Raw genomic sequence first — 72,089 nt, forward strand, 5'->3', positions numbered from 1 at the left:
AGGCTTGTACCCAAAATTGATATTATTTATAATAAATATGAATATTTAATGGATAGAACACAAACTCTCCAGAGTAAAGTTGTGGCTACTCAGACACTATATAAGGAAGAAAGATTATCATTAATTGCTAAGATAAGGTCCATGGAATTATGTGTTTCAGAAGAACATAAAAACTTCTATGATTTCAGGAGAATTCTGGAGTCCCTTGCAAGAGAGGAGGTTTACTCCCTAGAACAGACCCTAGGTGATCGTTTGCAAGCCCTGGAGGAAACTCTCAGTAAACATGACAAGGGACCTAGTAAGCAGAAGGGCAAGACCAAACAGGTTGTAACATCTTCAAATGTCTCTCATACAATTGATTATCCTGTTATTATCCATGAGAAGCCAGAATATGACACACACCCTGAGCCATATATGACATATACATTACAACCAATTTCAACAAGGGACTTTAAAAATATAAAGGAAGCAGTAGTTACATATTAAAAGACCATGTAAGATTTGAACAACAATTGGTTTTGTGAAACAAACCAACAAAATGGAACCATCTCAAGTTAGACTTACAAAAATTAGAACAGACTCAAATGAATGCAATTATAAAGAGATATAGGGCTTATGTGCTCCTATAGTGTGGATGTGGTACATCTTTTGATATGCAGCAGCTGAAAAGACTTGGCAGCTCACCATGAGCAACAAAATGCCCATAGTAGACAAGACTGAAAACAGCAATCATGTTAATTTGAAGTGGTGAATCAGAATGGTTCTGTGGTGCTTAAGTTGAAGAGACCTAAACCATTCATTAAACTAATGAACTTCAATAGTAAATAGTACAGTTTGTCAATGAGGCAAATCAGATTCCCATTTGACAAGCAGCATCTCTATGAATTGATAAGCCAGAACTGTTGGAAAAAGGAGATAAAGATACAGTTAATTTGTTCCACAAGCAGAGAGAATGTGAACTGAGATACAGATGAAAGTTATTCTTCATCAGACTCTGAAGGTTAATCTTTATCAGACATAACTCTTTATATTTTCCTCAAATTGAATGTAGGGAAAAAAGGTCTTTTAGCTTTTCACTGTCTAGTCACACAGTGAAGGCTTTTAAAGACATAATCTTTATTTAAAACATTTCTTATTAATTATTGGACAATTTCATACAATATAATTTGAACATATTCATTCCTCTTCTTCCAACTCCTCCTATAAGAAAAATCTTCATCCTACCTATTCAATTATGAGTATTGTCTTTTTTCCCCCATTGAGTTCAGTTTGTGCCCAACTACTCTCGGGAGCAACATCTGCTCTGGCCATCATTTGACCTACTATATTCACATTATTTTAAAAAACTGACTTCCCTCCTCTTGGACATCAAATGCCTATATTTCCTCAACTAGGGATGGGATTTCACGCCCCTCTATGCTGGGATTTTTTATGGATTGATCTTGTGCAGGACTTATATTACAATTACTGAGAGTTCATATGTTCAAATATCCTGTAGTGTTTTGCAAATGCTGCCCTCAGGATGTTATCCACCATCTATGACACTAAAGACCTTTCAGCCCACTCTTCTAAGAAGATCCCTGAGCCTTGTGGTGAGGGAAGTGATATGTATGTCCTGTTTATGGCTGAAAACTCCAGTCTTCTTTTCTCTGCATGGTGATGCATTGTGAGTCTCTGTGATAAGTGCCATCCACTAAAATAAGAAGCTTCTCTAATAATGATTGATAGATACTATGATATATGGGTAGAGCAGTAAGTCACTAGGAGCCATTTTAATGCTGTGTTCATTAGAACATACTATTTAATTTCTTCCCAATGTTCTATGATTTGTCTAGTCATAGGTTCTTTGCCTTTCTAACAATGCTGGTTATTGGTTTTGTCTCATAAAGAGGACTGAGCATACATTCAATCATAAATGCATTGATTACTCCTAAAACATTCATGCTACTACTATTGCACCAGTGTGTACATCGTGTTAGGCTAGACATTGTCGTAGATATAAAGTTTCACAGCAAGATGAGCTCTATGAGTATTTTTCTGATGCCAGCTTTGTCTCATCATAATCTCTGCTTCAAGTATGTGTTGTTTTCAACAATAGGGTCTGATAGTCAAACATTAAAGAGAAAGAAAGCATATTGCAAGATCTTATAATTCTTGGGTGCATATTGGGTCCTACTTGCTGATAATTCAGAAAGAGGTAACCCATTCCTGGAACTGGTATTTTTTTTTTGCTTGCATGAGGTATCTAGTTGGGTTATTGTCATCTTGCTCCCATTGTGGAGTGATGAGGAAGTCACTCCTTTAGAAAAAGACCACTCTCAGAGAAGATCCCATCTGTGAATCATCATTAGCCAATATTCCTGGAAATTGGAGAAATGAATGCTTTGGTCCTGAAAGGCTTATACACTTCAGGAATTACAGTGCAACATTCACTGTATTATTATAAACTAATAATTAAAAAGGAAAAGAAAAAAATCAAAAACAAAAATTGCTTGGCACTTAATGAATGTTGGATGTAGGCCAATCAATGTAAAATAAATTTGCCAGAGCTAAGTTTATAAATGATCAATTTAATAAGTTACTGAGTATTGTTCTATCAAAGAACAGGCAAGACTTTATATTCTAAAACTTGATGCCAGATGGTTGCAAAAATAGCTGTATGATTTTCATTTCCTTTGTAATGAGAGAAAATCCATTTATCTTTCTTTGTTGCCAATATTTCTGATAATTTTTATAAATATGTCAAGTAGTCAGGTATAATGAAATAGAAAAACAAATACTTGGCATCTGAAACATGCATGCCTAATCTAAATGTTTACCTTAAAATTCAGTTCTTAGAGTTGGAGACATAGATCAAAAGTGTACAGCATAACAAAGACTTCTGACTTCATCAATTCAGAAAGAGAGAAAGAAGGGGAAAGAGAGTAGGAAGAAAGAGAGATGGAAGAAGAAAACAACTTTAAAAGCCTATTAGGCAAATAGATCTCTAGAATGTGGTGTAAAGGCTATTGGGTAAGAATTCTATGGTTTACAGTGGGATACAGACATATTGTTAAATAAATCCTCTATAAGTAAGGCAATGGCAAATTGCCTTTTTTTTGTCTCAAAGGAATAGCAAGAATGATTGGTCACCAGAACGTTGAATCTAGTGATTGCTGTGAAAGATCAGCAGTTAGACAGTTTTGAGATCCTATGAACTACCAGTATTTTTATTTATAAACTGAGCAAGTTATAAATGAATGCAAATGCATAAATAACTTGTTATTTATAACTTGTTCAGCTTATAAATATTTTAATATATATGCCTGAAGTAAAGTAAATGGTATTGGTAAGATTTGGTTTTCAGTGGGAACTTCAGAGACAAAAAGTTTATGGATCAGCACAGAGATGTAGAAATACCACAAAACAATGGCACAGAAATTCATTATATCCTTAAAGAAATGTCATGACATAAATAGTAAAACTACTAGATAGCATGTGAAAAATTAAGATGTTGCATCCCCTAGGAAGTAGAGATGAGAAAATAACAAAACTAGGGAGAGGTGAGGGAGTGGCATGTTGATAACAACACAAGTTATGGATCCCACCCTGTCATTGACTGAGTTAATGACCTTGGATAAACATGTGACATCATCATGGCTTCATTGTTGTATTCATAAAGTGTTGCTGTTTGAATTTCTGATAAAGTTTGAGAATTAAATGAGACATCAAATGTAAAGGTGTTCAAATATTGCCTTACAAGTATTAAGCACCAAATGAAAAGTAGCTTTCATCACTATAATTTATGGAGTTAATACATTTTCATCATTATAATTTATGGAGTTAATATATTAGTTAACAAACATACCAAAGAATGATCAAATTATAAATTGAATACAAAATAAAACTACATTCAAAGCTACTACAAGTATTTATTATACATGGGCAGAGATTTCTACATCTCTGTCTAAAATTCAATTATTTATTATCCTTGGTGCTATAAAAATAAGAAGCCAGAACTGTTAGTTCATGCGTGAGCCTTTAATGTTCCTCTTGTCCTGCTTATCTCTAACCTTATAAATCACCTTTAGAAACTGATGTCAAGTGTCTCCACCCCTAGAAATCCATATCTGAATATCATTCAAATACATTGTAACATCTCCTTCAGAATAAGACTGACATATTACATGGTATGGAATTGCCTGTTATAAAATTTTTCTCATTTGTTTCCCATAAGAAGTTGTGGAGTATCTTAAGGAATGGCATTCAGTTTTATACACATCTCTCTATCACTTACTACACAGACTAATATATTTATGGTTTTTGAATAATGACATGCTGAATAAATGACTAGATAAATTATTATTTCTATTGCCATCTACAGTAATTCCATTTAATTTTCAATTTAGAAGGGGTATTTGGTTTCCAAACTATTGTCTATCAATAGGGAAAAAGTCAAGTCAGGAACTCAAGCAAGAACTTGTGGCAGGAACTGAAGTAGACAACAAGGAAGAATGCGAGAATTACAGTGGACTTTTAACCTTTGCTCAGATGAATGTATGCTGTGATAAAACAAGATAATGCATGCAATACAATTGGCTATGAGAAATAATAATGGCATTGCATACTGCATTTTATGCATATCATATTTAATCCATGCACACACTGTAGAAAGATTAAATCAAGATAATCTACATATCCATAAACTCAAAAGGTTCTGATTTTGTATGGTACCAATGAGTAAAAACAATATTTAACGGACTACTACCCACTGTGAAATGAGCAAAACCTCGGACATGAATAATACATTTTAACCATCTATTTCCAGAATGCCTGGGGGCCAACTCTCCTAATGAAGTGAAGTTTTGGACAAAAAAACAAACAACAACAACAAAGTAGTGCTGTCATTTTTTAATTTTTATTCATTTATTTTTATTCATTCTTCTGTCATACATTACATCCTAGCCAGGTGGTGATGGTGCAAGCCTCTAATCCCAGCACTTGGGAGGCAGAGCCAGGCAGAACTCTGTGAGCTTGAGGCCAGCCTGGACTACCAAGTGAGTTCCATGAAAGGCACAAAGCTATGAAGAGAAACCCTGTCTCAAAGAAAAAAAAACAAAGACAAAAACAAAAACAAAACAAAGCAAACATTACATCCTGACTGCAGTTTCTCCTTCCTCCTCTCCTACCAGGCCCACCCAACCATCCTTCTCCCCCAGACACACCCTTCCTCTTTTTCTCTTCACTAAAGGGCAGGCCCCCCAGGGATATCAACCAAACAAGACATAACAAGTTACAATAAGATTAAGTACAAACCCTCACATCAAGGATGTACAAACCAACCCAGTAGGGGAGAAAGGGTCCCAATTGCAGGAAAAAAGAATCAGCAACTGCCCCCTGCACCCACTCTTAGCAGTCCCACAAGAACAGCAAGCTACACAATGATAACATACATGTAGAAGACTTAGCCAAGACCCATACAGGGGACCATGATTGTCACCAAACCTCTGTGATCCCCTATGAACCTGGCTTAATTGATTCTGTACGCCATTTTCTGTGGTGTTCTCTACCCCTGACTCCTTCAATCCTTCCTGACCTGCTTCTGCAGGATTCCCAGAGTTTAGGATTAGGCTGTGTATCTCCATATCTACTCCCATAAAAAGATGGAAGAAGCCTCTCTGATGATGATAATGCTAGGCTCTGGTCCAAGAGTATAGCAGAATATTATTAGGAATCATTTCATTGACTTTTCCTTTTTTTTTTCTTTTCTAGTCATGTTTGGTTCTAGCCTAGGTCTCTGGGCTACCCACCCTCATTCTTGGTCCTCCAGGCAGTGTCAGGCATGGGCTTCCTTTCATGACTTGAGTCTCAAGTTAGACTTATTTAAATAATTTAAAGTCACATTTTGAATAGTCTCCAGGGAGGTATTGAAATTACTTATTAGCCACTGAAAAAGTCATAGTATGGTTACTGTTTGCTTTTTATATAATTAGTTATATTATTTGATATACTTTTAAATTTTAAAAAATCATATTATACGAGGTAGATAGAATCCTTATGGTTATATTTTATTTGTGCTGAAATGAGATTTTCTTTGCATGTTAATACATAAAGTTGCCTGGAGGTCAGAGCTAATAGCAAGCCATTTAGTAGAAGTCTGACAGTGGTGGCACACACCCTTAATCTGATCAAATGAAGGCAGAGTCTGTGTGTTCAAGGACATAGCCATCTTGGTGACACACACCTTTAATCCAAGTACCAACCATAGAGACCTGGAGGTCTGTATAGACAGGCAGTGATAAAGAAGTCATGTGGTTGGATTTAGAACCAATAAAAAGGCAGAAGAGAAAGTCAATAAAAATACAGATACACAGGAAGTAGGTCTCTTTTCTCAGGGGAAAACGGCAGTGGCTGGTAAGCTAAAGGCTATTTGCTAGTGCTCTGACCGCTTGGGCTTTTAACTCATTATTTGGCTCTGTGTTTCTTATTTAATAAGACTGTTTAAAATTATATCTACAAACGATTGCGGGAAGATTCACAAAAATTCACTTATGGAATTACAGGCCCCCCAGCTCAGGCTGGAGCTACATGCAGCCAGATGTCCACCCCACACGGGCTGTGGTCTCTTGGGCTTTTTCTCTCCTGGTGGGTAGCCAGCTCTCTCTGGATTCCCAACTTGGACTGCCACCACACTAGGTAACTACTGTGAAAGTCCCTCAGACTTCTACTCTTCTACACAGACAACAGACTTGGTAAGTCAATTAAGATATCCTAAAGGGAGAAAATAGTTAAAAGAGAATTTTTTGACATTAAAAAATGGGAAACATTTTTACAGTGGTAAGAATTCGGTCTCTGTTTAATGACACATTAGGCAGTCTGAAAATGGAACAATTAAATGAAAGGATAATTAATGTTGATGGGATGTACATAACATCAATTATGAATATTATTTGTTTGATCATTTTTATTTTAGCATTAAAAAGGTTGGTCAATTTGAGTGCCAAGATAAAAGCTTTAGTCAAACCTGCAAAAATGAATTATAGAGAAATTCAGATCAAGACAGAACAATTTAAAGGTAAACCTATCTCAGGATTGAATTCCATGGTTACACAGAAACTGCCTCAGTTTACCAGACAGCAAACATTAATCTACCCTATAACCTTACAGGAACTGGCTCAAGGGTCTGTGCAAGTTAACTGGATTCCAGTGGAAATGTTAGATTTGAGGAGATTTAGAGAAGTTATGGTATCATATGGCATGCATTCTCTAATTTAAAGCAGATGTTAAATTCTTGGTCAACTTAGAGTAGAATTATCCTTTAGGAATGGAAAGAATTGGTTAAAGTTGTCCCAGAGGACTTTCCACATGGTGGAAAGAGGAGGTGTAAATATTAGAACAATTATGTAGAACTAGAAGTGTGGAAATTTCCCAGGTTCAGCTTCTTAGAGAAGGTGATTAAGCTGATATACAAAGACAATATTTATATAATAACCAAACCCCAATTCTATGGTGCATGGTAGCCATTAATGTGTGGGACAGAACTGAGGAAACAAAAAAATGATGTATTTACAAAAGTTATACAGAGCCTGAAAGAAACCATCCCATATTTCTTACAAAGACTGTCTTCAGCAGTAAATAGAATGATACCAAATTCAGAAGCTAGACAATAATAATTGAATCTTTGACTTTTGAGAATGCTAATGCAGCATGCAAAAAGACAGTCTGTTAAAGGCCAGATCAGCATCCTTGAAGTATTGAATCAGGGACACAGTTAATATTGAGTCTCATGACCATGATGATATGTGGATAGGAGTGGTGATTTTCAAGAGCTTTGAAGAAAAATAATAATGTCAGAGCTTTAACTATAGTAAACAAAGTCACTTAGAAAGGAAATGCAAACAGGCCATTCCTAAAAACAATGTCTTCTCAAGGAACAATGGCAACAGAATGCCCCTCCCTTACGAATTATGCAGAAGGTGTTGTAAGGGTAAACATTGAACCAATGAATACAGATCAACAAGGGACAGACTAGGTAATCATTTGCCTCGGCAATTGGGAAACTCTCTGAGGGGCCTCTTGCAGGCCCCCACAGAAAATTCAGATCAGTCCTTTCCCACCATCATAGAAGAAACACCTTGTCAGAGCAATTAATTAACCCAATGCCCATTGTAGTAAACCATACTGCTCAGGGTGATAGAACAGCTGTAGCAAAGAGTACAGAAAATTCAGGAGGAACAATAAAGCAAATTTTTGGCAAACTTCTATAAATTAACAAAGACCAAAATTAAATATATGAATAAATGACTTTCTCTTAGAATGTCTTATAGATACAGGTGCAGATGTCAAAATGATTGCACTGGAATCTTGGCATCCAAATTGGCCTCTACAGGAGGTAAACGTTCAGCTGTTAGGGATTGGAACATTATCTCAAGTGAAACAGAGCACAATATGGCTCAAATGTATAGGACCAGAAGGACAGAGAGGAAAATTAAGGCCATATGTGGCTAATATAGCTATGAATTTATGGGGATGTGACCTATTAGAACAAAGGAATATCCAGATTAATATTCCTCCAACCTCAGCAACAAACTATAAACTAACACATGTTTCTGAGAGAAATATTAGGAAGTATTATAAAGAGCAGTCTCCCTGGAGCTGTGGGTTGCAGTCTGGTTACCTAGATGTTTTACCATGTCTACATGTTTCCAGTGTGGCTTTGAACTCACAGAGATCCAGACAGATCCCTGCCTCCTGAATGATAAGATTAAAGGTGTGTGCTACCATTGCCTGTCTTCTATTTTTACTCTAATGGCTGGCTTTTTCCTCTGATACTCAGATAAATTTTATGGGGGGACAGAGCATATTGGGGGACACAATACAACACTGCATCACCCCATAGGTTTTTCCTTCCTGGTTCCCTCTCCAGTCTCTACCTACCATATTCTGCTTCATCGGTTTCCATTTGTGTCTCTAATAACATGTTCAAACTTCTAATTAACTACTCAGCTAATTGTTACAGAACCACCATAGAGCCAGAGGCCAAGGAACGTCAAGTATACCAAGGTGGTAAGGAACAGTAACAGTCCAGAGGTATTTACACTGCCAGGCTCAAAAGTGTCTGATCGCTGCAAAAACAACAACAACAAAAAAAAAAAAAAAAAAAAAAAAACAGACATTAACATAAATGCCCTCAGCAATTGATCATTTGTGTCTCCTGGATGCTAAACTAATAAAGAAAACAGGTGTCTTGAAGTTTGTCTCAGATAAGGCTTATCTCAGGTGAAAATTAAAAGCATGTTCCAGGTCTCTCTGTCTCTGTCTCTCTCTCTGAGTCTCTCTCTATATATATCTCTCTAACACTAACCAATAAATTTCTGAGAAGAGAGTGCTAAACATTATAATATCATGGCTACCAGTTCAAGATTTTAAATTCCATGTAGCTGCTTCTTAATGTGTTTAAAAATTCTTCCGAGCTCTAGAGCCAGCCTGAATCCACCTGGACAGGTCAGAGCTTCTTCAGATAAGTATACTTTAAAGTTGCCAGTCCCAGCATCCCCCTCCCTCACCTTGGGACCCCTCGGGGACCCACCAAGGTAAATTTTTTTTTCTAAATTCCTATTGGTGAAATTATTAAGGCCACTCCACGTAGTTAAAAGGAAGATTTATTTAGTGGGTAACTTATAAATGAAGGGATAGGTATGTCTCAGGGTCTGAGGAAGGTGTATCACAGTCCAGCGGTGTTCTCTGGAACTCTGCTAGGTCAACCTCCACCGTCAAGGGTTCAGTAACAGAGAGTGCTGCCCATCCAGATCTCAGGTCTCCAGGTGCCTCCCTTGGCCCCGCCTTGTAGGCGTGACAGTTGCCAAAGCCTCAATGGGGGTTGGAACTTCCAGATCAAAGCTGGAATGGCTACCCATTACAAACTCCCTCTTCTATCTTGCCAGCACCTTGTCAGACCCAAACAGTCACAGACCCTGAAGCAGCAAAAGGCAATGGATGAGTCCCAAAGCAGCAGAGGACAATCCACTACCTCAGGACATTTGGCTACCCCAAAAGTTCTCTTCCCTACTCTCAAAATTTAACCACCGCCCACCGAGTCCACTAGAATCAGTTTTGGGAGACACGGTGCCCCCATTCCCATTCACTAGCCATTTTTTGGTGTTCTTTTTCGAGATGGGGTTTCTCTGTATGATTTTGGTGTCTGTCCTGGATCTCACTCTATAAACCAGGTTAGCCTTGAACTCACAGAGATCTGCCTGGCTCTTCATCCTGAATGCTAGGATAAAAAGTGTGTGTCACCACTGCCCAGTCACCTGCTTTTTTTATAAAATAAAAAACAAAGAGTCCTAAGTGTTTGAAATCTTAGTTACTCCCCCTTCTACATGACCACGAGTGTGCTGGCAAGTTACTTAGTCATTCCAGGTCCTTACATCCTATGTAATACATGCATTGATTATGTAATTTGCGCACAGCATGATCATGGAATCTATGTGCATGTGTGATGTAGCTACATAAGCCCATATGTGCATATGCTGGGGGAATTTATAAAAGTAGGTCACACTTATTCCTTCCCGCTCTTCATGCACAGTCAATTCTATAGGCCTATGCACACTTTTCCTATTCCCTTTCTTTAATAAACTCTCATAATGAGTTTTGTTGAATCTTCTTGCTTTTGGCACACAGTAAACAGTGCTAATAATGAATAACATTGCACTGCATAATAACAATTTTAGCTTGAGCAAGATATCAACCTGCCAAAGGTGGATCCAGCTTTCTCTTTTTCTTTTTTTTTGTTTATTTATTTATTTATTTGTTTGTTTGTTTTCTTCCATTTTCTTAATTAAGAAAATTTGCATTCACTTTACGTATCTTTTTCTTATCTTTCTTTTCTTTTTATTAAGAGATTTTCTGATCATTGTACATATCAACAATGGATTCCCCTGACTTCCCTCCTCCCACCCTAACACTTCCCCCAACTCCACCCCCCATTCCCACCTCCTCCGAGGCAAGATCTCCCCTGGGGAGTCAGCAGAGTCTGGTACACTCAGTTGAGGCAGGTCCAATCCCCTTTTCCCTGCACCAAGGCTGACCAAAGTGTCTCAACATAGGCACTGGGTTCCAAAAAGACAGCTCATGCAATAAGGACAGGTCCCTGTCTCACTGCCTGTGGACCTAAACAGTTCAAGCTAAATAACTGTCTCACTTATACAGAGGACATAGTTCAGTTCCATGGGATTCCTCAGCTATTGGTTCATAGTTCATGTGTTTCCACTAGTTTGGCTAGTTGTCTCTGTACTTTTTCCAATCATGATCTTGATATCTTTTGCTCATATAATCCCGATACAATCTCTCACCGATTCGACTCCTAGAGCTCTGCTGGGGCTTGGCCATGGATCTCTGCATCTTCTTCCATCAGTCACTGGAGAAGGGTTCTATCATGACAGTTAGGGTGTTGTGTTTGGCCATTAGATCACCAGAGTAGGTCAGCTCAGTTACCCTCTCAACCATTGTCATTAGTCTATAGTGGAGTCATCTTTGTGGATTCCTGGGGATCTCTCTAGCACTCTGCTTCTTCCTATTCCCATGGTATCTTCATTTATCATGGTATCTCTTTCCTTGTTCTCCCATTCTGTTCCTGATACAGTGAAGACCTTCCACTTCCATAAGCTCTCTTTCCCCCAACCCTTGCCCTCTAATACCTCCACTTACCCCCAGTTTGCTCATGTAGGTCTCATTCAGTTCTCCATTGCTGGGAGATCCCTACGTCTTTCCTAGGGTCCTCTTTACTAGCTAGCCTTCCTGGAGCTGTGAGTTGCAGTCTGGTTATCCTTTGTTTTACATCTAGTATTCACTTAACAGTGAGTACATACCATGTTTTTCTTTCTGAGTCTGGATTACCTCACTCAGGATATTTTCTAGTTCCATCCATTTGCCTGCAAACCTCATGATGTCATTGTTTTTCTCTGTTGAGTAGTACTCCATTGTGTATATGTACCACGTTTTATTTATCCATTCTTCAGTTGAAGGGCATCTAGGTTGTTTCCAGGTTCTGGCTATTACAAATAATGCTACTACAAATAGTTGAGCATGTGCTCTTGTGGTATGATTGAGCATTCCTTGGGTGGGTATATGCCCAAGAGTGGTATAGCTGGGTCTTGACGGAGATTGATTCCCAATTTTCTGAGAAACTGCCACACTGATTTCCAAAGTGGTTGTACCAGTTTGCATTCCCACCAACAGTGGTGGAATGGTCCCATTGCTCCACATCCTTTCCAACATAAGCTGTCTTCAGTGTTTTTGATCTTAGCCATTCTGACAGGTATAAGAGAGTATCTCAGAGTCATTTTGATTTTTCATTTCCCTGATGACTAAGGATATTGAGCAATTCCTTAAATGTCTTTCAGACCTTTGAGATTCTTCTGTTGAGAATTCTGTTTTTCTCTATAGCCCATTTTTTAATTGGACTGTTAGGTATTTTGATGTCTTGTTTCTTGTGTTCTTTATATATTCTGGATATCATCCCTCTGTCAGATGTGGGGTTGGTGAAGATCTTTTCCCATTTTGTAGGCTGTCGTTTTGTCTTATTGACCATGTCCTTTGCCCTACAAAAGCTTCTCAGTTTCAAGAGATACCATCAAATAATTGTTGCTTCCAGTGTATGTGCTACTGCTGTTATATTTAGGAAGTGATCCCCAATGCCAATGCATTCAAGTCTACTTCCTACTTTCACTTCTATCAGGACCCTTGGAAGGACACAGGGATTGGCCAGAGATGGAGAAATGGATGATGTCTGCAAGAGAAAACTAGGGATGGGGAGTAATGGAGGGCAAGGGATGGGGGAATGAGGGCTTAGGAGAGCAGGAGGTTCAAGCTGGATCAGGCACAAAGTGGGAGAACAAGGAGAGAGATACCAAGATAAATAAGGGCACCATGGGAATATGGAGAAGCAGAGTGCTAGAGAGGTCCCCAGGAATCCACAAAGATGAGTCTACCATAGAACCCTTATCCAGTGACTGATGGAGACAGATGCAGAGAATAACAGCCGGGTCTGAGGCAGCACTCTAGGAGTCCAATCGACAAGAGAGAGGAGGGATTCTATGAGCAAAAGATATTGAGACCATGATTGAAAAAACTACAGAGACATCTAGCCAAACTAGTGGAGATGCATAAACTGTGGACCAGTTAACTGAGGAGCCCCCATGGTACTGGACTAGGCCCTCTGGATAAGTGAGACAGTTGTTTAGATTGAACTGTTTGGGGGGCCCAAGTTATTGAAACTGGGACCTGTCCCTAGTACATGAGATGGCTTTTTGGAGCCTAGTGGCTATGGTGAGACACTTTGCTTGGCCTTTGTGCAGGGAGGAGGGTCTTAGACCTGCCTTGGTTGAGTGTGCCAGCTTTGCTTACTTCCCATGGAAGACCTTGCCTTCTAGGAGGTGGGATTGGGGGTGGGTTGTGTGGGAGGGCTGGGAAGTGGGAGAAGGGAGGACAGGGGAATCTGTGGTTGACAAGTAGAATGAATAGAAAAAAATTTAATAAAAAAGTAAATAAATAAAATTAAAGAAGTCCAAAAATAAAATATAAAAATAAAGAACAGTCACTGGCCATCCAGATTATTCAATAACAGGGTGCAACAACTGCTGATTTTTCAAAGAACCAACAGCTTTACCTTTAAAATGGTTAATAGACAAGCCTGTATCGGTAAAGCAATGTTCTTTAACAACAGAGAAACTGCAGGCTTTAGAAGTACTAGTACAAGGGCAGTAAAATGCTCAATATATTGAAGAATCGACCAACCCTTGGAATTCTCCTGTATTTGTTATTAAAAAGAAATCTGGTAAAGGGAAAATGGTGAAAGATCTAAGATCAATTAATAATTTAATTCAGCCAATGGGCTCCCTACAATCTGGAATTCCTGTGCCTAATCTGTTACCTACAGGATGGCCTCTTATAGCTGTCAATTTAAAAGTCGGTTTCTTTTCAATATCCTTACAAGAAAAAGACAGAGAATGATTTGCCTTCATGGTGCCTACTTATAACAATTCTCAGATGGTTAAGAGATATAAATGATTCTGGGCGGTGGTGGTGCACGCCTTTAATCCCAGCACTCAGGAGGCAGAGGCAGGCGGATCTCTATGAGTTTGAGGCCAGCCTGGACGACCAAGTGAGTCCCAGGAAAGGCGCAAAGCTACACAGAGAAACCCTGTCTCGAAAAACCCCAAAAAAAGAGATATAAATGAAGGGTTCTGCTGGAATTCCTGCAGCTACATGACCACACATGCACAGTTCAGTAGCTATGCAAGTTGCCTTATGTCCTACATAATCTGTTTGCTGCATAATTGTGTAATTTGCAAGTAACATGATGATGCAATCTATGCACATGGGTGGCCTAGCTCTGTAAGCCCATATGTGCATGTGCAGGGGAATCCATAAGAAGTGGGACACAGCCTCCTTCCCCCTTTCTTCTCCTTCTCCTTCCTGGCTTCTCTCCCTGCATGTGTCTTCCACAGGCCTGGTCATACTCTCTTCTGTCACTCTCTTCTCCTAATAAGGCTCTGATAGTGGGTTTTGTAATGCCTCATGGCCTATCTCACATGATAACAGCACCATTTAATGAATAACACAGCACTGCTACATTAAAAGCAAAGCTTGAATACATTTTGGTTATTTTACTCTCTAAGCACACTTCTACAGAAATTTTAATGCAGAGGAAAAATACTATATTGGAATGGATATTTTTACCAAATAAACTGAGTAAAAAATCAAAAACATGTTGAAAAGGTGTCTGACTTGATTTTAAAAGGAAAATTGAGACTTCGTCAATTAGCTGAAATAGACCCAGCAGAAATCATAGTACCTTTAACTGAGGATAACATTGACAAATTATGGAAAGCAAATGAACCTCGGGAGAGAGCTTGCAGTAATTTTTTGGGAAAGATTAACTGAAAATACCCCAAATGTGATAGAATTAAAATTATACATAGAGCTGATCAGATCATGCCTCATATTGTAAGGGAAATACCCATATCTGTAGCACATACATTTTATACAGATGCAAACAAATGAGGAAAGGCAGGTTACAAATCAGAAAATTTAAGTAAAGTGGTTCAAATTCCTTATAATTCTGTCAAAAATTGGAACTGTTTGCTATTCTGATGATATTAATAGATTTTTCAGAACCTCTCTACATAGTCAGCAACTCTCAGTTTGCTGAATGAGTGGTCTTACATATTGAGACTGCAGAATTTTATCCCTGATGAGTCAAAATTATCTTTGTTATTTATTCAGTTACAAGATAAAATCAAGAATAGGAAGCATCCCTTGTATAAAACTTACATTCAGCCCTTCCAAGAGAATGTCATTTATTCATATTATTAATTTTTATCTTTGTTCATTTGTAGAACAATTATAAAGCTCCTGAAATCACCTCTCCTATCCATATGTCATCATGGTCATGAGACTCAATATTAATTGTGTCCCTGATCCAATCCTCTAAGGATTCTGTTTGTGCCTTTAATGACCTAATTATTCTTTTGCAGGCTGTATTAGTATTCTCCAAAGCCAAAATTCAATTATTATTGTCTAGCTTCTGAATTTGGTATCATTCTATTTACTGCTGAAGACAGCCTTAGTAAGAAATCCATGAAGTTTTCTTTTGGGCCCTGTATAATTTTCATGAATTATTGACTTCTTTTCTGCTTCCTCAATTCTGTACCATGCATTCATGACTGCCATGAAGCCTAGAATTAGGGTTTGGTTATCATATAAACATTGTCTTTGTATATCAACATAATCACCTTCTCCAAGAAGCTGATCCTGGGAAATTCTCACACCTCTAGTCCTACATCATTTTTCTAAAGTTTTAGCCTCCTCTTTCCCCCATGTTCTCCACTGTAACTGTAGATTGGCCTCTAGGACAGCTGTAACCAATTCTTTCCAGTCCTGAGAGATAAATCTATTACAAGTTGACCACTAGTTTAACATCTGCTTTACAAATGTGGAATGTATGCCATATGATAATATAGCTTCTTTAAATCTCCTCAAATCTAACATTTCCACTTAGCTTGTACAGACACTTGAGCATTTGGCAGTTCCTATAAGGTTGTGGGATAGATTAATGTTTGCTTTCTGGTAGCCAGAGGCTTTTTCTCTGTAACCATTTCTCATGTAACCATAATTCAATCGTGAGATAGGTTCACTTTTAAATTCTTCTGTCTTGATCTGAATTTCTCTGTAATTCATTTTAAGATGTTTTTCTAAAGCTTTTATCTTGGCACTCAAATTGATGAACTTTTTTAAATGCTAAAATAAAAATGATCAAACAAATAATATTCATAATTAATGTTATATATATCCCATCAATATTAATTATCCTCTCATTTAATTGTTCCATTGTCATACTGACTAATGTGTTATCAAACAGAAACCAAATTCTTACCACTGTAAAAATGTTTCCCATTTTTAATGTGAGAAAAAAAAATCTCTTTAAACTAATTTCTCTCTTTAAGTTATCTTAATTGACTTACCAAGGCTGTCAAATGAATAGAAGAGTATAAGTCTGAGCGAATTTCAAATCAGTTACCTAGTGTGGTAGCAGTCTGAGATGAGAATCTGTAGAGAGCCCACCACCCACCAGAACATAAAAAGCCAAAGAGACTCCAGCCCATGTGGAGTAGAGGTCTGGACACATCCAGCTCCACCCTGAGCCATACAGCTCTGGCCTGAGCCAGTGGGATATAAGGCCACAAGTGGCTTTTTAGTGATTTCTTGCCACAATAGTTGGAGCACCAACTGTAGGAAATTCATAAAAAGATAGATCTAATTGAAATAAACCTATAAATGGTTAACATTATGCATAAAAATTCACATAGGCTTAGAAGAGAGAGGAAAAGGAGAATAGACAGAGATATACAGAAATAGTTTTTTTAAAAAAAACAAAGTATTTAATGAGACAGTAAAAGTAATATAAAAAAGCCACATGACAATGCAAATTACACAGAGGGTCTGGATTATATTGTCTTAGAGATTTTTTACTGCAGAAAGACATTTGATTGTTGAGGCTGCTAAGTTAAACATATATATATATATATATATATATATGTGTGTGTGTGTGTGTATATATATATATATATATATATATATATATATATGTGTGTGTGTATATATATATATATATATATATATATATATATATATATGTATCGTGGCTTCAAAATTTGTGTCTAAGCATATGTTGCTTTAGAAAAGAGGCTCTGCTTTTGTTTCCACAGAAGATGAGAACTTATGGATTGCTTCTTGGCTTTTATGGTTTGATCAACCAAGATCCCCTGAGAGGTCTCGAGATGATCAAATATCCAGAACAGCTTCAAGGCAACTGGCTCAAAGAATACAGCATCAGAGACTATTCCAGTTAGCACTTGATGATAATTCTTAATTTTTTCAGTATCCCTACAAGATTACCAGCACTCCCCTCAGCTGGAAGTAGTATGAGAAGGTATACCCAAATTCCCAAAATATTGTTTATAAATGTTTATTTTTATTTAAAGGGGGTTGATTATAAATGAAATCTCTTTCTAAAAAAGAAAGGGGGATAATATAGATAAGATTGGATAAAAGTTTCAATTATTGAACCTACTTTAAAAGAACAACAACTTGTTTTAAATTTTTTAAATTGCTTTAGATTTTAGTCTATTACAAATTTAAAGTAAATTTTGTTATATCATGTGTATATTTCTACTCTTGTTTAAGGTATTATGTTTGTACTCATTTGACATTTTAATGTGTAATTAATAAATACAGATTAATAGTCATCTATGATAATCACACTTATAGTCATGCTAGTTAGGTTTTCTAGGTATACATAGATATATTACAATTGGGTAGGTAATCTTCAAACACTTCAAAGACCTACAGAATGTGGCATTTAAATTCTAGACTTTCTGGACAGTGAGACACATCTGCTCCTGGCAGCACCAATTTACATCAAGGACAAAGATGGACATCTAAGATACTCTATATGGAGTTTATTATTTTCTTGTTAAAAAAAAGCCATTTGGGCAAGAAACTGGTCTTGATTGGACTGTTGATAATATGTTATATAAACTGGACATGCAATACTTATAAGAAGGTGACCACTGAACTTTGCAAGGTGAAATGGTTCTTCAGGTACATGCTTCACAGAGGAGACTGCCAAATATTGTACAGGACACAGAAAGAACTGAAAAACTCCAGGCCTGTTGGTTGAAGATGGATGCCCCAACATTACAGAGCAACTTCGGATGATGGTGCAGGTAGGCAGCTGTCTCTGTCATTTCTAGAATTTTGGAAGTTGCTTACAATGCATTTCCTGTTTACTTAGGTAATACATACTTCTGGGGTCTTTGATGTAGTTGAAGACTTGATAGTTATAGTTTTCCTTGCTTATGATAAAAGATAAATTAGATATGAAACCTTAGACTAACAAATATAGGATAAAATGTCTTCTTTAATTTTGTCAAATACGAATGGTCTATATATTGTAACAGAAAAGGGAATGTGCTATGGGATGTCTTTCTCTATGCTGTGAATATATGTTGCTCTGACTGGTTGATAAATAAAACTGTATTAGTCTATGTCAAGGCAGCTTAGAGGACGGCAGGAAATACAAGCAGATAGACAGGAAGAAGAAAGGAGAAGGAAAGAGATGCTACTAGCTGTCACCAGGAGAAACAAGATATAAAAGTACCAGTAAGCAACAAGCCATGTGCCAAGTATAGATTTATAGAAATGGGTTAATTTAAGATATAAGAGTTAGCTAGCAAGAGGTCTGCCATAGACTATAAAGTTTATAAATAAATAAGCCTCTGTGTGTTTACTTGTATCTGGATTGTACTGGGCTGTACACAGGAAAACTTACAAACATATTGTGTAGTTGAAGTGTTCCTGTGTCCACCCAGCTCCTGCAGCCACTCAGACCCAAGTAAACACACAGAGACTTACATTACTTATAAACTGTATGTCCACGGCAGGCTTCTTGCTGTATAGTTCTTATATATTAACCAAGGTGTTTTTATTACTTTAGCTCTATAGTAAAACTTGATGTAAGGGATGGTGATGCCTCCAGAGGTGATTTTGTTGTACAGAATTCTTTTAGCTATTCTGGGTTTTTTGTTTTTCCAAATGAAGTTGAGTATTATTCTTTCCATGTCTGTGAAGAATTGTGTTAGGATTTTGATAGGGATTGCATTGAATCTGTAAATTGTTTTTGGTAAGATTGCCATTTATAATATGTTAATCCTTTGTATCCATGAGCATGGGAGATCTTTCCATTTTTTGACATCTTCTTTAATTTCTTTCTTCACAGGCTTAAATTTTTCATCATAGAAGTCTTTCACTTGCTTAGTTAGATTTACCCCAAGGTATTTTATATTATTTGTGGCTATAATAAAGGGTGATGTTTCTCTGAGTTCTTTCTCAGCCCATTTATCATTTGTATATAGGGGGACTACTGATCTTTTTGAGTTAATCTTGTATCTTGCCACATTATCGAAGATGTTTATCAGCTGTAGGAGGTCCCTGGTAGAATTTTTGGGGTCACTTATGTAAACTATCATGTAATCTGCAAATAGTGAAAGTTTGACTTCTTCTTTGCCAATTTGTATCCCCTTGATCTCCTTTTGCTGTCTTCTTGTTCTAGCTAGAACTTCAAACACCAAATAGTGAATAAATATGTTGAGAGAGGACAACCTTGTCCCTGATTTTTGTGGAATTGCTTTGAGTTTCTCTACATTTAATTTGTTCTTGGCTGTTGGCTTGCTGTAAATTGCCTTTATTATATTCATATATGTTCTCTGTATTACTGATCTCTCCAAGACCTTTATCATGAAGGGGTGATGGATTTTGTCAAAGGCCTTTTCAAAGTCTAATGAAGCAATCATGTGGTTTTTTTCTTTCAGTTTGTTTATACTGTGTATTACATTGACAGACTTTCATATATTGAACCATCTTTGCATCTCTGGGATAGAGCCTAATTTATGATGGTGGATAATGTTTTTGATGTGTTCCTGGAGTTTGTTTGCCAAAAACATTTTATTGAGTATTTTTGCATCAATGTTCATGATGGAGATTGATTTATAATTCTCTTTCTTTGTTGCATCTTTGTGTGGATTGGAAATCAGAGTAACTATAGCCTCATAAAAAGCATTTGGTATTGTTCCTTCTGTTCCTATTGTGTGGAACTATTTGAAGAGTATTGGTGTTAACTCTTCTTTGAAAATCTGGTAGAATTCTGCATTGAATCTATCTGGTCCTGGGCTTTTTTTTTTTTTTTGGTTGGGGAGACATTTAATTATTGTTTCTATTTACTTTGGGGTTTTTGGTCTATTTAAATAGTTTATCTGGACTTGATTTAAATTAGGTATGTGGTACCTATCCAGAAATTTGTCCATTTCTTTTAGATTTTCCAGTTTTGTGCAGTACAGGTTTTAGGTTTTTGAACTATGACCTGATGATTCTCTGGATTTCTTCAATGTCAGTTGGTGTATCTCCCTTTTAATTTCTGATTTTGTTAATTTGGATGCTCTCTCTCACTGCCTTTTGGATAGTATGCATAAGGGTTTGCCTATCTTATTAATTTTTCTCAAAGAACCAATTATTTGTTTCATTGATTCTTTATATTGTTCCTATTTTATTGATTTCAGTTCTCAATCTGATTTTTTCCTGGCATCTATTCCTTCTGGGTGACTTGGTTTCTTCTTGTTCTAGAACTTTCAGGTGTGCTGTTAAGTCATTAGTGTGAGATTTCTCCATCTTCTTTATGTGGGCATTTAGTGCTATGAATTTTCCTCTTAGCACTGCTTTCATGGTGTCCCATAAGTTTGAGTATGCAGTACATTCATTTTCATTGAACTCAAGGAAGTCTTTAATTTCTTTCTTTATTTCTTCTTTGACCTATTGGTGATTCAGTTGAGTGTTATTCAGTTTCCATGAGATTGTAGGCTTTCTGTAATTTTGTTGTTGTTGAAATCTAATTTTAGGCCATGTTGTTCTGATAGAATATAGGAGGTTATTCCAGTTTTTTGGGTCTGTTGAGATTTGCTTTGTGCCCAAGTATGTGGTTGATTTTAGAGAAAGTTCCATGGGTTGCTGAGAAGAAGTTATATTCTTTTTTGTTAGGGTGAAATGTTCTGTAGATATTGATTAAGTCCATTTGAGTCATAAAATCTTTTAGGTTCCTAATTTCTCTGTTAAGTTTGATCTGGCAGATCTGTCCAGTGGTGAGAGTGGGATGTTGAAGACTCCCACTATTAATGTGTGGGGTTTTATGTGTGATTGAAGCTTTGGTAATGTTTCTTTTACATAGGTGGGTACCCTTGTATTTGGGGCATAAGTGTTCAGAATTGTAACTTCATCTTAGTGGGTCTTTCCTATGATAAGTATATAAAGTCCTTCTTGATCTCATTTGATTGATTTTAGTTTGAAGTCTATTTTTTTAGATATTAGGATAGCTACATCAGCTTGCTTCTTAAGTCCATTTGATTGGAAAGACTTTTCCCAGCATTTTACTCTGAAGTAGTATCTGTCTTTGAAGTTGAGGTGTGTTTCTTGTATATATCAGAAAGATGGATCCTGCTTTCATATCCATCCTGTTAGCCTGTGTCTTTTGACAGGTGAATTTTACAGGTGAATTCATTGATATTAAGGGATATTAATAACCAGTGTTTGTTAGTTCCTGTTATCTTTTGGTGGTAGTGTGTGTGTATTTCTCTTCTTTGGGGTTTACTGCTGTAGGTTTACCTATTACCTGTGTTTACATCGGTGTATCTGACTCTCATAGGTTGGAATTTTCCTTCTAGTGCTTTCTGTAGGGCTGGATGTGTTGGTAGGTATTGTTGAAATCTGGTTTTGTCTTGGAATGTCTTGTTCACTCTGTCTATGGTGACTGAAAGTTTTGCTGGGTGTATTAGTCTAGGTTGACATCCATGGTCTCTTAATATCTGCATTACATCTCTCCAGGACCTTCTGGCTTTTAAATTCTCCACTGAGAAGTCAGATGTTCTTCTGGACTTTTTCTTTGCTGCTCTTAATATTCTTTCTTTATTCTGTAGGTTTAGTGGTTTAATTATTATGTGGTGTGGGGATACTTTTTTGGGGGGTCTAGTCTTTTTGGTGTTCTATAGGCTTCTTGTATCTTCATAGATCTTGGCCTAATTGGAGCTGGTAGATTCCATATCTCAGGGAGCTGCTCTTGGACCAATCTATGCTAGCTGATTCCGTGACTCAGGGAGTCGCTCTTAGTCTTATCAGTGTTCTTGGTCCAGTAATAGCTGGTGGATTTTGTGTCTGAGGTAGCCACTCTTGGTCCCATGAGAGCTGGTGGATTCCTTGTCTCAGTAAGTTACTTGGGTAGCAGGCAAATAGGTATTGGATAGGATGTAGGTCTTATAGATTTCAGGGTCCAATGGAGGATTTGGTGGTGGAGCCTGGCTGCAAGGAGTTTTTCCTGCTGGCCAACAACTGGGGCAGAGTTGGGTGGAGATTACTGGGTGCTGGCTGTCAACTGTATACTCTTAATGATTTTCAAAAATTATTGGGTGATATTAACTGGTTGTGGCCTACAATTGGATTGTTTACTCAAGAATTAACTAATTTGTTTCAAATTCTTCAAGTTGACTCAGATTTAAATAGTCCAAGACAGTTAACAGCTGAGGACAAAAAAGAATTAGCCCTGGTAGAATGAAAATTACAAAATGTCTATGTGGATATATTAGACTTTATAAAGAGGTGTATTTTAGTAATTTTACCTTCAAGTTATTCTCCTTCTACTGGACTCATTGTGCAGAGATAGGATTATATTTTGGAATGGTTTTTCTTAGCTCACAAATGGAGTAAAAAATTAAAAACCTATATAGGGAAAGTTTCTGAACTAATCATAAAAGGAAGATTAAGATTTCATCAGTTGTCAGGTGTGAATCCAGTTGAGATTGTGGTACCCAATACTAATAAAGAAATTAAGCAATTATGGGAGATTAATGATGACTGACAAAGCTTGTATTAATTTACTAGGAGAAATTAACAACAAATATCCAAAAATTAAATGAATTCAGTTTATTAAAAGAACTAAATAGATTCTATAATTATACATTTATTAGAAACAATGGCTGTAATGGGTATACTGGTACAATTAAGACTTGATAACACCCCAGCTTATGTTTCCAGTAAAATGAAACAATTTTTTTTGCACATTACAACATAAAACATGTCACTGGGATACCATACAATCTTACCAGACAAGAGATTGTTGAGAGGTCTAACTGCACCCTAAAAGAGATGCTTGCTAAACAGAAGGGGCATGTGAAGACCCCCAGTGATAGATTACATAATGCCTTATTAACCTTAAGTGTTCTAAATGTTAATGACATAGAGACAGCAACATCAGAAAGGCGTTGGACCATAGTAAAAACTGCTGATTTAAATCAATCTGTGTACTACAAGGATGCCATGACTTCTGCTTGGCAAAAAAAGGGGGGTGTTACAATGGGGCCATGGTTATGCTTACATTTCCACAGGAGATAATGCACTGTGGATTCCATCAAAATGGGTAAAAATCCACAAAGAGCAAAAGACATCTCCAAGATGCTGCAATGCAAGAATGCCTCTGCCAAAGTCAAGACACAGGAGACCTTTATAACAGACAACTAATCCTCCCACCTGGGGACAGCTTAAGAGTTTGTGTGACAAAGGAGAGATGATACTTCATATGACTAAAAAGCCTCTAAATGCTACAAACATTTCTTTCCATACTTTCCATTGTAACGGTGCAGATAAAAGGGATGGATCATAATTATTGGGCTTATATCCCCAATCCTCCAATTAACATAGCAGTAAGTTGTGGAGATGTGAATATTCCTGAAGTGGTTAATGAATCTTCTTGACTACCTGCGCCTTATGACAGCTAAGGTCCCACTCAACCAATGGTGGAGAGTAAAGTGACTGATAATTACACTGTTGGAGTACAAAGAATTCCTATTTGTATGGGAAATGAAATCCACTGATTAAAAATAATCTCTCAAGTATGGCTATCTGTGGTGGTAATCTAATTGTACTGAATTATTATTTTGATTGTATGTTAATAAATAAAGTTGTCTGGGGGTCAGAGCTATTAGAGCCATAGCAAGAGTGTGGCGGTGGTGGCACACGCCTTTAATCCCATAAGATCTCTGTGTGTTCAGGGATATAGCCAGCATTGGAGACATATGCCTTTAAGACCTAGGGGGCTGTACATTCAGACAGTGACGAGGCAGTCATGTGTTTGGGTTTACAACCAATGAGAAGGCAGAACAACATACTATAAAAAAACGAACCAACAGGAAGTAGGTCTCTTTTCGCGAAGCTGGGACAGCAGGAGGAAGGGTGAGATTTTAGCTCTGAGCCCTGACCTCTCGGCTTTCTCTTTTACATTGTTTCTGTGTTTCTTATTTAATAAGATGGTTGGTTACATCTACAGCTATCCATAGTCAATACTATCCAAGATTATCATAAGTTTTATATGATTCATGCATCTGGTTTTAAAGGAAAAGAGATTAATGCTGCTAGTTCCATAAAATCTACTATTCTGTGAGATGAGGGTTACCAACAAGGCATATGACTGGGTACACTGGCAACAGTGTAAGAGTGAGAAACCTTAAGTGCTAACTAATATCTCCAAAAGAGACATCATTGATTGTAGCCCATATGGCTCCACTCAAGGGAAATATTCTCACTCAGCATTAAGATGGAAATGGTACAATATAAATGGAGCTGTGGAAATCAGTGCTTCTATTAATAAGCCTATCTGGTGGCATGAGGTGGGAATGGCAAGTCCTCTCCTGAAATTTGGCAATTCAATTCAGACTAACTTGTGGAAACTGGCAAGTGCTTTCTACCCTCTTATGTCATGGGAAGGAAAATTAAACATTTAGGATGATAAGTGTACTCTGTCTTTTAGACTAAATCAAAGCCATCCTATTATGGCATGTGTATGATTAACTTACTTGCCACTAAAGGTGCAGTTATTATGGAATCATTGCATTGACTGCTACAGCAGCAACTGCTGGAGGGACACTTCATGAAGAAATCCAAACCACTGAATTCATTAGAGACTGGCATAGACATTCAGAAGAACTTTGGACTGAACAAAATAAGATAATGAAATATTAAATGAATTAGCTGAATTAAGGAAAGTTGTTGTATTGTTAGGGAATCAGTTAGAAATTTTGAAGGCGCAGATAAAATTAAAATGTGACTAGAATGTTTCTTGATATTGTATCACACCCTTAAGATTTAATGAAAGCAAGTATGATTGGGAAAAGATTAGGATGCATTTGTTGGTTCACCCTAATTCTTCTCAAATGGTTTTTGATTTACAAAAAGAAATTAAGGAAACCTTGGCAAAAAGAGTTACCCAATATGGCAAGAACAGATATTATGGAAAAATCTACCAGATACCATAGCCTCATTCAATCCTATGGATCTCTTTAATAGATTTCTTATCTTAGCAGGTGTTGCTCTTTTTCTAGCAATAGTAACTTTATTGGTTTTAAGATTCATTTTTGGTATATTTGCATAAGATTGTACAACAAATAGATAGAAGAAGGCTGTATTTGTAGTAAGGATACAAAACCTTCAAGAAAATTGATATCTTGTATACAGAAAGAGGCATCCATGGCATTCATGCTGAGATACACCTGGCCTGGCTCCAGAGAGTAGTACCTAGCCTTAATCCATCCTTTGTTTAATCAATATGTTTTGTTTCTTTAGCCACCCTATGTGAATCTTGTTCCTTGAATGAACATTGTTTCTAGGAACACCCTGTTTACAGATCCTTTTCAGATGACCTTTTTTACTGCAATTAAAAAACCTGGCATTATTATTTTTCCTCAAAGCATTTGATATCACCTCTTCTATTCACATATCATCATGGTCATGAGACTCAATATTAATTGTGTCCCTGATCCAAACCTCTAAGGATTCTGATTGTGCCTTTAATGGCCAAATTATTCTTTTGTAGGCTGTATTAGTATTCTCCAAAGCCAAAAATTCAATTATTATTGTCTAGCTTCTGAATTTGGTATCATTCTATTTATTGCTGAAGGCAACCTTAGTAAGAAATCCATGAGAGCTTCTTTTGGGCCCTGTATAACTTTTGTGAATGATTGGCATTTTTTCCTGCTTCCTCAATTCTGTTCCATGCATTAATGAATGCCATGCAGCATTGACTTAGGGTTTGGTTATCATATAAACATTGTCTTTGTATATCAGCATAATCACCTTCTCCAAGAAGCTGATCCTGGGAAATTCTTATACCTCTAGTCCTACATCATTGTTCTAAAGTTTTAGCCCCCTCTTTAAACCATGATCTACACTGTAATTGTGCTCCAGACTCCAGGACAGCTGTAACCAATTCTTTCCAGTCCTGAGGGATGAATCTATTACAAGTTGACCACTAGTTTAACATCTGCTTTACAAATGGGGAATGTATGCCATATAATATTGTAGCTTCTTTAAATTTCCTTAAATCTATCATTTCTACTGGAGTCCAGTTAGATTGTACATGCCCTTAAGCATTTGGTAGTTCCTGTAAGGTTACCAGGTAGATTAAAGTTTGCTGGCTGGTAACCTGAAGCTGTTTCTCTGTAACCATATAATTTAATCCCGAGATATGTTCACATTTAAATTCTCCTCTCTGGGTCTGAATTTCTCTATAATTCATTTTAAGAGGTTTTCCTAAAGCTTTTACCTTGGCACTTAAATTGACCAACATTTTTAATGCTAAAATAAAAATTATCAAACAAATAATATTCATAATTGATGTTATGTATATCCTATCAACATTGATTGTGCTCTTATTCAATTGTTCCACTTTCAGACTGCCTAATGTGTTATCAAACAGAAACCAAATTCTTCCTTACTTAGTAAAAATGTTTCCCATTTTATAATGCAGGAAAATAAAATTCTCTTTTAACTAATTTCTTCCTTTAAGATATCTTAATTGACTTACTAAATTTGTCAACTGTGTAGAACAGTAGAAATCCATGGGAATTTCAAAGCAGCTACCTAGTATGGTGGCAGTCCAAGATGGGAATCCAGAGAGAGACCACCACCCACCAGGACAGAAAAAAGCCAAAGAGATCCTGGCCACAAGCAGCTTGCCCTGAGCCTTGTAGCTCGAATCTGAGCTGGGGGGCCTGTAACATGTGGCTTTTTAATGAATTCTTGTCACAATTGTTGGACGCCAATTGTAGACAAATTTCTAAATGGTCTTATTAAATAAAAATACATGTAGCCAGATATAGGGGTTAAAGCCTGAGAGAGATCAGAGGAATAGGGACAGCCACAAGCTAACCTAACCTCACCAATACCTCAGCTTCCAAATGCAACTTATTTCCTGTCAACACATGCCTATATGCCTTGCTGTTCTGCCATGTGATTTGCTGTCTCTGTTTAGCTGCATCACTTCCTCTTCCTGCCCAGCTTGTCACTTTCTGTTTGTCTGCCCAGACCTTCAGACATCCATTGTTAACTAGTTTTGTAATTTAAGGCATGTGCCACAATACCAGGCTCTGTTTCCAGTGGGGCCTTGAACTCACAGAGATACAGACAGATCCCTACCTGCCAAGTGATAGGATTAAGGATGTGTGCCACCACTGCTTAACTTTTGTGTTTACTTTTAAGAATCTTGTGTGAGTCTCCTAAGGATACAATACCTATGCATAACTTGATTCAGGAAACCCAGAAAACCATGGTACCTGAGAAATCAAGGAATTTGTAGTTGGCATTGTATCTTTGGGAACTCCTTTTAGGTTGTTTTGAACATATGGAAATTAACTGGCTGAACTGGAAATAGAGAGAAAATAAAAATACTCTGAGCAAAGGGATAGTATTTCAGTCCTTAGAGGCTGGAACCCCCTGCAGCTGCAAAAGGCTAAATTCATTCTTGAGCTGCCTCTGAGACTTCTTTCCATGGATCCACATGAACACACACACCCATGCCACAGCCCTCCACAGTAATGTGGTCATCAAATAGAGATGGTCTTTGTACATTAGCATAATCACACGTTCCATGAAGTTGGAATTGGGAAATTTCAATTTCTCAATCCCTACTTCATTGTTCAATGGTCCTAACCTCATCTTTCCACCAGTTCTTCCACTGTAATTGAGGACAAGGCTCCAATACTCCTGTAATCAAGTCTCTTCAGTCTTGTGGGATAATTTTATTATAAGCTGACAATGAGTTTAACATCTGCTTCACAAAAGGTGCATGCATATCTGTAGCCAGAAGTTTCTCCTGTCACACCTGCACCCACAGTCCCATGTTTCTCCAATCCCACCTGGCTCCATTGTCTCACAGCTGCTTATAAAATAATCATTGAGAGGCTTAACATTGATTGCAAACTGCATGACCTAGGGCTTCTACTTCTGGCCAGCTTGCTCTTTCATCTTAACCAATTCCTACTAATCTATATGTTGCCATGTGGCTGTGGCATTACCAGTATGCTGGCATCATTTTGCTCCTTTTGTGGCAGACTGGCAACTCCTCTACATCTCCTTTCTTCTTCCTGTCTCTGCTTGGATCTCCTGCCTGCCTCTAACCTGCCTTGCCATAGGCCAATGCAGCTTTATTTATTAGCCAATAGGAGCAACACATATTTGTAGCATACAGAAAGACATCCCATAGTGCTTCCCCTTTTCTATCTAATCAAAAAGAAAGGTTTTAAGTTTAATATAGTAAAATTGTATATAACAAACAATTATGAAGCAAGAATTAAAGTTACAATATCTATTATATTTGTATTTTGCAAAATTAAAGATACTATTCTATCTTGTATTTTTGAGTCTAAGGTTTCATATGTAATTGATCTTTTATCATAACCAAGGAAAAGTATAACTGTTTAGTCTTCAACTATATCAAATAAAACAGAAGGATATACTATTACCTACATAAACAGGAAGTGCTTTTTAAGCCACTTTCAAAAATCTAGAATGGCAGAGACAGCTGGCTTCCTAGACAGTCACCCAAAGTTCCTCAGCAATGTTGGGACATCCTTCCTTAGTCTATAGGCCTAGAGTTTTTCAGTTGCTTCTCCCTGTATCCTGTAGAAATCTGGCAGTCTCCTCTGCGAACCAGAAAACTGAAGGACCATATTGCCTTGTTTGGTAAAGTTAAATGCTCATTTTCCATGGGTCCTGTATATCTAGTCTATATGACATACTGTCAAGCAGTCCAAACAAGAGCAGTTCTTTCCCCAGAAGGCAATTTTGTGCCAAGAAGATAAATTTTTTGTGGAGTGTTTTTGATACCCATCTTCCTCTTTGAGATAAATCCATGCTGCCAGGAGCAGACATGTGTGGTGTTATATTGTGTCCCCCAAGGTACTGTGTCCCCCAGTAAAATTTATCTGAGGATCAGAGGAAAAAGCCAGCCACTATAAATAAACATGGAAGTCAGGCAATGGTAGCACATGCCTTTAATTCTATCACTTTGGAGGCAGGGATCTGTCTGGATCTCTGTGAGCTCAAAGCCACACTGGGAACAGAGCAAAGGATGGTGACACATGCCTTTAATCCCATCACTAACCATAGATGTCTGGATGTCTGTACAGACAGATAGGAATTGACAGCTGGACAGGAAGATGAAGTGATATTGCTTGGCTGAGAGATACAATAAGAGAACAGAACAGAAAGGCATATAGACAAGGGTATATAGGAAGTAGATCTTTTTGGAGACTGAGTTGTTGGTGATGTGAGGCTAGTTTGTGACTTTTCCTATTTCCCTGATCTCTCAGGTTTTCACCCCTATATGTGGCTCTGTGTTTTTTATTTAATAAGACTGTTTAGCAATTTGTCTATAGACATGTCTCACTGTCCAGAAAGTCTAAGTTTTTAAAACAGTTTGAATGGTATGTTCTGTAAGTCTTTGAAGTGTTTGAAGATTAACTACGTAATTAAAATATACCTTTATATATGCAAAAATTAACTAACATGACTACAAGTTTGATTATCCTAGATGACTATTAATCTATATTTCTTAATTATATATTACCATTTTAAATGAGCCACATAAAGAGAATACCTTAAACAAGAGTGGAAATATATATATATATACACACACATTATGGCAAAATTAGCTAAATTTGTAACAAACTAAAATCTATAGTGATATAAAACACTTTAAACAAGTTGTTGCTCTTTAAAAGTAGATTCAATAATCTAACCTTTCATTCTATTATACCTATAACATCCCCTTTGCTTCTTTAGAAAGAGAATGCATTTATAATAAACCACCTTTAGATAAAAATAAACATTTATAAACAATATTTTGGGAATTTGGACATAGCTTTTCCTACTACTTCCTGCTGATTGGGGGCACTGGTAATCTTATGGGGATCCTGAGAAAATTAAGAACTATAGTTACATCTTGGCTATAGTATTCTGTGAGGATGGATCATCTCAGCTAGTTGCATTGAGGCTGAGTTTGGATGTTAGGTCATCTGTGACACAGTTTCATTAGAGCCCTTTCAGAGGGTCTTGGCTGATTAAACCATATTAGCCTGGAAACAATCCATAAGTTCTCATCTTCTGTGGAAAGAAAAGCAGAAAGAAAAGCAACATATCATTAGACATAACTTTTGAAGTCAGGAATATATATATATATATATATATATATATATATATATGTATGTATTTGTGTGTGTGAAAATATAATCCAGAATTTCTGTGTGATTTCTATCTTTAAATGGATTATTATATGATTTTTTATAGTCTCTTTAAAGACTTTACTTTTTAAAACTATTTCTTTATATAACTGTCTATCCTCAATTCCTCTCTCTTCCAAGCCCATGTACATTTTTCTATACAATGTAAACCATTTAGAGGTTCATTTCATCTGAATCTGTCACTCATATTAACCAACTCTTTTAGAGATTAAACAAGAATGATCAAATTGATAATATTTATAATTGACATAACATAAATCTTATCTAATTGTCATCTCATTTAATTGTTCCATTTTTAAACCATCCATTATGTAATGATACAGGGACCTAACTCCCTCCAATGTAATAGTGTTTCCCATCTTTTCACTTGGAAAATTTCTCTCTCTGTTTTTTTTAAACCAATTCCCCTCTTTTAGAAATCCCATTTGTCTCACCAAATCTGATGATGATGACAGTGAAGATGTGAAGATGGTTGATTGCTACTTTATAGAACAGTAGAAGCCTGACCAGGTTTTCAAGGCAACTACTTAGTTTGGCAGCAGCCCAAGGAGGGGGTCCAAAGACAACCCACAACCCACTGGGAGAGAGAACCTGTTGTCCCTAACACATACACAGGGGATTTTGAGGAAGAAGCACATGTGACTAGAACTTCCTAAAGACAGAGCTGGAGGATGGTTAGGGGCTAACTCCTGCAGCATTTGGAGGCCAAGCACCTGTGGAGTTTGCTGCAGTGAGGCTGCAACTGAAAACATCCCAGACTGGCTCAGAGGTCTTGGGGAGAAGAAAGGAAACCTAGACAGCAGGGTGGTAACTCTAGCATGAGCGCTCTGTGCAGCTCCGGTGTGTTCCAGTGACTGCAAAGCCATGTACAAGTGACTTTTTCATGAATTCATACCCCAAAAGTTAGATGCCAGATGAAGCACAATGCTAATTAGTCTTAATAATAAAAAACCCAGAGTCAGATATTGCGGTAAAAGCTGAAAGATCAGAGAAACAAATGAGCAGCCACAGTCACCTCTTACTTCTCTGACTTCTCAGACATAAAAGGCCAAGATCCTGTCTTGCCTTATGAATTCCTCTCTCTATCCACCCATATCACTTCCTGACTCCTGTCTGTACAGTCCTTCAGACTTCTATGGTTAACTAGTTGCTAGCTCTACCTTCTAATATTCCAGCAAGCTTTATTTGTCAGAACACACAAAAAAGTATTACAACATGCTTAGGAATATATCCATTTAAAAATATCCTATTGCAACAGTTTTCATATGTTCTACTAAAAATGACAACTCTACAATTAAAGTCAAACATGAATGAATTGCTCCTATTACTTTCAGCTGATGACTCCAAGTTCAAAAAGCTGTAGGATTTTGAACTGGACCAGTCCCTCTGGATAAGTGAGACAGTTGATTAACTTGAACTCTTTGAGAGGCCCCTAGGCCGTGTAGCCAGGTCCTGTCTTTCTGGAGCCTGGGGCCTATGCTGAGACACTTTGCTCAGCCTTGGTGTATGGAGGAGGGGACTGGCCCTGCCTTGGCTCAGTCTGCCAGACTGGGCTGACTCCCTAGGGGAGACCTTGCCTTGGAAAAGGTGGGAGTAGAGGGTGGATTGGGGAGGAGGGTTGGGGGTGGGAGGAGGGAGCACAGGGGAATCTGTGGCTGTTATGTGAAATTAAGTTAATTATAAAATAAAAATACTATTAAAATATTATTAAAGCAGCTTATCAAGTCCTTACAGTGAGCAATCATATGTTGGTGTCATTACCATAATGATTATCACTTTATAACATTTGCCTAACTTTTGATTGTGAGAATTGTTTACTTTGTTAATAATGATAGACCTTTATCCATCATGTACTTGTTATGTATCACCATACTTATGACTATAGTATACAGATATAGAGATTGGAACCTAATGTGCGCTGCCTTATTCAGTGCCTTCTTGGTCTTAGGGAAAAGGGAGGGGAAAAGGAGGGAAGGAAAAAAAAGAGGGGAGAAAAGACAGAATTTCAAGGAATATGAAAAAAGCATGCAGAATATTTCTAAGATTTAAAATTAATTATATATTTAACAGAATGGCAAATAGGGCTCCATTAAACATTGATTGAAATCATATCAGAAAAAGTTCAGGACACTGACACTAGTTTGCATTTTATCCAGAATTATTTAGATTTCTTCAGAGGAACTTTTATCATAAGATCATTTTTATACATGTATGTGTAAAAAAGATTAGAGGAATGTGAAACTGGAGGAAATATTATTTGCAATAGTATAAACTACTGAAAATGTTAAAATTAACATCAGGAATATTGGAACTGGAAGAAATCGTGTTTATCAGATGTTAGGGAGAAATAACTTGGAAGTGTATTATTAAAAAAACATACATTCATTAATTTCTCTAACAAATATGCTTATGTGCTGACTTCTTACTGAATAGTAGAAATGAAATAGACGTTAGCTATATATTACTAATAGTTTAGAAGTACTTTTTCTAAAATAGGTTGAAATGCAAACCAACAATATTTTTACTTTAAAAATGAATGAATTTGCATATTTTACCAATTGATTCTAGAAATTTCAGATGAAACATATTGCCTGAATTAAATTTAGATAAACTATTTGCTCATTACTTTTTCTACTAATTAAAAAGAAAAATCTATGTAGTTTATTAAACCTGTAGAGGAAGGCAACTATTGGAAGTTTATGAAGACATTTGGTAGGACATATACTTGGATAAAATATGCAAAGCATATTATGCACAGAAATGAGAAAAATTATTGGAAGTAATATTAGTAATTATAAAATGCATGCTGAATAAATCTCACAGTCAGATGGCCTTGATCCCCAAAAGAAAACAAAAATGTGAAAATGTTAGCATGCTTCATAATTGTTGTGTAAATGAAATGAGAACAAAACTTTAATTCCACACCTGGCTAATTTTAGCAATTCAATTACAAAAGGCTATTGTTATGGTTGATATTTTCATTATTATAATTTGCACATAGTCATCAATTATTCACAATAAAGTAATTTTTCTGAGTTTGTGATTTGCTGTCATCTATGTCCCCATAATGCTTATTTAACTGAAGTTCAGTGCAATTAGTTAGTAATGATTGTATATTATATGTTAATTTTCTAGGCACCAAAATAAAAATAAAAGAACTGAACAAAGAATTGTTCAAAGGAGTTTTATTTGAGTAAGAAAATGCTCCTATATGACAATTCAAATACATAGTGTGATAAAAAGATAGATATTTTATTAAAACTAAAATTTCCATTTGAGAGCACATGCATAGTGTTCATAGCAATAGTACCACAGAAAAATAAAATTGTGAGTAGGGTTATACAGGCGTTAACATCTTTATATATTGCAGGAATCATCATGAATTACTGTCCACAGAGTAAAGATTTTGGTGAAAATACCTGTAATACCCAAATGATTACTTTCTTTTTGAAAAAAAATATGGATTTGTTATGAATTTTTGGTAGCATCTGAGTATAGGTTCATACTTCTCCAAATTACTTACTTTATATCTTTTATAAACTGAAAGCTATCTGACCCACAGAGCCACAAATGTATGAAAGCATTGCAAGACTCCATCATCAAATGGAAGAAAAATACTTTGATTCTTAGATAAACATAAAGAAGTGACGCAAATGGTCATAATCTTCATTTCTGTGATACTATATTGTGTCTTTCCATCTGTGCCTATAGGCACATGAACAGTTTGCTAAAATCCTTTAATGTAGCATTGATTACAGATGACTCTAAATTACATGTAAGCATTAACTAGGGTGTACAGCCTTTCTTTGAAACACAGTGATGCAGAAAAACTTCCTTATAGACAAATGGGTGGCATATATCATTATTTTTCTTAGGAAGAATGGCAAGATTGTAATTAATTTATGTAGTTCATTGGCTGTGCAAAGTGGTTTACATGGTTTGGGACTTGAAAGAGAAATTACTCAAAAATTGCAGCAAAGAACTTTGAGAAAGAGGTATATCAATTTGTTCTCTGGATGGTCAAAAATGGAAAGATATTTCTTTCACAGATATGTTTCAAAGGATAATTTCATTAAAAGAGTGTTTCAATAATCAAATAGATATTGCTTGAATGCTTTTGTAGAAAATAGACAGCTTCTTTTAGAGTCATTGTTGTCATTACCTAATAGACTCATGAAAAAAGAGGCCACAGTAGAGAATTGAAGGTTATATATGGACCCAGTAACACAGACAATCATCTACAGAGGTTGATGTGGCTTATTGTCAAACTCCAAGTGTTCAAACTAACACACCAATATGGATTCATTCTGTACACTGATCAGCCAGGTGACTAGTGATACATTTACTGTGTTGGATTGCTTTTGTCATAGAAAGAGCTGTGTTCTTTCATTAGTAGAAAATATACTTATTCAGGATATATACATCATTTTTCTGAACATGGTACTTCTGCCAGAACTACCTTCTGTGAACTTACAAAATAATTCTTATGACAAATGGATTTTCTTCATAGATATAGGTATATGGAAATGGGATTATGCTCATAGAAATTCATTGTTCTTACTATATCATCATCTAGAAACAGTTGCCTAGTAGAAGATGGAATAGCCTTCTGAAGACTCAAATACCAGTGAAGGGTAATATGATTCACTAGAAGGCTCCATATGCTTTGAATCAACTTCCATTCTGTGATGTTGAGTTTCCCATGGCTAGAATCACAAGTTTGGATATTAATATCATTTTGATGTTAATATTCTCTCCAAATCTCATGCTAGCACTGTAACCCTAATATAAGATGAATTGCTAAACAGTCTCATTAATAAAAAAAAAAAACAGAGCCAGATACTGAGGTGAAAGCTGAGAGATCAGAGGAATAAGACAAGCCACAGCCAATCTTACCATACCAGAGAGATGAACTTCCTGTATACCCATGCCTATATGCCTTATGCCTTTCTGTTCATACCATCTCACTTTCTTTGCCCAGCTACATGACTTCTTGTCTGTCTGTACAGACCTCCAGACCTTTATGATTAGTGCTGGGATTGAAGGTGTGTGCAACTACACCTGGCTCTGTTCCCAATGTGGCCTTGAACTCACAGAGATCTAGATGGATCTCTGCCTCCCAACGGCTAGGATTAAAGGCATGTGCTACCATTGTCTGACTTCTATGTTTACTATAACGGGTGGCTTTTTCCTCTGATCCTCAGATAAGCTTTATTGGGATAAACAGATCAAATATCACCACACCATAATGTTATAATACTATGATGTTTTCTTTAGGAAGAGATTAGGGACCTCAAAAAAGGGATCAAGGGAAATTGTCAGGAAATTTTGTCCTCCAGACATACTGTCATGTTAGGATATCATGTTCATCATATTTAGAAGATGCTGATACACAACTCTACACAGATACCAAGTCTACTGGCATGTTATGATCTAATACGCCAACATTGACAAATATAAGAGATAATTGTATTTATTTACTAATTACTCACTTTGTGGTATTTTATTACAGCAGTACAAATTGGACAAAATACATGTTATAAAACATATGAAATGTTCAAAGAAGAAATTAAAATGTGAAAGTAAATAGGAGCTGAAGTTTCAGCTCCTTATAATCAGATAGTAAATCATATATTTGTATTTTATTTATTAAAGTTTAATTATATCATTTCAAACTTCATCTCTTCCCTTACACTCTTTCAATCTCCTCCTTTGTCTATATAGCCCCAAAATTTATTGCCTCTTCTTTAACTATAGTTACATATACACATAAAAGTAGGGACAGAATTATAACCTGATGAATCCCTTTAGGGTTGCCTGCATGTGTATTACATTAGGACTGACTACTCAGTGTTGGCTAACTGGTGAGGATTCTCATCCCTTGGGAAGACTAATTGTCATTTTCTCAGTAGGTGCAAATTGCATGCAGCTTTTCATCTACTCATATGGTTCGATTATATTTCCCTCATCTAGTTGTATTGTCAACTGTCATTGGAATTGTTCTGGTCTGGTTTAGGCAACCATGTTGCCGAGATTTCTTGGGTGATACTTCCCCGTCATAATAAGAAGAAACAATCTCATAGCAGACTTCTCAATCTTTTGGTCTTTACAGTCAGTCATTCTACCCCCTCTTCTGTAATGTTCTCTGAATCTTGAGCATAGGAGTTGTGTTGCATATGTATCAGTTGTAGCCAGGCATTCCATCATCAGTTCTTCTCTACATTTTGACTAGTTTTAACTAGCTGTAATTTCTCTTCCTGCAAAAAGAAGCTTCTTTGATGAGGGGTTAGATCTATATTTATTTGTGGATACGAGGATAAAATATTAACACTACAACTAGAAATTATACTGGTTTAAGAAAGTGTCAGTAGTAGGTTCTCCTCTAAGATCCATGATCCCAATAACCACTGACTGTTGGCTAGATTTATAGTATCAGACATGAGTTTCCTCCTGTAAAGGGGCCTTGATTCTAATTAAACAGCTGTTGGTTACCACCATGGTATGAGTTCTACTGTTGTACACTTAGGGCTGTCTCTCTTTCTGGTTGTTGTTAAGGTTCTTAGGTATCACAGTAGGGTAGGACTATGTGTTTCTTTCTTGCAGCTTACATAGCACCTTCTGGTACTAGGAAATTTAGTTTATAGGGAAGGGGCTTTCAGGTCAGATACATCTGGAATTTTCAGAATTCTTTGTCTAAGGAGACTAGTGTCTTCAACAATGTAGTCTTAACTTCAACTTTTGGGAGGCAACCAAGGGAAACAGAAATGGCTATATTGTTTGGGATGTCTATTGGACTCCTGTGACAAACTACTCAAAAGGAGGTTTCTCATATTTGGTTCCATTGTTTTTATTAGATGTTCTATGGCACTTGCAGGGGAGTATTATCATCTCAAGTGGTATAACTTCATATTATACATATACATATGTGCATATATACACATACATATATATTATATTGTGTAATTGTAAGACATTATAAAACAATGATTCCCTATATCTTTTAAAAACCCAAATTTTGTGTTTTCTATAAGCTGCTTACTATATTAATTATAAAAAATAAACACATACATAGAAAGACACACTTCTTGATACTGCAAATTATGCTAAATTAAAGGTCCTAGTATTAGAGAAAAAATTCTTCTAAAACATTGATTCTGTTAAGAGCTAGCAATATACTTTAGTATCTTCATGATACTAAGTCAACAGGCTAAGAGAAGAGTAACGATATTTGAGTAAGTCCCATACCATTAAATTGAACATCACAGAAGCCTGTGTGGGTTGACCAGTGGCCTATTATAGAACACAATTTGGAACTGAGAAAATTAGTTGAAGAGCAATTGTCACTGGGACGCTTTAATTTCTCTCACTGCTCTCCAGTGTTTGCTATTAGGCCTATGTTTGGTAATTGGCCACTATGACACAATGCTTACTTAGACATAAGAGCATTGCTATTTTTCAGGGGAGGAGGCTATTTTAATGGATCCTTTGCAGCTAATGAATCATCTGATTCCTTCATTTCTATTTAACAACAAAAGAATTTGATCTTCAAAGGCACCCCCATCTGTGGAAAGACCCCCTTTTTCTTTATATTAACCAATTCTTCACAGTCTGAGTTGCATTGCATCAAGACAATATGCTGGCTCAGTGCCTGCTGAATTGCAGATGAGGCCCTTCATGCAGTACTGGTGCATATTTCTGCTCTCATTTGGATACTATTAAATAATGTGACACAATATCATAGAGTGAAATTGATGGAATCAGAATAAAAAGAGACTTAGGAATCATGACATCAATAATGGCTGCTAATCTGTTTGCTGTGGCAGGTGGTGCAGCAGCCACAGCCTCCCTGGTTCAAATGGGAGCCACCACCTCTACACTTAATATGGCCATAGAAGAATCAGCCAAGCATTAAGCACTCAACAGCTGATTAATTCCCATTTCCAGTCAGCTATACTCAATTTACAGCAACAACTAGATTTATTGGATGAAGAAATCCAGACATTAAGATGACTGGAAAGAGGAAACTGTGGTCCCCAATTTTTCTCCTTTTTTTAACCCCATATTGTATCTGGAATATAACAAAAACCAGGAGTCAATTAAGGGAAATCATATTGGGATTGTAGAGCAAAGAGTTTTTAAACTTTTCAGTACAACTCTCTAATAAAATCTTAAGTCTGAACTCCACGTGTGTGAAACCACTGGAGATGTCTACAACATTCTTTGCTCAAATCTGGGATCACATAAAATCAATTCTAGACCCTTCAAAAATTAGAGCATGGGGAATGATGGGGGAATGATACTCTTAATTATTATGTTACTTATGTGTTTCCTATAGCACGTTTCCCAGCAGCACCGCATCAACAAAATGACCCTGCCACTGCTAATGGTTCTGGAACACCATTATCATTGCCCCCCTAATGAACTAATAAGAGCCTAGCTCACAGAAATTTGTGATGCCTCTGTCTAATGCTCTTGTACCCTAGATGCTTTCCAGGGGAACCACCCTCTGAGGGCTGGTAGCCAGAGACAGGTAAGAACCTGTTAGACAGGCCAAGCTAAGAGAGGCACAGTAGCCATGTTGGGGGACCCCTGAGGAGGGGACAAGAAGATTAGAGCAAAGAACTCTAATTCCCACTAGTGGCCATACAATAAAATAAAAAGGGTGATATGAAGCAGATACGGCCAAAAGCACTGGGCCATGCCTCAAGCAAACAAATAGCTCTGACATGTATCCTGAACCTGAGGAACCTGAAACCAGACCCCCAGATGACCACTGATGACATACGACCCAGAGGCAACCAGGAAACACCACGGCAGATGGAAGCAGAGCCTGCCAAAAAGTACACATATAAATACCTCAGTCCCTTGTTTAATAAATGAGATTTCTTACAATCTACCAGAGCCTGTGCCATTGATTCTGCATCTATTTATCCCCTGCCCTTGGCATCAGAGACAGTGGGACCCCAGCTGCAGAGCCAGTAACAGATATTGTCTGTAGTGACAGGTCTAGACTACCCATGAGAAGAAATACTATTACTCTAAAATGAAGGGAAAAAAGGACATATCAAGTTTATAAGAAACCCCTCAAAGCATTGCTTGATACAATCATACTTCTCTCTGACATCTAGGTCTCTATCACAAATAAAGATACATAAAAAATGTGACATTGCCACTGCTTTTAAAGAATGATACAAACTGTTGAGCCTGTTCATAGTCTCCAAGGTAGGTTAGGAGAACTTGTGCTGGGAAGTACAGTATATAAAGTCACAGTGACATGTGGGAAGCATATGTCTCTTCGTGTTCAAAACATCTAGTGTCCAGATACTAGTTTTCCAGAAGATTTTAGAAAAGTAGCTTCTCATTTGAATATTTGTACATTGGTGGAGTGATTCAGTACTGAGACCAAGCATGAAATGGTCTTGGTTAGTTACACCTTTCTCTAGGACTCTTGTCAATATTATTTTGCTCCAATTAAGGCAATTAAGATCATTTTCTTGAAAATAAGGCAGTCTTTTTGAAATTTGTGCTCCATTATTACATTGTTCAGATTCTATATTAACTATAAAGATTTTGTTTTCTAAACCTATGTGTTTAATTGGGATTATTTTGTTGAAAATGGTTTGCTCAATGGACAGGTCTGACAGACAGAAACTTAAGAGAGAAATAATGTAACTAACAGATGTTATGACTGAAATGGACTTAACAGACTTCTATAGAACATTTCACCCAAACACAAAAGAATATACCTTCATCTCAGCACTTCATGGAACTTTCTCAGAAATTGACCACATACTTGGTCACAAAGAAAACTTCAACAAATACAAAAAAAAAATGGAATAACCCCCTTTATCTTATCAGATCACAATTGCTTAAAGTTAGAATTCAGCAACAACATAAATTACAGAAAGCCTACAGATTAATGGGAACTGAACAATGTTCAACTGAATCACCACTGGGTCAAGGAAGAAATAAAGAAAGAAATCAAAGACTTCCTAGAATTCAGAGAAAATGACTGTACTACATACCCAAACTTATTTGGCACTATGAAAGCAGCAGTAAGAGGAATGTTCACAGCACTAAGTGCCCACATAGAAAATTTAGAGAAATCTCACACTAACAACTTAACAGTATACCTTAAAGCTCTGGAAAAAAGAAGCAAACTCACCCAGAAGGAATAGATGACAGGAAATATTAATCTCAGGGCTGAAGTCAAAAAATAGAAACAAAAAGCAATACAAAGAATCAAAGAAACAAAGAGTTGGTTCTTTGAGAAAATCAACAAGATAGATAAACACTTATCCAAACTAACCAAATATATATAGAGAATTCCCAAATTAATAAAATTAAAAATGAAAAGGGGGGTATAACAACAGACACTGAGGAAATCCAGAGAATCATTAGTTCATACTTCCAATAACTGTACTCCACAAAATTGGAAAACCTAAAAGAAATAAATAATTTTCTGGATAGGTACTACATACCAAAATTAAATCAAGACCAGCTAAACAATTTAAACAGATCAATAACCCCTAAGGAAATAGAAGCAGTCACTAAAAGTCTCCCAACAAAATAAAGCCCAGGGCCAGATGGTTTCACTGAAGAATTCTGCCAGAATTTCAAAGAAAAACTGATACCAATTCTCCCCAAATTGTTCCACACAATAGAAATAGAAGAAACAATGCCAAACTCTTTTTTTCTTTTTTCCCACTCCCTTCTATTTTCTTTTTTATTAAGATTTTTTTATTTTACATACCAGTCACAGTCCCCCTCTTCTCTCCTTCCATCCCTTCAGCATTCCCCCAACCAATCCCCCATTTCTTCCTATAAGAAGGTAAAGCCTCACATGGGGATTCAGGAGAGCCTCGTACATTCAGTAGGTGCAGATCCAAGCCCCTCCCCCTGCATCAAGAAAGTGAAATGTGTCACCACAGGTGGTGGACTCCAAAAAGCAAGCTCATGCACCAGGGATGGATCCTGATCTTCTTGCAAGGGGATCTATTAAGTAGATCAAGCTACACAACTGTCTCACTTATGAAGAGGGCCTAGTCCAGTCCCGTGGAGGCTCCACAGGTGTTCCTCTAAATTTTATGAGTTCCCACTAGTTTGGTTTGTTTGTCTCTGTAGATTTCCTCATCATGATCTTGCTCATAGAATCCCTCTTCTCTCTCTTCAACTGAATGCCTGGAGCTCAGCTTGGTGTTTGGCTCTGGATGTCTGCAGATGTTTCCATCAGTTACTGGAAAAAGGCTCTATGATTACAGTTAGGGTATTCACTCATCTGATTCCTGGAGTAAGCCAGTTCAGGCATCCTCTCCACTATTGCTAGTAGTCTAAGCTGGGGTCATCCTTATGGATTCATGGGAACTTCCCTAGCACCTGGTTTCTCCCTATCCACATGATGTCTCCCTCTATCATGGTTATCTCTTTCATTGCTCTTCCACTCCATCCCTGTTCCAGCTTGACAATCCCATTCCCTTATGTTTCATCCCACATCTCATAACCTCGATTGCCCACCCCTCATTTCCAGTATACTCATGGAGATCTCATATATTTTCCCTTCCCACGGTGATCCTTGTGTCCTTCTTAGGGTCCTCTTTGTTAGCTAGCTTGTCTGAAGCTGTGGGTTGTAGTCTGGTTATCCTTTGCTTTACATCTAGTATCCACATATGAGTGAGTACATAACATGTTTGTCTTTCTGAGTTTGGGTTATCTCACTCAGGATGTTATTTTCTAGTTCCATCCATTTGCCTGCAAATTTCATGATGTCATTGTTTTTTACTGCTGAGTAGTACTCTATTGTGTATATATATGACATTTTGTTTTGTTTTGTTTTTTTTGAGACATGGCTTCTTCGTGTAGTTTCTGTGCCTGTCCTAGACTTTGCTCTGTAAAGCAGGCTGGCCTCAAATCACAGTGATCCTCCTGGCTTTGCCTCCTGAGTGCTGTGATTAAAGGGGTGTGCCATTGCCGCCCAGTTAGGTACCACATTTTTAAAATCTATTTTTATGTTGAGAGGCATCTAGGTTGTTTCAAGGTTCTGACTATTACAAATAATGCTGCTGCTATGAACATAGTTGAGCAAGTGTCCTTATGATATGATTGAGAATTACTTAGGTATATACTCAAGAATGGTATAGCTGGGTCTTGAGGAAGATTGATTTCCAATTTTCTGAGAAACTGCCATATTGATTTTGAAAATGATTATACAAGTTTGCACTCCCACCAACAGTGGAGAAGTATTTCCCCCCATCAACAGTGGAGAAGTATTTCCGTTGTTCCACATCCTCTCCACCATAAGCTATTATCAGTGTTTTTGATCTTAGCCATTCTGACAGGTGCCAGAGGGTATATCAGACTCATTTTGGTTAGCCTTTCCCTGATGACTAAGGGTGTTGAGCAATTCCTTAAGTGTCTTTCAACCCCTTGAGATTCTTCTGTTGAGAATTCTCTGTTTAGCTCTTTATTACATTTTTAATTGGATTTTTTTCATATTTGCGTATGACATGAATTGCTAAATGACCTTATTAATAATAAAAAAACAGAGCCAAATATTGGGATGAAAGCTGAAAGATCAGAGAAATAAAACAAGCCACAGCCAACCTTACTTCTCCAACTTCTCAGCTGATCCCGTTTTTCTCAGAATGAATGCTTCTGAGTCCTTACCTGCAAAGGTCTTAGCTGAACTGCTTAAAATGCCTCTAGTTCTTGGTCCTCAAACATTATATAACTTTCTGCTTCCTGCCATCATTTCCCGGCATTAAAGGCTTGTGTCCTTCCCAAGCAAAGACATGAGATCTCAAGTGCTGTAATAAAAGGTGTGTGCCACTGTGCCTGACACTGTTCCCAGTGTGGCCTTGAACTCACAGAGATCCAGATTGATCTCTGCCTCCTGAGTGATAGGATAAGGGTATGTGCCACCACTGTCTGGCCTCTATGTCTAATCTAGTGACTGTCTCTTTCCTCTGATCCCCATATAAATTTTATTTGTTAGAGCAAAAATAAAATATCATCCCATTTGCCAAATTCTTTTTATGAGGCAACAGTCATGCTGATATCCAAACCACACAAAGATGAAGCAGTGAAAGAGAATTACAGACCAATCTCCCTCATGAACATTGATGCAAAAATACCCAGCAAAATACTGGCAAACTGAATCCAAGAACACGACAAAGAAATCATCTAACATGATCAAATAGGCTTCATCCCAGAGATGCAAGGATGGTTCAACATATGAAAAATCTGTCAATGCAATATACCATATAAATAAACTGAAAGCAAAAAACCACATGATTATCTCATTTGATATTGAAAAAGCCTTTGCCAAAATACAACAACCCTTCATGATAAAGGTCTTGGAGAGATCAGGAATACAAGGAACATACCTAAACATAATAAAGGCAATTTACAGCAAGCTGACAGCCAACATCAAATTAAATGGAAAGAAACTCAAAGTGATTCTACTAAAATCAAGAACAAGGCAAGACTGTCCACTATCCCCATATCTATTCAATACAGTACTTGAAGTCCTAGCTAGATCAATAAGAACAAAAAGAGATCAAGGGATACAAATTAGAAAGAAAGAAGTCAAACTTTTGCTACTTGCAGACAATATGATAGTATACATAAGTGGCCCCAAAAATTCTACCAGGGAACTCTGGCAGCTGATAAACACCTTCAGTAATATGGCAAGATACAAGATTAAATAAAAAAATCAGTACCCCTCCAATACACAAATGATAAATAGGTAGAAAATAGTCAGAGAAATATCACCCTTTACAATAGCCACAAATGATATAAAATACATTGTGGTAACTCTAACTAAGCAAGTGAAAGACCTGTATGACAAGAAGTTTAAGTCTCTGAAGAAAGAAATTGAAGAAGGTATCAGAAAATGGAATGATATTCCATGCTCATGGAAAGGTAGGATTAACATAGTAAAAATGTCAATCTTAACAAAAGCAATCTACAGATTCAATACAATTCCCATCAAAATCCCAAAACAATTCTTCACAGACCTGGAAAGAACAATACTCAACTTCATATGGAAAGGCAAAAAACCCCAAGATAGTTAAAACAATCCTGTACAATAAAGTCACCTCTGGAGGCATTACTGTTCCTGACCTCAAGCTCTACTATAGAGCTCTAGTGATAATAACAGCTTGGCATTGGCATAAAAACAGACACTTGGGTCAATGGAATCAAATCAAGACCCTGATATAAATCCACATACCAATGAATGCCTGAATTTTGAAAAAAGAAGTCCAAATTGTACAATGGAAAAAAGAGAGCATCTTCAACAAATGGTGCTGGCATAAGTGGATGTCAACATGTAGAATAATGCAAATAGATCCATATCTATTGTCCTGCACTAAATTCAAGTTCCAGTGGATCAAAGAACTCAACATAAATCTAATCACAGTAAACCTGATAGAAGATCACATGGGAAGTAGCCTTAAACTTGAATGCATTGACACAGGAGACTACTTCCTCAGTATAACACCACTAGCACAGACACTGAGATCAAAAACTTATAAATGGGAACTCATACAAATGAAAAGGTTCCACAAGGTGAAGGACACAGTCAATAAGACAAAATGCCAGCCTACAGAATGGGAAATAATCTTTACCAACCCCATATCTAACAGAGGGCTGATCCCCCAAATACATAAAAAACTCAAGAAACTAGACATCAAAATAACAAATAATCCAACTTTAAAAAAATGGGATACTTGGGCCGGGCGGTGGTGGCGCACGCCTTTAATCCCAGCACTCGGGAGGCAGAGGCAGGCGGATCTCCGTGAGTTCGAGGCCAGCCTGGTCTACCAAGTGAGTTCCAGGAAAGGCGCAAAGCTACACAAAGAAACCCTGTCTCGAAAAACCAAAAAAAAAAAAAAAAAAAAAATGGGATACAGATCTACACAGAGAATTCTCAACAGAAGAATTTCAAATGGCCAAAAAACATTTAAGGAATTGCTCAACATCCTTAGCCATTAGGTTAATGGAAATCAAAATGACTATGAGATACCATTTTATACCTGCTAGAATGGCTAAGATCAAAAACACTGGTGACAGATTATGTTGGAGAGGATGTAGAGTAAGGGAAATACTCCTCCACTGCTGGTGGAAGTGCAAACTCTTACAATAACACTGAAAATCAGTATAGTGTTTTCTCATAAAACTGGGAATCAATCCACCTCAAGACCCATTGATACCACTCTTGAACATATATCCAAAGGCTGCTTAATCATACCACAAGGATAATTGCTCAACTATGCTCATAGAAGTATTATTCATAATAACCAGAACCTGGAAACAAACTAGATGCCTTCAACCAAAGAATGGATGAAGAAAATGTGGTACATATACGCAATGGAGTATTACTCAGTGGTAAAAAAAAAAATCAATGACATCATAAAATTTGCAGGCAAATGGATAAAACTAGAAAAAAATCATCCTGAGTGAAGTAACCCAGACTCAGAAAGACAAACATGGTATGTACTCACTCATAAGCGGATAGTAGGTATACAACAAAAAATAATCAGGCTATAATACACAGCCCTAGAGAAACTAGGTAACAAGGAGAACCCTAAAAGGGACACATTGGTCACCCTGGGAAGGGGAAATAAATGAGATCTTTTGGGTTAATTGGGGTGGAAGGAGGGGGTAGATAAGAGCTGGTAGGGGATGGAACTTGTGGGATCAGGATGGTAGAGTTTGGGGAGGGTTGGAAGGGGAGAGGAATGAAAGAGCTATCTTGATAGAGGAGGCTGTTATGGGGTTAGAGAGAAACTTTGTGTTACAAAAAGAACTAGGAATCCACAACGGTGACCCAAGCTAAGACTCCTAGCAATAGTGGAGAGGGTGCCTGAACTGGCTGTCTCCTGTAATCAAATTGGTAACTACCCTAATTGTCATCAGAGAGCCTTTTTCCAATAACTGACAGAAGCAGATCCACAGCCAAGCACTGGGCAAAGCTCAGGGAAAACTGTTGAAGAGAAGGAGGAAGGATTGTAGGAGACAAGGGGGTCAAGATCATGACAGGGAAACCCACAGAGACAGCTTACCTGACTTCATGGATGTAGGGAAAAGGGGCTGGCGAGAGAAACCCACCCTGACCCTAGAGCCCAGAATCAGGGAAGGATGGCTCAGATAAGGACAGTGAGAGAAACACAGTTTAGCTCAGATCAGAGCAATCTCTGCCCCTGTCCAACTGACTTATGAATTCAACCAATCACAGAGCAGGATAGCAGAATCCTGGCCTTAGGGCTCAGGGCCAGGGAAAGAAACACAGCCTGTGTTTGGGAGCTGGGCCAGAGAAATGAACCCAGGAAACATGCCTTGACTCTGAAACTAGTATCAAAGTAATACTGTTGGCCCTTAGAATCAGAGTCAGTGAAAGAAATGTGCCCTGGCCTTAGAGGTAGTGTCAAAAAGCCAAGAAAGGCCAGTGAGAGAAACACAGTTTGGCCCTGAAATTAGGGCCATCTCTGCCCCTTGCTCACAAAACTGGCCAATCCCTGGGCAGAAAATAAACTAACCAATCACAGTTGACACTGCCCCCGAGACATCCTATATAAACTGCCCTGCCCCATCAGTTGTGAGCTGTTCTCTCCACCCTGGTAGAGGCAGTTACTCTCTTGGACTCCTCCTTCCCAAATAAACCTCTTTCTCAAAAGAGTATTGGGTGAAGACCTTCATTGACAGCTGAACAGAAGAACTTTGCTAAGATGTCCCATAGTGGACTGAGCAAGAAAGATCTGGTAACACTGAGCCAGAGATTGTGGCTCTCCAGAAGAGGAGCAGGATTGCTGTGTCCTGTGGGGAGACCATCCCCCATCACACCAGGTATATCCTGACTTTCCTGAAGAGTCAGGATACCTTGACATTCCTGAAGAGTCAGGATACCCTTCCTTGCTGAAGCAGTTCCAGGCCTGACTCTCCCAAGTAGTCAGAAAAACTTCCTTTCCAAGGTTAGGCAATTTCTTTTTAGTCCCAGCCATCAGAGCTGTGCTAAACAGCTCCAGGTGTCTGGGACACCTTCAGGGCAGAGCTCTTGATCTAAGTAGCTTGAGGTATCCAGGATACCTTGCCCTCTAGGGCTGAACTGTCTCCAGTTCAGCCATCACAGCTGTGCTAAACAGCTCCAGGTATCCAGGATACCTTTAGGGCAGAGCTCTTGTTCTGAGTAGCTCAAGGTGTCCAGGATACCTTACCCTCTACGGATGAACTATCTCCTTGCAGTTTCAGCCATCAATTTACTAACATTTTGGTGCTGAAATCTGGGACACCAAACCCAGAGTTTTTGCAATTTACTTACAGTGGGTGCTCAGGGACTCTAGACCTTTAGCTAGGGAGCCTGCATGACACCAACCTAGACCACTGCATGCGGGAGCCAGTTGTGTAGCTTGGTTTGCTTGTGTGGACCCTAGCAGTGGGACTAGGATATGTCCCTCGCTCATGAGCTGGCATTTTTGAACTTACTTCCTATGGTGGGATGCTAGCTTAGCCTTGATGCAAGGCAGAGGAGCTTCATCCTTCAACTGATATGCCATACTTTGTTGACTCCAATAGGAATCCTTACCTTTTCTGAGGAGTGGATGGTGGAAGTAGAATGGAGGTGGGAGGAGGGAACAGAAGGAGAGGAAGGAGTGAAAACTGTAGTTTATATGTAAAATAAAATACTTAATAATAAAAAAAGTTAATAAATATGTTAATTAAAACAGAAAGCGATTTGCTTTTTGTACTTTTGGACAAATTGTCTCCTAACTACAAGTTGATTTATAATGGGAAAGTATACTTAAAAATTTACTTCAGCACAGACTTATTCAATATAGTACTTGAAGTTCTACCTAGAGCAATAAGACAACATAAGGAGATTAAGGGGATACAAATTGGAAAGGGAGAAGTCAAGCTTTCATGATTTGCAGATGACGTGATAGTGTACATGAGTGACCCGAAAAATTCGACCAAGGATACTGATACAGCTTATAAACACCTTCAGCAACATAGCAGGATACAAGATCAACTCAAAAAAATCAGTAGCCCTCCTATATACAATTGACAAACAGGTTGAGAAGAAAATCAGAGATACATCATTCTTTACAATAGCCACAAATGATATAAAATACCTTGGAGTAACTTTAACTAAGCAAGTGAGAGACCTGTATGACAAGAACTTTAAGTCCCTGAAAAAAAGAAATTGAAGAAGATGTCAGAAAATGGAAAGATTTCCCAGGCTCATGGATAGGCAGGATTAACATAGTAAAAATGGTAATCTTACCAAAAGCAATCTACAGATTCAATGCAATCCCCATCAAAATACCAACACAATTCTTCACAGACCTGAAAAGAATAATACTCAACTTCATATGGAAAAACAACAACAACAACAAAAAAAAAACCAGGATAGCCAAAAGAATCTTGTACAACAAAATAACCTCTGGAGGCATCAAGATCCCTGACCTCAAGCTCTACTGTATAGCTACAGTAATAAAAACAGCTTGGTACTGGCATAAAAACCGACATGTGGACCAATGGAATTGAATTGAAGACCCTGACATTAATCCGCACACCTATGAACATATAATTTTTGACAAAGAAGCCAAAGCTGTACAATGGAAAAAAGAAAGCATCTTCAACAAATGATGTTATCATAACTGAATGTCAACATGTAGAAAGCTACAAATAGATCCATATTTGTCACCGTGAACAAAATTTAAGTCCAAGTGGATAAAAGACCTCAACATAAATCCAGTTACTCTGAACCTGATAGAAGAGAAAGCAGGAACTAGTCTTGAACTCATTGACATAGGAGATCACTTCCTAAATATAACACCAGTAGCACAGACACTGAGAGAAATAATCAATCAATGGGACCCCTTGAAACTGAAAAGCTTTTGTAGAGTAAAGGACATGGTCAACAAGACAAAGCAACAGCCTACAGAATGGGAAAAGATCTTCACTAACCCCACATCTGACACAGAGCTGATATCCAGAATATATAAGAACTTAAGAAATTAGACAGCAAAATGCCCAACAGTCTAATTAAGAAATGGGCTATAGAGCTAAACAGAATTCTCAACAGAGGAAGCTCAAATGGCTGAAAGACATTTAAGGAATTGCTCAACTTCCCTAATTATCAGGGAATGCAAATCAAAATGACTCTGAGATACCACCTTACACCCATCAGAATGGCTAAGATCAAAAACACTGAAGACAGCTTGTTCTGGAGAGGATTTGGAGCTGGGGGAACTCTCCTCCTCTGCTGGTGGGAATGCAAGCTTTTACAGCCACTTTGGAAATCAATATGGCAGTTTCGTAGAAAATTGGGAATCAATCTCCCCCAAGACCCAGATATACCACTCTTGGGCATATACCCAAGGAATGCTCAATCATACCACAAGGGCACATGATCAGCTATGTTCATACCAGCATTGTTTTTAATAGCCAGAACCTGGAAACAACCTAGATGCCCTTCAACTGAAGAATGGATAAATAAAATGTGGTACATATATCCAATGGAGTACAGAAAAAAACAATGACATCATAAAGTTTGCAGGCAAATGAATGGATCTAGAACAAATCATCCTGAGTGAGGTAACTCAAATTCAGAAAGACAGACATGGTATGTACTCACTCATAGGAGGATACTAAATGTAAAAGAAAGGATGACTAGACTTCTACTTACAACTCCAGGGAGGCTACCTAGAAAACAGGGCCCTAAGAATGACACAGGGATTGCCCAATGACAGAGAAATGGATGAGATCTACATGAGCAAACTGGATATAGGGTGGTGGAATGAAGGGCAAGTATAGAGGGAAAGAGAGCTTAGGGGAGCAGGAGACCCCAGCTCCCCAACAGAGAGGGAGAACAAGGAAAAAGAGACCATGATAAATGAAGACCCCATGGGAATAGGTAGAAGCAAAGTGCTAGAAAGGTCCCCAAAAATCCACAAAGATACTTCCACAATAGACTGCTGCCATGGTTGAGAAAAAGCCTGAACTGACCTACTCTGGTGACATGATGGCCAAACACCCTAACTTTCGTGCTAGAAACCTCATCCAATGACTGATGGAAGCAAATGCAGAGATTCACAGCCAGGCGCCAGGTGGAGCTCCAGGAGTCCAATCGGCAAGAAAGAGGAGGGATTGTATGAGCGAGAATTGTTGAGACCAAGGTTGGAAAAAGCACAGGGGCAAATAGCCAAACTAGTAGAAACACATGAACTATGAACCAATACCTGAGGAGCACCCAACTGGATCAGGCCCTCTGGATAGGTGAGACAGTTGATCAGCTAGAACTGTTTGGGATGCATCCAGGCAGTGGGACTGGGACCTGTCCTTAGTGCATGAGCTGGCTGTTTAGAACCTGGGGCCTATGCAGGGACACTTTGCTCAGCCTGGGAGGAGGGGACTGGACCTGCCTGGACTGAATCTACCAGGTTGAGCTGAATCCCCAGGGGAGTCCTTGCACTGGAGGAGATGGGAATGGGGGGTGGGCTTTGGGGGAAGGGGGCAGGAGGCGGGATGACAGGGGAATCCATTTAATCTGTACAAAAATTTGAAAAACAGTGTTCTAAGGAGATAATGACTTTTGCCTAAAGCCTACTTTAACTTACATATTTTAATAGGATTTAAGAAAAGCAGCAACAGTCTATATTTCTTGTGCTTTTGCTTTGGTTCTTTTTTTTCTGTTTGTTATTGTTGTCCTATTCTGATTTGTTTGTTTCCATTTTATTTCATTGTTTTTTAGATGCCTATTGTTTTCTAATGAGAGAGAGAAAGGGTATTGATTCAAATGAGAGGGCAATTGGGGAAGGTCTCAGAGGAATTCAAGGAAAGAGAAACTTTAATCAGAACATATTAGAAATTTATATTGTTACACTATAATTTAATAAAATAACTTCTTTTCTACTATGACATATTATTATTCCCCCATCCAAAACATCCAAATCATATAATTCTGACATATAAAACATACAAGTAAAACTGATATTCTTAAGAAGTTGTTCTGTTCACCCATAAATAATAAGAGATATTAGAAAACTAGAGAGACTTAGGGTCTATTGATTGAGAAACTTGGGCTAATTTTTTTAATGGTAGAATCTAGCTTGGGTTTTATTATGAGTCAAATCAGTTGCTTAGAATGTGTTTTAATGAAGGAATCCTTAAGAATTGTGCAGTGAAACCACTATTTCAAAGGTCTGAAATTTAAATTTTATATATATATCCATGACATATTATGTAATTAAAATGCAACCATTAGAGGTCACAAGGGACTTTTCAACAAGAATGCACATGCAAGAAAATGTGATATGGCAAACCATTTTCAGTGTCACAAAATGAATGAGGCTGAAGTAGTTGGAAAGATATGTCTGCTTACACATAACTACAATGCTTTATTTGCAGCAATGCAGAGCATTAAGCATATAAAAGTACATATCATGCATAGAAAGTACCTTATTTTATGACTAGCTGTGAAGCTTACACTTCCATTAGCTATTCCTATTCCTTTAAATGGAAACAGGGAAGGAGGCTTGTTAGTGAAGTTCTGTCACTTTAGCTTATAAAATGAAAATGTCTACAGAAATGGGCCAGACCTTTAAATTTTCATTATTTAGCCCAGTAATATAAAGTCAAAGAAAAGAAAATGACTTGAAAATGTCATTTTTCAAGAATTTATACTGTATCAAGCTGATAATAGAAAAATTAATTAATTAATTTAAAAAAGACAAAAGAAAAAAATTTGAACTATTAAAAACAAAGAAACAAACAAATTTTACTAAAGTAAAAAAGGGAGAACCAGAGACTCATCATTCCTCTCCACATTCTATTCTTTCCCTTGTTTTATATATTTTAAATTTTTTATTGGTGGATTCTGGTTGAGTATCCGCTGAAGATAAATACTGGAGGGCTCCTGTTGCGAATCACCCTATGGAGCGATGGAAGGATCTTTCTACTGGCACTTGGAGGAGACCCGATCTGGTGTTGGTGTGGGTTTGGAGTTCTCTTTGTGTCTTTCCACAGGACAATGTTGTTCCTCTTTGGATTCCCGAGTGCTGTGTGTGTCCTGTAGCTGCTGCTGAAGCCCAACATGGCAGAGACCTATTGGGCCCTCATGAAAAACTCTCCCCTTCTGATGCCAATGGAGACTGAGAGCCCAATATGGCTAGCTTTGGCAAGCATTAATGTAAGCCTAGGAACTGTAGCCATGCTTTTGGATCCTCCAGAAGGTAATGTATGGTAACTGCTTTTTCAAGTGTGTTTGAGAACGTGTCACCCAGACACCTGGGAGATTAAGGATAACCCTGAAGGTCACTAACCTCCATTTGTTAACAGTAGTATGTCAGCTAAGCCTTTTCATTTTCACAACCCTCTTCAAGCTGGTGTAGTACCTACTTTTCAGGAGTGGCTCTGTGCAACATTTATTGGCCTGAAATTCATTTAGCCCCCCTTTGAAGATACCTCAAAATTCATGAGCCTGAATGTAGCCATTATAAGACCATTAGTTATGCTCCTTGTGAACTGCCTGTTTTTTTCTTTATGGTGTTTAGTTGTTCTTTTGCAGAGCTGCCAGCTTAAGTCGTGCTGGGATCAAGAAAAATGGGCCTTGGCGGTTCATGTTCCTGGAGTTGTAGCCATGCCAGTGGATGCCCACATGCTCCAGAAAAGAATTTAACATTGCTGCTGCCATTGTTGCTGTTATAGCAGTGGCGGCCACCACTGCTACTGTTTCTGGGATTACCATTTCATAATTGCTTACTACAGCTAGCACAGTGGTGACCCTGGCAGCAAAAGTAGCTACCACAGTTAGTTAATCTTTCATTCTATTGGGCATGATAAATTTAATTCAATAGTTATATACATTTCGATTGGCTTTCAAAATTATAAATTTATAAACTGAAGTTCCATTTGCTTTTGGGATACTATCTTACAAGGACTCCAATTTGCAGTAAGGCTCATTAAGGAAAGGAATAGCTCAGTTGCCTTTAGCCTACTGGCTATGAGTGGGTTAGGACTTCTGTTGGTCTTTTGTGTGTCAAACACACAGATTGCAAGCCCAGTGCCACTTTGAGATCTTTGGCAGCAGTTAACTCTGCAGCTCACACATGATTCAGCCTGTATGATAATGAGTACTCAGAGATGGGTAATACCTGGGGGGCACTCACCAACCTAAGACAGAGCACCTGTGTGGCCTGGGCAGGCATCTCCATGACAGACAGGTAAGGTGACCTGCTGATGTCCCATGCAACCTAATTCAGAAGCTCATTTTTTTAGTAAAAGGGTGACCTGTAGGGCCCTGGCCCCATTTTGAATAACTGTTGCCTTGCTTGCTGACATTGACCTTGATATCCTCCCTATGCCAATTCCCTGCTGGGTTCTACCCTCCTGAATGCTTAAGGAAAGATCCTTGTCTGTGTATCCTACATAATGAGCATTAACAGCTTAGATGCAGGATTGTAAAACATCAGTAGCGAACTTCTGCCTTCCGGGGTTCTCCCATTGTGCTGTAAGCCTGTATTTAAGACCTCCTCTCTCCTTCAATAAACGAAATTCAGGGGAAAAATTATACTGTATCAAGCTGATAATAGAAAAATAAATAATAAATAAAAATGAAAAAAAGAAAATGCCATTATTATAAAATTACAATTAAAATATTTATTGTATTTTTGTTTGCTGTTATTCCATATTGTATACAATTCAGTGTGACAATGTTCACCCTACTTTTGCTCTCTCATTCCCCTCCCAATCTGTTGGCCTCCTTGTTTCCTAGTATTCTGCCTCCTTTCCTCATATTATTCTCCACTCCCTTCCTTTATCCTCCCCTTCTCTCATTATCTTTACTTTCTTTCATTTTTCCATCCTTTTATTACTTTCAGGCCCCATGCACATACATAGCTGCTGTGCATTTATGATTTCAGTGATGGTGGTAAATCCAGGAAATGGAGCTAAACTGCACCCATCTTCAGTTTTTGGCTCCCACAGTCCTTCCAACCTTTCTTCTATAATGTTTACTGGGACTTGGATGGAGCAGCATAGATGTTCCATTTTGTAACCATCACTTAAATACAACATTAAAAAATTAGTATCACCTACAAAGCAAAATATAAAAGGAATAAAATCCATGTTATTTTTAAATATTTTTATTTTTGAAACTAAAATGCAAATATATTGTTTCCCCAACTCTCTTTCCCACTTTAATCCTTCCCACATATTTCCCTTGCTCTCTTTCAAGTAAATGATCTCTTTTTCTTTTTTGTTGTTATATATAATTATATGATAGTAAATATATAAATACAGCCTGCTCAGTCTGGATAATACATTTGCATGTATATGATATCAAGGATAACCACTTGGTACTGGATAAAGAATTGAGGATCTTTTGACATTCTTTTTTCCTAAATTATAGCTGCATCAGTCCATTAGTTCAAATAAATCTAAACTTTCTTGATGGTGATGAGCTGAGTAGGATTTTACCAAGGTACTATCATAGGATTAATTTATTTTTCTTTTTTAAGTAAAAAAAATATTCATTTTTCATACCAACCACAGATCCCATGCTCATCTCTTCTCCTGACCCCTCACACCTTTCCCCCATCCTCTCCTCCAAAAGGGCAAATCCTTCCATGGGGAGTCACCAAAGCTTTGTACATTGAGTTGAGGCAGGAACAAGCTCCTCCTTGCTGCATCAATGATGAGCAAGGAGTCTGACCTTAGGTAATGGGCTCCAGAAAGCCAGCCATCTCATGCACCAGGGATAGATTCTGACAGGATTAATTTATAAAACCTTTTTAAAAAATGAAAAGAAAACTTGTGTGTGGTGGTATTCTAATTGTACTGAAATGTGATTTTGATTGTATGTTAATAAATAAAGTAAAGTGTCCGGGGGTCAGAGCCATATTAGAGACATAGAAAGAGCATGGCGGTGGTGGAGCACACCTTTAATCCCATAGATCTCTGTGTGTTCAGGGATACAGCCAGCATTGGAGACATATGCCTTTAAGACATGGGGGGGGCTATACATACAGACAGTGATGAGGCAGTCATATGTTTGGGTTTACAACCAATGAGAAGGCAGAACAAAAGACTATGAAAAGACAGACAGACAGGAAATAGCTCTCTTTCAGGAAGCTAGGAGCACGCAGGAGGAAGGCTGAGATTTTAGCTCTGAGCTCTGACCTCTCAGCTTTCACTTTTACATTGGTTCTGTGTTTCTTATTTAATAAGACGATTGGTTACATCTACATCTGGTGCCCAATGTGACAAGAATCCATTAAAAACCACTTGGCTTGGCAGCAGGTCTGCTTTCCCACAAGGGTGGCAGGCCGGGCGGTCGGCTTCCTAGCCGGGGCCTAGGTCTGCTTGACCTCAGTCCAGACTAACTGTGAGCTGCTTGCTTAAAACTGGTGCTACAAACAACTCAGGCCTGCCCTACCGAACAGGGCCCCTGCCTGTAAAGCCAACACACATAGTCAGAGCTTAAGGAAGCCAGAGCCAAGCCTTTACTCATCTCAAGAGGGAACACGTGGCTGGATTTAAGCTTTAGCCGGCTACGCTTTCTTGCGCTCTCTCTCTCTCTCTCTCTCTCTCTCCCTCTCTCTCTCTCTCTCTGGATTTATACCTCGGAAACTAGGTAGCTGTTTTCCTGGCAGTACCAATCTACTTCAGAGAAAATATGGGCATTAAAGAAACTGCATATGGAATCAACTTTCATTGTGGCAAAAGTTAGCCACTGGACAACAAAGTATCCTCGAATCAACAGGACAAAATGGACAGACAGAACACACAAAAAAAGGACTACTGATTCTTGCCAAAACAAGTGTGGTTATGGCTTTATCAAAAGGCATCGTCTGAGGCCAGGACAATATGGCCTTATGCCTGAAGTGGCCTTCGCAATTCGGAAAAGGTACAGTGCCCTTTTCTTCTAAGGCAGCTTAACAGGCAGAGGGCCGATGGCTTCTGATGTGCAATGGAACAGCAGCTGAAAGCTCACACCTCTCAATAGTAGACTGGCATTTAATAGAGGGATGTGGAGAAGAAGGGGATGCTGAGATGAATCCATATATACACAGCCAAGAATGGACAACTGAATTCAAAAACTGTCAACAATTTCCAGAATTTAAAATCCTGAATCATGACAGGACACCAGTGGAATTCAGGTGTTTCTGGTACATGGACTGCTCTCACCCAATGTGAGGTTGAACTGTTGACCTTGTGTACATCCTACTTCACAAATGAGTCTGTCAGTTATGCTAAGACTATAGGCTGAAGATGATGCCCCAACACTGTGGAGAAACCTCAGGTGACTGTCCAGGCAGCTGGCTGTTTCTGTCAACTCACAAATTTTTTTGAAGTTGCTTGCATGAACTTCCTGTTTTTATTTTTGTTAGCTAATATTGTTTCTTTCTTGGGTCTTTGAGGGAGTTAAAGATTAGTTAGTTATGGTTGAAGATTAATTAGTTATAGCTGAAATTTAATTAGGATAGAAAGTGCATTAGATACATCTTGGAATTACCAAAATAGGATAGATAATGGAATTATTTTCTCTGATTTGTCAAATACCTGTTTAGGTATTTATTACTTGCATATATTGTATATAGTTATTGTACTTTTATATATAATTTTTCTTATGTTAGTTATAACCTTTTGCTTTTTTTCTTTTTATTAAAATAGAAAAGGGGAAATGTGGTGGTATTCTAATTGTACTGAAATGTGATTTTGATTGTATGTTAATAAATAAAGTTGCCCAGGGGTCAGAGCTATTAGAGCCATAGAAAGAGCGTGGCGGTGGTCGCACATGCCTTTAATCCCATAGATCTCTGTGTGTTCAAGGATACAGCCAACATTGGAGACATATGCCTTTAAGACCTGGGGGGCTGTACATACAGACAGTGACGAGCAGTCACGTGTTTGGGTTTACCACCAATGAGAAGGCAGTACAAAAGACTATGAAAAGATGGACAGACAGGAAATAGTTCTCTTTCAGGAAGCTAGGGGCATGCAGGAGGCAGGGTGAGATTTTAGCTCTGAGCTCTGACTTCTCGGCTTTCTCTTTTACATTGGTTCTGTGTTTCTTATTTAATAAGACGGTTGGTTACATCTACACTTGTGTTAATTGTAGACCACATTACAAGCATTTTACCAAACACTTTACACATATCATCTTAATCATAAAGTTATTCTCATGATATAAATACTTAATTTTACTTTCTGTTGATGGATTAGTATACCCATGTCAAATCAGAGAGGAAACTCACGGAAAAAAAAAATCTGAGCTTTGCTTACAGAAAAGCTGAGGTCAGGCAGGCCTTGGGCACTCAAATTAACACACCAATTAAACAACAACCTGGAACCTCAGTGAGTTTTGGTAGGAGGTCTCTGTGGGCTTGCAGTCTCAGGATGTAAGCATCATGCCTATAAATAAATAAATGGTTGATAAAAGAAGCTGAACTAAGTATGAGAACATGAAGGAAAGGGATAAGGGGGAGAAGGAGTGAAGGGGAACAAAATTACATTTTTCTGAATATCCTTTGAGTATACATAAACTCAATGATTATATCGTCGAAAGAAATACTAAATTTCTTAGTCTATGGGAGAAAAGCTTTGTAATAAAATGTATAACGAGTTAAAATAGTGATTTTAGAAGTCATCACAGTGAAAAGAATTAGAAAATACATAGCTAGGTTTAATTTCTTTGGAAAATATTGTCTTGGATAAATAATATAAGACTAAAATAATTTCAACCATACTCAACCCATTTTAATTTGTTTTTTATAGAAATGAAGTTTAGCAATGTTGAAGCTAAGATTGAACATTTGTGTAAATATATCAGAGAATAGAGTTGGGTGACTTTTTTAAGCAGAGCTTGGAGGATGTACTCTGCATAAAAGAGTGTCCACATCAATTTCCTGTACTCAATTCTGTAAAATACATGGCCTGACTATTAGCAACACCGTCTTCTTATATGCCACATGTACTGACTAGATTTATCCAAATCAATATAACCTTATTGCTTGTAGTCCAATGTTAGTAAGACTATCTGGTCTCCATCAGTGCATCAATATTGGTTGACTTGAGAATTAATTTAAACATGCTTACTAATTTTTATTCCTTCCTCATTTTGTCTTTCACCTTCTCTCTCTTTCATTTCTAATGTCTGCTTACTGCACTATTATGCAGAACTATGGGGTGGTTACCTGATATTGTTTGGCAAGCACTTTTTCGTCTCCAACTTTCTCAACTGCATTCTAAATACTTATTCTTTTATCCACAGATAAATGCAGCTATGACCCCATCATCAAAGAAGCATTTACTTTGTTTTTCAGTCAAATTTTAGCAGTCCACAACTGATCAAATAGCTCTCTTAAAAAACTTATAACCTAAAGCCTTTCAGAACTCTCTCTCAGAAAGACAAAAATTAGAATCACCTGAAGATATTAGTATGGGGACCACCTGTGATTAGCTCTAAGGGAAAACAACAAACCTCTTAAGACAGCAAAACCTCTCCAAGTTCTTTCATGGTCAATTGAGAACAATTGACCATGAAGTGAACAGACCCAATTGATAAGTCTACAATAAAGCCTTTACATCTAAGGCTCGGGGATTAATATGAAAGAGAGGGCAGAAAGACTGAAAGATCCACAGAAGTAGGACATCTCTTGTAATATATTGTCTTCTACATATGACAGAAAAGCTGCACTCATGAAATCTCAGCAATGTGGTAATGCAATCAAGACTTAGTGACAATACCAGTTGGAATTTCAGCACTGACAGAAAAAAAAATCTCCCAAGTCCCCATACATAGACAAAGCTCTAAAAACAACTAATGAATTCTGAGAGAATCAGTTTTCATTGTAGATGAGCTTCCATTTGATTTGTGCATTTTATTTAATTAATCATTTTTTAAATTATGACATACTACATTGCAAGTGCCAGTGTTTAACTTTTTGATCCAAGACTACTACCTGATATGGCTGGTGAGAAATTAATCTTTACCAGGCACATGTTGGAGGGGTCACAGCAAGATTGAGGCTGTAACAAGTTTATTGTGAGCAACCATAATTTTTATATCCTTATCATCAGAAACAGAATATAATGGCAGTTTCCAGTATACTACGATGTTTACAAGCTATACAGGGTATACAAGTGCCCCAGGAACCATGGACTATAACCTGAAAAATGCCTCAAAGCAGCTAGCCCAGGCTAACTCCATGATTCCCTACAGTATAATTTAATCTTATTCTTTTCTGACCCCCTGCTCCTCCCAGATGCCTGCCCACCTTCATATCCACTCTCTTTAAAACAATAAAAACAAACACACAAAGTAAAAACAAAACAAAATAAAACCACACTAAGAAAAAAACCAAAATAAACAAAAAACAAAACAAAAAAAAATCCAAAATGCCAAGGAGTGCATTTTGTAGTCCCTAACTACTCCTAGGGATGAGGGCTTCCATGGAGTATGGTTGATATACCCAGTGACAATCCACTGAACAAAACTAATTCTCCTTTTCTCAGAAGAGATCAATTGCAAATAAATTTTGGGTGGGGTAGGAGTTTGTGTCTATCACCTTTGGAGGTTTTTTTTTTTTTTTGTCAAAGGTGATGAATATGGGTTTATTTGGATTCTTCTACATGCAGCCAACCAGGTTGACTAGTGCCATTTGTTGAAGATGCTGTCTTTTCTCCAATGTGTATTTTTTGCTCTTTGTCAAAGATCACATATCCATAGGTGTGTGGACTTATGGCTGGGTCTTCAATTCAATTACATTGATCAACATGTCTGATTGTGTGCCAATACTATGCTGTTTTTAACTGCTATAGCTCTGTAATACAACTTGAAATGTGGGATGGTCATAAATCCAGCAGTTCATTTATATTCAGGATTGTATTAGCTATCCTGTTATTTGTGAGTGTTTCCATATGAAGTTATTTTTTTTTATTTTTTTAAATTTATGTGAAGAGACAGTTGAAATATTGATGGGATCTGCATTGAATATGTATATTGCTTTTGGTAGGATGGCCATTTATATATTATTAATCCTATGTATCCATGAGCATAGGATATTACTCCATTTTCTGGTGTCTTCATTTTTTTTTGTTCCATGTCTTAAAATTTTTATTATACAAGTCTTTCACTTGTGAGGTTAAAGTTATCCCAAGATAATATTTTGTGACTATTGTGAGACATACTGTTTTGTAATTTCTTTCTCAGTTGGATTGTCATCTCTGAATAAAAAAGCATGATTGATTTCCTTCTTCTCTCCCTCCACCCTTTCTTCTTCTTCTTCTTCTTCTTCTTCTTCTTCTTCTTCTTCTTCTTCTTCTTCTTCTTCTTCTTCTTCTTCTTCTTCTTCTTTTCTCTCTCTCTCTCTCTCTCTCTCTCTCTCTCTCTCTCTCTCTCTCTCTCTCTCTCTCTCTCTCTCTCTCTGGAGAATGTGTAGCTCTGGCTGTCCTTGAAGTTACTCTGCAGACCGGGCTGGTCTCAAACTCAGAGATTCAACCTACCTCTGAATTCTGAAATTAAAGGCAAGTATCACCATTGCCACATATATTTATTTTTTATACTGCAATGTTCATCTGCATTAGAAGTTTTATAGTGGAGACTTTGGTATCTTTTATGTATAAAATCATATCATCTCTAAATATAACTTTACTTCTTTCTTTCCTATTTATATCCAACTGATCTTTAGTTGTCTTACTGCTCTAAGTCTTCAAGTACTATTTTGACTAGGTATAGAGAGAGTAAACATGTTTGTCTATTCCTCTTAGGATGGTGTTGGCTGTGGGTTTGCTGTAAATTATCTTTGTTATAATGAAATATGTCCCTTATATCCCTCGTCTTTCTAAGACTTTTATCATGAATGGGTGTTGGCTTTTGTCAAAGGCATTTTGTGCATCTAATGAGATTATGATATGGTGTTTGTATTTCAGTCTGTTTAAGTGCTGGATTATATTTATTGATTTATGTATATTGAGCCATCCCTGCATCCCTGGTATGAAGTCAACTTGATTGTTATGGATAATATTTTTAACATGATTTTGAATTTTCTCTTCAAGTATTCTATTGAGAATTTTTGCATCAATGTTCCTAAAGGATATTTTTCAATAATTTTCTTTTATTTTGGGATCTTTGTTTGGTCTTTCATGTCAGGGTAATAACAGCTTTGCAAATATAGTAAGGAAATGCTTCTCCAGTTTCTATTTGTAGAATAATTTGGAGATTATTAGTATTAGTTCTTTGAATTTCTGATGGAATCATACACTGAATCCATCTGGCCCTGGACATTCTTTAATTGGGAGATTTTTAACTATGGCTTCTATTTTGCTATGGGTTATGGGTCTTTTTTAAACAGAGACTTAAGATTATTTTCTCTTGATTTACCATTGTTAGGTCACATGTATCAAGAAATTCACATTTATTTTAGATTTTTCAGTTTGGTGAAACAGAGATTTTTAAAGTATGTCCTTATGATTTTCTGAATTTCATCAATTTATGTGGTAATGTCTCACTTTCAGTCTCAGGTTTACTAATTTGGTTCTTATCCCTCTGTCTTTTGGTTAATTTGGACAATGTTTAGTCAATGTTTAATGTTTTTCTCAGAGAACCAACTCTTCCTTTCATTTATTCTTTGCATTTTTTGTTTGCTTATATTATATTGATTTCAAACTTGAATGTAATTTCTTCCTGTCTACACTTTTTGGATATTATTATATCTTTTAAAATTTTCCATTTTATTATTATTATTATTATTATTATTATTATTATTATTATTATTTTCAGAAAAGGGTTTCTCTGTGTAACATCCCTTGCTGTCCCAGAAATTGCTTTGTAAAACAGGGTGTTTTCAAACTAAGAGATTCACCTGTCTTTGCCTTCCAACTGTTGAGAATAAAGGCATGCACCACCACAGCCTGACTCATTAAGCTATTAATGAAATATCTCTAGATTTTTTATGTAAAAACTTAGTGCTGTGAAATTGCTTCTTAGTACTATCCTCATTGAATCCAATGGGTTTTGCCATGTTGGATTTTTCTTTAATTCTTGAGACTGTAATATAATTTCATTATTTCTGCCTTACCTTTCCTCTCTCCAATCCCTCTTATATACGTCTTGCTCTTTTAAGTTCATGGTCTCTTTTTTCACTAATTATATATATATGTATGTATGTATTATATATGTATGCATGAATATGCACACATATTCCTAAATATAACCTGTTCATTCTGCATAATTTTACCTGTATGTATGTTTCAGGGATGACCATTTGTTAGTGGATAACCAACTGCTGTGTTCCTCCCTAGGGAAAACTCTATTAGCACCCCTTAGTTTCTTGTAGTTGTGTTGTAGATGTTTTGATTGGGACTGGGCTCCACAACTCTGCATTTTGGTCAGTGGTGATTTTCTGTAATGGTATCTGTCTGTTGCAAAGAAAAGTGTCCTCAATGAAGGCTTGAAAAATATACATATCATTGGTTATAAGGACAAATTTTTACAGTGTAGTTAGGTATTATGCTGGTTTAATTTGATAGTTGTTGTATGTTCTCCTCTAAGAGCCATGGTTTCACCAGCTCTGGGTAGGTGGCTAGGTTTTCTGTACTGGACATGATTTCCCTGGTGTTGAGTTTGTCTTAAATCCAATAGAGACCTGCTGGTTACCACCAAGTTATGCATGCCACTATCACCCTTAAGGTTATCATACCATTCTTGTCCCTTTTATTAATAACAGGCCCCCTAGATTGTTAGGACTGTTGAATTTTCCTTGCTTTAGAAGCTTTTATGGTCTCTCCTGGTACTATGAAATCTATTTCTCAGGAAGGAAGCATTCATGTCAGATGCAGCACAAGGGTCTCTGAGACCTTTGTCTGAAGATGAGAAAGTCTTCATCAGTAGGCACTTACCATCTACCTCTTGGTATTTTTCTCATTCTCATCTTTTAATATCCATTCTTTGTTCTAAGCATTTAGTGTTTTGGTTATTATGTGGCATGAAGAGATTCTTTGCTGCTCCTATTAGATATTCTCTATCCTTGTTTCACTTGATAGGCATCTCTTCCTGCACATTGGGGAAATTTTATTCTATGATTTCTTAATAATATTTTCTGCTCCTGTTACTTGTGTCTCTTTTACTTCCTCTGCACTTATTATTTGTAGGTTTGATCTTTTTATAATGTTCCATAATTCTTGGATATTGTGTGCCTGGATTTAAAAATGTCTAACATTTACTTTTAGGTTTTCATTTCTTCTCCCTTGTCTCCATGCCCTGAAATGTTTTCTTCCATGTCTTTTAATTTTTTTAGTGAGGCTTACCTCCGAGGTCTTTGTTTTATATCCTGAATTTTTTACATTAAGTTTTATTTCAATTTTAGTTTTTTTTATTTCTTGGTTAAATTCTGTTTTCAAATTTTGAATTGTTTTCATTATTTTGTTGAACTGTTTGTATTTTATAAGTCTTCATTGAGGCATTTATGTATATCCTCTTTAACCTCCCTGAACATATTCAAAAGTGATATTTTGAAGTCCTTGTTTTCTGCTTCAGCTAAATTATGTTTTTCCCAGAACTGTTACAAAATGAATGCTGGTTTCAGGAGGCATCATACTGTCCTGGTTGTTCATATTTTTGCTTTTTCTCTGAGATGTAGGAATCTTGATTTATGATGACTTTTGTGGTATTTCTCCATGTGGATATCTGGGTTGCCTATATTGTGTGAGTACTCTCTCTCTTGGTTGCTATTTTCCAAACCCATCAGATTGTGGATAAGCTGAATTATACTCCGTTTTCCATTTTGGAGTCACTCTGTATTTCGAAGATCAGACTCCAGCTGTTCCAAATCTGAATTTCTATTGGAACTCTAGGTTCAGACTCCAAGTAGTTTTGTATTAGGGCAGTGGGTTGACTGGTTTATTGGTTACAGGCTGGCAGGCAGGGAAATGGCACTAACTCAGGAGGTCTCTTAATATATGGCTCCACAGAAGGTGCAAAGATGTTTGTCAAGGAACAATGTGTTCTTTGACACTTCGCCACATGAAGCAATAAGTCCCAAGGAAATGGAGATAAGCTGGGAGGAGGGATAAGCTAGGTGGTGACAACAGGGATACATTAGAGAGACAGTATCTGGGTAAAAAGAAGGCATAGGTAGCCTTCCTGGGTCCCCATCATGTGAGGATGCTATTGGGATCTGGAAGAAAGTGTAGTTTGCTTAATGTATGTCAAAGCATTGAATACTTGTTTTTTCTTCATGCAGGCACTCAAGTGTGTTTATCTTTCTCTTCACATTGAAGTGGCCTTTCCTTCCAGTATCTCTTGTATGGATAACTTGCTGGTCATAAATCTCTTTAGCTTGTTTTATCATGAGAAGTTTTGTTTTTTCTTTTCATTTTTCTCTACTAAGAAATTTTCTACTCATTCTACATACCACACACAGATCCTCCCTCCTCCCATACTCCAGTCCTCCCTCCCAAGCCACCCCTGATACCCACATCCTCCAAATCTGGTTCTCCCATGTGGAGTCAGCAGAGTTTGGCACACTGAGCCTAGGCAGGTCCAAGCCCTTCCCCATTGCATTTAGGCTGTGCAAGGCATCACACCACAGACACCAGGATCCAAAAAGCCTGCCCATGCACCAGAGACAGATCTTGATTCCCCTGCCTGAGTGTCCCCCAAACAGTTTGAACCAAACAACCATTTTCCATATCCAGAGGGCCTAGTCCAGTCCCATGGGAGCTCCACAGCCACTAGTCTACAGTTCATGGGCTTCCATTAGTGTGGCTGGTCATCTCTGCACATCTATGATAAGTTTTTTTTTTTCACCATCAACTATGAAGATAATTTTTCTGCATATAATAATCACGGTTAGAAGTTGTGATCTTTCAGAATTTGTAAGACAAGAGTCCAAGTGCTTCTTGTTTTCTTGGTTTGTATTGAAAAGTCAGCACATATTTTTTGGGCCTACTTTTGTATGTTACTTGTCCTATTTTTCAGCCTTCAATGTGCTTTCTTTGTTCTGTATATTTAGTATCTTAAATACAATATGATCATTGATTTAATTTTTTATTGTCTCCACAAGTACCAATTCTGGTTGTCTGTAGAGGCATTTTCTTGCTTGCTCATTGATACAGAAGGACCTAGGCCACTGTGGGAGGTGCCATCTATGGGCAGGTGGGCCTGGTTTGTCTTTATAAGCAAAATAATTGAATACTATCCTGGAAGCAAGCCAATAAACAACATTCCTCCATGATCTCTGCTTCAGTTTTCCCGATTTTGTTTCCCTTAGTGATGAATTTTGATATGGAAATACAAGTCAAATAACCACCAACAAAATTTTCTTTTGGTCAGTATTTTACCATAGCAACAGAGAAAATACCTAAAACAGGTTGATAATATTGGAATGAGGCAAGCTGGCTTTGTCTTTTTACTTGTCTTACACTTGAATCTTTCCATCCAGAGTTAATTTCATTCATTAAGATTGTTGTTTTAAGTCATGTTGTCTCTCTTCTTTCCATTGACATGTTTGTAGTATTTAGAAAGTACTAGGCTGTAGTACAGTTTGGTGATTTTTTTTAATCTGGTAGACTGACATCCCAGGCACTAAACTCTACTTTCAGTTTGCTAATATGGGTTAGGTACTGTACTCAGCAACAGTTACTTTCCAGTAATTTACTGTCTGTGATAATAGAATAGCATGTAACTTCAAAACAGATACTTGTTAAGAACTCTGTAGTTTATGGTGTAAAAGGAGTCCAGCGGTACTGCATATACTGATGTGATGAATAGAAAAGGAAATCAGAAAAGGTAAGCAATCACAGTAAAACTACTGATAAATATTAGGTTGATAGATGGGAAGAAGTGGAGAGAAATATATACACAGTATTTGAAAAAAGTTAAAGTAGAGAAAAAATGTGGTGAATATGTGTGGGCTTTGGTTAATAGTATATTAAAAGAGGAGGTAACTATATGTATCTAGATAACCTAAACCCAGGTCAACTTCAGGGATTTGGGAGATGTAACAGAAGAAGGTTTTAGGTTTCCTCATGTATCAGGAAGAAGAAAAATTGGTAAAGAAAAAGAAAAAAGACAAATAAAACAGTAAAAAATACAAACAGTAGGGGACAGTGTTGGTATTCTACTGTCTCTAAAGATAAGAAGCAGTGCTATGGGAGGGAGGAGAGCTGAGTGGAAACACAAGATAATTTATTAAGTCAGTTTCAGGACTGGAGAAGTAGTAAAAGTAGTGATAACATACCCCTGCTCCTTTTAACACCCAAATTGTAACCAGAAGATTCTAGTGTGCCATCTTACAATGTTGGATGTTATTTGCATTATAGAACTGTATTACCCTTTTGAGTGATATCTTTCCCACATGAATAACATGAATACACAGGGAACTGAAGGTATTAACTCTGTATCAAACTTAAAATAATCATCTAGGTGACTAGTTCATATGAAGGAAAAGATAGCTTAAAGTTTTGAATTAGATTTCACTTCCCAAATACCACTTATATATTCTTTTATAATTCTAAAGAAAACTAATTATTCATTTAACAGTCATCTTGAAAAGTCATTCTTAATCTAATGTCACTTATGATCATTTCCACATGAGATCGGTGAAATAAACATTTGTTCCTTCCAACTTGTTTGTATCTGGCTTAATGTTGGGCCCTCATATATAATGGATAGTGATTAAAATACAGTCTCTAAAGCTAGACTGATTGAATTAAAAACTATTTATAAGTACTGTGACTTGGGCAGGATGCTTAACCAGATTGTGCCTCATTTTATTTATCAGTAAAATATACTTTATAACAGTACATTGCCAGAGTTGTTATTTGGTCTAAATATTTAAGTAAGTTAATAGTTGAAAAATATGGTAGTGTCTAGCATATAGCATGTATATATTAATATGTTGGTAGTGTTTTAAAATGTTAAAATGTTTTACATATATATATATACTCAATGTAGAAAAAACAGTAGGAAACATGTGGAGAGCCAAATATGTAGGGGGAAGTGTTGCTCATTTTGTGAATCATGATCTATATGCTCATATTAAAATTCACTAGAATTCTAGGGAATTCTTCTATATTTTCTCACAATATTGAAGATTTACCAATTCTACCACTGGGATCATTTAACAGAAACTAAAGTATATATTCTTTATTTACAAATGTCTTTTAAGTTATCAATTCAAAAACATTAGGATTTTGACATTTTTTTTCTGTCTTACTGGAACAGCAAAATGAAGCATCATTTGAAGTAAAGCTTTTTACATCATTATCAAATGACCTTTTGTCATTGAATTTCAATGACAGATTTCAAATGATGGAATGTGTAATTATCACAGACTTTAGCTAGGAGTATTTATAATTTAGTTTGTTTGACCAACATTTTAAAAGATTTTACTTGCTCTGACATTTTTCACTAATGATCTCTTGTTGAATGCAGTAAAAGTCAAAGGTTTGAATCTCACATTTCACTTTACTTTGTTCCTCAAACATCTGCTAAAGAACAGAATTATTTTGACATGAAAATGTTTGCTCCCAGCTGGTTGGTTTGAATAGTGATTTAATGAGAGCTGGCCCGGGAAATAGGCTTCTTATACATTATGAACATGAAATATTATCCTCTATAAAATCATCTAGATATATCTTTAGACCATATGAATGATAAATGGTGGTAGAAATACTGAGAGATGACCTGCAGCTGTTGTTTCTCAAATACAGAAGCATTAGGTCAACACAGATGTGTGAATAAACTTTGCTGAAGAAGAATGTCATCAAAAGAATCAAGTACTTGTGGGAATATTCTTCATTCATTTTAACTGTTTGTAATATTTTTTGATTATTTTTTCTTTATGTATGTGGCCTGTTATGTGTACTATATTGGATGCCAACTTTTTTTTTCTTTCTTTCTTTCTTTTTTTTGTGATATATATTTTTTATTTTACAATACCATTCAGTTCTACATATCAGCCATGGGTTCCCCTATTCTCCCCCCTCCCACGCCCCTTACCCCCAGCCCACCCTCCATTCCCATCTCCTCCAGGACAAGTCCTCCCCCGAGGACTGTGATCGACTTGGTAGACTCAGTCCAGGGAGGTCCAGTCCCTTCCTCCCAGACTGAGCCAAGTGTCCCTGCATAAGTTCCTGGTTTCAAACAGCCAACTCATGGAATGAGCACAGGACTTGGTCCCACTGCCTAAATGCCTCCCAAACTGATCAAGCCAATCAACTGTCTCACCTATTCAGAGGGCCTGATCCAGCTGGGAGCCCCTCAGTCTTTGGTTCATAGTTCATGTGTTTCCATTCATTTGTGGATGCCAACTTTTAAGGAGTATTGTTCCTGCTTAAGGAACAATTACATATAGATAATTAGCTTCAGGTTGTAAAATAAAAGACACAGTTCATTCATTACCCATGAAATTAGTCAAGTGTTACCTGTTTTGGTATGTTTGGAGAGCAACTGGCCATTTAAAGATATTTAATGAGTCTATGCAGTCATCTGCACAAAAGCAATTAGAGAATCTAATTTTTCCATGTGCAGCTAATTTGGAACTGACAATTGATTTTGATTAATAGAGAGACTATATAAGCTCATTTATTATTAAAGAAATAAGTCTTGTTACTTTCCTAAAACACTGAGGGAAGAATACAGAGACCCATTAGATTCAACCTAGACAAGTAGGATCATGTAAATGTTATTTATCTATGCAGACAGATAGAAAGATACACAAATTCAGTTACTGAATATGTATAAAACACCTACTTTGCCCAAGTTAGTCACAATTCTTAGTATTTGGGTTATAATGAGGGAAATGTATTCTTCCTCTCACGTAAGTTGTCATTCGTGCATATAGGATCCATTAAGAATTGTGTGGCAGTAGTTACAAAATTAAAATGTTATAGAAATTCTAGTGAAAGAAATAAAATGTGTATTAGTGAAAATATACACATTCTCCACTTATCCTCTTAGTTCTAGCTATAGTAATTACACATAAGAATCTTTATTTGACACTTATTTCTTGTTCATTTAGCCCCTCATTCTCATATAATTATTTCACAGAAATCCTCCTAATCACTCACCTAAGTGACCTTACCACTGTAAGCCTCTGTCATTTTCTGTATAGCTTCCATTTCAACATAACCTTATATATTTGCTTTCTACATTAACTGTCATGTTTTCTTCAAATGATCATCATCGTACATAATGCTCTGTGCTGTATGAGTTACTAGAGTAGTGTACATTATACAGAAAAGATATTCAAGTTTTGTTTCATTATATGAATTTTGCAGCCAGGGAAAGTTGGGGAAAATGCCCTTTTAACTTAGACATTGCTTATATACCTACTTGAATCTGAAAATTTTCCAAATAATCCATGAATTATGTTAGAAATGACATATTCAAAATAGTCACTCAAAGTTCAAGATAAGCCAATATACTTTACTATAACTAAGAACAAAAAAGTCAACCATCAGGGGTTTGGAGTCCATAACACAAAATACAACTAATTGTTATAAAGTTAATATTTAATGCAATTTCGTGTAGAATTAAGTGAACATCTAAAGTTATCAGAAAGTACCATTACAAAATTTCTTCATTTTTGAACTGAGAATTTTTATGAAGTAAATACTAGCATGGATATAAGGAAAGGATATCACTTATTCATTGCATGTGGGAGTACACAACGGTGTAGTCACTATGAAAATCAGTGTGGAGGTTCTTCAAAAACCTAGGAATATATCTATAATGAAATCAAGCTATAACACCCATCAGCACATACCTGCTCATATAAAATAGAAAGAGCCTAGATGCCCAGTTACTGATGAATAGATGATAAAATGTAGTATAATGACACATTGGAATATTATCCAACTGGTAATAAAAAATAAAATTAAGAAATTTGCAGATAAATGATAGAAATTAAAACAATCATTCTGAGCACCTCAGAAGGACAAATGAATGTTTTCTCTGATTTGTGGAAGCTAACTTTGAATATTGAGATATGTGTATTCCTTTAGAATACCTTATCCATATGTGTCAGGATACTATTAATTTGCCATAGAGTAGGGCTTTCAAGGGAGAGGAAATAGAATGAAGTTATATAAAATGATAATTGTGGTGATATTTTATTTGTATGTTAATGAATAAAGTTTGCCTAGAGATCAGAGGAAACAGCAAGTCATTAACACAAAAATCAGGCAGTGGTAGCACACGCCCTTAATCTGATCACTCAGCAGGCAGAGTCTCTGTGTGTTCAAGGACACACTAGGGAATAGATTCAAGGGTAATGACACAAGCCTTTAATCCCAGTACCAACCATAGAGACCTGGAGGTCTGTACAGACAGACAGTGACAAGGAAGTGAAGTAGCTGGGCTAAGAGCCAATGGTAGGGCAGAACAGCAAGGCAATAAAGGTGTGGGTAGACAGGAAGTAACTCACCTTTTGATAGCTGCAGAACTAGAGAGGTAAGGTTGGTGGCTCTCACTATTTCCTTGATCACTAATGCTTTCACCTCGATATTTGGCTCAGTGTTTTTTATTTAATAAGACTGTTTAGAAATTTATCTATAGATAATGGAAATAATAGAACAAAAAGTTATATGAGATGAAGGAATGAAATACAGGGTAGAGGAAAGAGTATGGCAAGGGGTAAGTAATACTCACTACCTTCTATGGAAAGCTACTATTATACAAGCTTCAAAAATATATACATGTGTAAAAAAGTGTTTAAATGTAGCTATCCCATAACAGGGGACAATGCCTCTACTAGATGCCATAAGATTTTTATTTCATATGTACAATGACTCTGTCGAGTATAGACACTACTATTTACTTATAGTCATCCACTTCTTCTGTCTCTTATAATTGTTCTGGCCCCTCTTCTATGATGGTCTGTCAGTCATAGATGGAAAGGGTATGATACAGATGCTTCATTTAGGGTAGAACATTCTGTAATGTAATTCTCTGCACACTGACTAGTTTTAGGTCTGTATTAATTAGCATCTAAGGAAAGAACAATTTTTTAACTCTTCCCAGAGAAGCATCTTTTAGAAAGTGGTGATTAATGGAGTGATTCATTACTGGTCAAGGTCCAAAGAGTAAAAGACTACTGAACATCCAGCCCTAAATTGGATGTCTCTAACACACCTCCCCTTTCAAAGGATCAGGGATGATTACAGGAAAGGGGCCAGAAGTATTATAAGAGGCTGATGTAGATGACTATAAACATGCACCACTTTCTCAGCATAACAGGGCTTTCACACATATGAACTCAGTACAACTTTTATAGTGTGCAAAAGAACTGGATAAGCACAAGCAGACAAAACCCCAGCATGGAGGGTTCACATAGACATGAAATCTCAAAATTACTTGAGGAGTTATTGTAA

This window comes from Peromyscus maniculatus, chromosome X (assembly GCF_049852395.1).
Source record: "Peromyscus maniculatus bairdii isolate BWxNUB_F1_BW_parent chromosome X, HU_Pman_BW_mat_3.1, whole genome shotgun sequence".
In the NCBI taxonomy this organism is placed as follows: Eukaryota; Metazoa; Chordata; class Mammalia; order Rodentia; family Cricetidae; genus Peromyscus; species Peromyscus maniculatus.